This window comes from Cryptomeria japonica, chromosome 10 (assembly GCF_030272615.1).
Source record: "Cryptomeria japonica chromosome 10, Sugi_1.0, whole genome shotgun sequence".
Classification (NCBI taxonomy): Eukaryota; Viridiplantae; Streptophyta; class Pinopsida; order Cupressales; family Cupressaceae; genus Cryptomeria; species Cryptomeria japonica.
This window is the reverse complement of record NC_081414.1, coordinates 276,579,476-276,651,564: the sequence shown is the minus strand read 5'-3', so window position 1 is coordinate 276,651,564 and position 72,089 is coordinate 276,579,476. Positions and strand designations below refer to the sequence as shown.

At 33.2% G+C, this 72,089-nt stretch overlaps 2 protein-coding genes and 2 long non-coding RNA genes across 5 annotated transcripts; all 4 read left to right on the top strand.

The window, feature by feature from the left end:
* Positions 1–28,043: 28,043 nt before the first annotated feature.
* Positions 28,044–65,246, top strand: LOC131035496 (uncharacterized). 2 transcript variants are annotated; one of them, XR_009359214.1, is made up of 2 exons: positions 28,044–28,370; positions 64,954–65,246. It is a non-coding gene; the product is annotated as an uncharacterized LOC131035496 (long non-coding RNA). The 2 variants fall into 2 exon arrangements; XR_009103967.2 differs by lacking the exon at positions 28,044–28,370 and adding an exon at positions 64,615–64,832.
* On the top strand, positions 33,751–34,492 carry LOC131859530 (uncharacterized). The gene is made up of 2 exons (XM_059213410.1): positions 33,751–34,053; positions 34,177–34,492. The coding sequence occupies exons 1-2, from the start codon at positions 33,905–33,907 to the stop codon at positions 34,283–34,285; spliced, it is 258 nt and encodes an 85-aa protein (XP_059069393.1). The 5' UTR covers positions 33,751–33,904; the 3' UTR covers positions 34,286–34,492.
* On the top strand, positions 45,284–45,987 carry LOC131035495 (uncharacterized). The gene is made up of 2 exons (XR_009359215.1): positions 45,284–45,565; positions 45,672–45,987. It is a non-coding gene; the product is annotated as an uncharacterized LOC131035495 (long non-coding RNA).
* LOC131859531 (uncharacterized) lies at positions 52,677–53,685 on the top strand. Its single transcript, XM_059213411.1, has 2 exons — positions 52,677–52,965; positions 53,087–53,685. The coding sequence occupies exons 1-2, from the start codon at positions 52,829–52,831 to the stop codon at positions 53,193–53,195; spliced, it is 246 nt and encodes an 81-aa protein (XP_059069394.1). The 5' UTR covers positions 52,677–52,828; the 3' UTR covers positions 53,196–53,685.
* Positions 65,247–72,089: the final 6,843 nt, after the last annotated feature.

Here is a 72,089-nt window from a genome sequence, read left to right as displayed (position 1 = left end):
AACACCAATTCTTCCTACAAGAAAACACACTTCTCCAAGTTGACCTTCAACTGCTCCTCATGCAATCTTTTCAATACCAAATCCAAGTGCATCAGATGTTCATTTTTATCCTTACTGAAAATCAATATATCATCCAAGTATTCTACCACAAAATGATTGATAAAGGGCTTAAGAACCCCATTCATTAACCTCATAAATGTACTAGGGGCATTGGGAAGCCCAAACGACATTACCATCCATTCAAACAAGCCTTCATTGGTCTTAAATGTTGTCTTTCATTGGTCTCCATCTCTGATCCTAATTTGGTGATAACCACTTTTTAAGTCTATTTTGGAGTAGTACTTGGCCTCTCCTAGACAATCCATCAAATCCTCTATTCTCAACATTGGGAACCTATATCTTATTGTTATCTTGTTGATAGCCCTAGAGTCTGTACACAACTTCCATGTCCCTTCTTTCTTAGGAGCTAACACTGTCGGGACTGCACATGGGCTTATACTCTTTCTAATGAACCCTTTCTCAAGTAATTCTTGGATCTGTCTTGCAACTTCTGCATTTTGTTTAGGAGTCAGTTTATAGGCTGCCTTGTTAGGTAGGGTAGCACTTGGTATAAGGTCTATGCAATGATTGATTTCTCTCTGAGGAGGTAAGGTATCTGTGGTACTGTCTGCAACTATTCCCTTGTACTTATCTAGCAGATCTTGAACTTCTTTAGGACCTACTTTCCTTTCTGTCTCTTGGTTCTTAGGCTGCTTCTTAGGTTCATCCCTAGTCTTGACAACTATTACAAAGCAAGGAGTATCCTTCTCCTTCAAACCTTTCATGAACTCTTTCTCATCTACTAGCATGACACTATTCACAATGTGCTTATCCTTACTGTCATCCAGAAGAGGTGTCATAGTGAAGTTCACCCCATTCTTGGTGATGGTGTAAACATTCTTCCTTCCCTCATGTCTAGCATCTACATCACATTTCCAAGGCCTGCCTAGTAGCAAATGACAAATATCCATTTCTACTACATCACACAACACCTTATCTCTGTATTCACCTATTGAAAATTCTACCCAAACTTGCTCACTAATCAGGGCTTGTTGACCTTTGTTCAGCCAAGACACTTTATAAGGATGAGAATGCGGTATTCTTTGCAAGTTAAGTTTAGTAACCATTTCAACAAAAGCTATGTTATCTGTTGATCCAGAATCTGCAATGACCTTACAAACTTTACCTTGTACTTTGCAGGTGGTTCTTAAAAGAGACTTCCTCTGAGGTGGTTCTTTGACGGTTGGCACCTTCAAGAGGGTCATATTGATCATCAAGAGTTCTCCTTGCTCTAGATCTGCAAACTTTGAAGTTGATGTGTGGTAGGAGGTCGTGCTTTGACTATCTTCTTCTTGTATTAGATGTGTCCTCCTATCACCTCCTTGGCTACCATTGCTAAGTTTCTCAGGACATCTGAATGACTGATGCCCAAGTTGGTTGCATGAAAAACACCTACTGGTAAAGATACTAGGTCCTCTTCCACCGGATCTTCCTCTACTATTTCCCCTCCTTCCTCTAAAGCTACCTCTGTTCCCTGATTCTCCTCTTGTTCCTGATGGCTGGACTCTCCTTGGGGTTTAGGAGATGATCCTCTTCCATTGAATCTACCTTTACCTCTGAAACTTGTACCCTTTCCTCTGTTATTGTGTTCTCCTCTCGTTTTTGGCTTCTCCTCAATCCTAGGTGCCATCTGAAAACACTTGTGCACTGATTTCGGGTTAAACAAACTCAGTTCATCTTGAATACTAAACTTAAGACCATTCATGTACCTTGCTATATTTTGTGTTTCGCTCTCTGGCATCTTTGCTTTAAGGGTCATCCTGTAGAACTCCTCAGTGTAAGTACTGACATCCAAATCTCTTTGCCTTAGATTTTGTAATCTCTTGTATAAGATTATCTCATAGTCCTCAGGTACAAACTGCCTTTTGATCTCTATCTCCATCTTCTTCCATGAGATTATAGGTCTCTTTCCTTCTTCATCTCTTTCATTTTGTAGAAAGTTCCACCAACTAAGAGTTGGACCTTTCATTTTGGATTTAGCCACCTTCACCCTTTGGTTTTCAGGTACCTCTTCACATTCAAAATAATCGATCATTGCTTCTATCCAATCTATACACTCTTCTGGACTCATCTTTCCAGAGAATGTAGGTAGTTTTGCTCTATTGTCTCTTCTTCCTACCCTATTGAGAGCTTCAACAAATTGCCTTTGATCTATCGGCAACAATAGTCTCTCTTCTTCCTCTTCTCCTTCTCCATCTGATGCTAATGCAACTCCCTTGCCTACCTAGTCTTTCTTCAACCTTTCTATCTCTTCCTCCATCTTTTTATTCTTAGCCGCCTGCTCCCTCACTATCTTGGCTAACTCCATGTTTGTCATGGGTCTAGTGGGAATCTCCTCAGTATTCTCTATTGCATCTTCCATTGCTTTATTCTTGTCCAAGGCTCTTCTGAATCTCTGATACCACCTAATGTAGAGGTCGACAATAGTAGGGTGATAAACCCACCTACACACCTTTGCCTTGAGTCTTCCTCATGGTTATGTTTCACACCTCAACTATGAAATCAAGCTCTTACCACTAACCAGGGATGGCACAACACTTCTACCCACTTCCTAAGACCTATCAAGATCTTCCACAATACTATTTTGAAGCACAAGACAAATATTAGCTTTTGAGGACTAGACAAGCCTATCAGTATAGGTCTACCGACACTGGTTTCATAGGGTTACCGATGCAGGTTTTATGGGTTTATCGGCACAAGTCTACAGGTTAGTAGCCCTATTTCACTATCTTTTGGAACTTTTCTCTAGATAACACCAAACAATGCCTCAAACAATTTTAGCTTTTAGACACCCTTTTGGGATTACTATCAGATTCCAAAAGATTGGAATTCCACCCTATTCCTGCACTCTTCAACACCTACTTGGGTCATAGGCCTAATTGATTAGGTTAGGCCGATTTCACAAAGGGTATATGAGAATGGGATCACAAGAAGGCTCCAACTCTTCAGGAAGTTTCTTCTATGTTCAAATACTCCAATTCCATCAATTCAACTCATCATCTCATCATTGTTCATTGTATTCTCAATGAAACTCATCTAATCTAATCTAAACCCTCAACCGGTTTAGACTAGGGCTTGGTGGTAATGCACCAACCACTCCTCTGACTTCACCCCTCTGGAATCTCAAAATTCATGTCCCTAACTTGCATTCTACCCATGGCCATCGGATCCCAATGAGTAGATTGCAAGTTAGGGTCTTATTTGCATTGTAAACCCAGAAAAAGGAGAGTTTCAAACGTACAGAAGATAAACGCTTATAACTTCCACTAAACTTTACTTCAAGAGGTCAGACCAAATGCATTGGAAGAGTGTTTCAAGATTCTTTCTAACCAGATCAAAAATTCATTAGTAATTCTCACACTCTGTACGGATCGTACGATGAATATCACTGTATGGCGAAATCAAACTTTTTCTATTCACTTTCTCCACCAAACTTTACAAAACTTTTGACTCATATTGACTCTCTCCTTCCTACGGTTGTCCACACACATATAAGCCTTTTCCAACATCCATAACCAACTTTTGAATAGTTAGGACTGTTGGAGAAGTAGTTAACATCCTACCGACAACTTTGAAAAGTTGCTTGACAACAAATGCAACATTTTGCAATTTAGGACACCACCGGTTATTAACCACCTAGATCTTATGGAGATACATGCAAGGTCGTTATTTAGACTCCAAACACCTAAGACAACATCCTAGACATACTAACATTGACAATCCAAATTCCAAGCCTTCATGGCCTAATACCTCTAGGTTTATATGCTCACCTAAGAGATTATTGACCATACAAATAGGCATTCAATTACATCAAGGTTGATCATTGATCCAACCCATTATTACATCATAAATGAACTTGTAGAAACCACCATGTGCTTGAAAATAAATGTGTAATGGAATGTGCTCTGCACCACATTCCCCCAAGTATTTAATAGTTGATCTAGATCTTGCGTGTTTGGTTTTAAATTTGTTTAAGTAAATTAGAAAAGATTGCACATTTAACATCATCTTAATGAGCTACGAAATAGAAACAATATTGGTAAATATACTTTAAGTTAAAACATAATTTTGATTAGATGCCATATCAGTTCAATAATTTTGGAATAAACTTGACATCCCCAAATTAAGCTTGAACCTAAGATGACATCGTTTGGTAAAAAGGAGAGAAGACAAAGTGAATCAACCATTGAGCATGTACTTATTTTTAGGATAGAACCAAATAATGTGCTTAAAAGACCCACAACCCTTGACCTCTGAAGTTTTAAGTGGTCCTTGCAATTGAAGGCTAAATTAGGTGGAAAAAATGTCCATCAACCCTCTTGCTTCATCATAGCTATTATCATATTTGGATTTCTTGGTAATATCAAATGGGCTTTGCTTCTTTTTTTAAACAATCATGTAAATACTTTTGTTAGGTATAACATCCTGTAGTCACATAAATCTGTCCAGTTTAATTAAATGAATATTTGCTATTTATTTGATTAAAAATCCACTAGTCATCAGTTAATTAAATTAACATTTAATTAATTTATCTTCAAACATTCTCCTATTAATTAAATAAATTATTGAATTTATTTTAATTCATTCATTTAACCAGATTCACACTCAATTAAATGAATAAATTCTATTTATTCAATTTAATCCCCTTTCCTCTTTTAAATAAATTAAATAAAACATTTATTTAAATTATTAACCCCCCCCACTTGCATTTTCCTACAAATGCAAGTTGCAACCACAAATTGAAATAAATTAATTTTATTTTAATTAAAATCCTATTTTCCCTCACCCACCAAATCTACTTGCAATCCTAATCCCCTTCTAGATTCTTCTAAACCTTCCTAATTAGCCTAATCCATCCCCTAATTATTGTCACATTCCTAAGCAACTTGGAGTCAGTTCTCAAAGACTTAAAAGTCTTTGAAAAACATTTAATGCTTTGTGTGTTCAACAATTTAACCTCTAAAGTCTTCTAAACCACTTATGGCTCTTACGTGACCATTTATGGTTAACCCCCAACTCAACCCTCATGTGACTCATGTGTCTCCTCAAGCATTTATTGCTTTGACCATGGTTATCCCTTTTACCTTTGCACAAGAGTTTATCCATTGGATAAAAGCTTTATTCTTTGAATAAAGAATTTATTCACTCAACCCAACCTTGACCTTGACTCCCAAGTTAACCTTCAGGTCATGTCAAGCATTTAATGTTTCTTCCCTCTCCTCTCAACCCATCTCATATTGACACTTGTCATCCTGGGATTGGGTTGAAAGTCCTCACATGGATTGAATATCATTCAATCTTGACCCTTGTTGAGATTACTCAATCTCAACCATCCATTGCTCCATTTTTCCTATAAATAGAGCTCATTGCTTCATAATCCAGATCCTGAAAACTTGTATGCATTTAATCTATAGTGAATTTTAGAGAGAGCATTTAACATAAATCACATATATTGTCATTTTGGACTAAAATAAATCTTAGTTCATTTTATAATATATCTAATTAGTTTGTTTTACACTTGCATAACATAGTTAATCATCTACAATCTTGAACCTCCATAAGCATCCATAGTGCAAAAAGCTGCTGAGAGCTACACTAATTTGGAACTTGGAGAGGAGAGGAACAAAGGAGAAAGAGCTAAGAGCATGTTAAAAGGCATTTGGAGATGTCTTGTGGTATTTACTTCCATAGTTAAATCATTTATCATGTTTTTAGTGTCTCTTTTGATATGCCTGCTTAGATTAGTTTTTGGTTGATTAACACCAACAATTTCTTGTGTTTTTGTGTGTTATACGACCACAGGCTTTTGTCTAACCATTGTGTCCATTTTGCAAAGCATCATTTGGTGAACCTTTATATGCCACCTTTTCCACGAGGGTTTGAAACACCCAAGTTTGACAAGTATCGAGGAAAAGGAGATCCTCGTGATCATGTTAGAGAATTCCATTCAGCTTGTCTCGAAGTGGCTTACGAGGACACATACCTAATGCGACTTTTTCCCCAAAGCTTGGGAGGAACAACCACATCATGGTTTTCCCGATTACCAGGTGGCATTAGGACTTTCGAAGAGCTAGTCCAGAAGTTCCTGGCACATTACTCACACAACATTGAACGTGATATCACCATGGCTGATCTATGTAACACTAAACAAAAACCGGGTGAGCCATTTTCAGTCTTTCTGCAACGATGGCGTCAAATGTCTAGCAGACGTTCTCTTCAGTTACTTGAACAAGAACTAGTGGAAATTTTTATTTCCAACTTAAATGACGAAATGGAATTTCACCTAGACGTAAAAGACACAACCTCTTTCAATGACATAATCACCAAAGGCTTAAAATGTGAGTGGGCTCTCATAAAAAAAGGGCTTATCAAGATATACAATGAGCCAAAGGATGGCCCTCGCCCGTGCTTCAATAGTGACAAGCCTAACTTCTGGAACAAAAATAAGAATATCGTCAACGATGGGGTTGTGGATGCAAGAACTATCAAAAGTGCACAACCTGTGGTTCGATTTGCAAGACAGAATCCCCCACCTAAGAATAACACAGTTGCTCCTCCAAATCAAGGCCGTAACACATCTCAAGAGGAACCCAGACAACGTCAACAAAATTTTAAACCAAAACGAACATACCCTCCCTTAGGGGAACCCATCAAAACAGTGTTACGTTAGTTGGTTTCTCAAAATCTGGTGACCTTACCCAAAACATCAAATTATGAACCTCAAGTCAAACCTTCATGGTGGAGGGATACTGAGTATTGTGACTTCCATCAAGGGAAAGGACATAAGACAAGCAATTGTCACAGATTGAAAGATCTTATTCAGGATCTTATTGACCGAGGAGAAATTGAAATCGAAGGACATGACCCAAAGACAACAAACAATGATCATCTCATGTTTAAATATCCACTTCCATCACAAGATCAAAGGGGTCCTTCCACTTCAGGGAGAAACATAGATACAACCAATTATACGCAAGCCGTGTATGATTACACTGTGAATCACCTATATGACGCCAGTGAACAGATTGCAACTATTACCATCAAAAATCCCAGATCCACTTGCAATGTTGTTACACGTCGCAACAAGATAACCATACAAGCAGCTCCACAAGGCACCGCATCTATCCCAAAGCACTATAACCTTGTGGACCAATTAGACAAAATGCCTGCACTGATATCTATCTTAGAGCTATTGTGCCTATCTCCATCCCATAAAACAATCTTGGATCAAGCTCTCTAAGAGGCGTTAGTCCCTGCAAACCTAAATGCAGATCAGTTCCAAGCCATGGTTGGAAATCTAAGGTCATCACCTTGTCTCACTTTCTCTAAAAGTGACAACTTATCCTTCCAGCAACCTCATAATGCCTCACTCCACATTGAAGGGTTTATCAACCAACATAGGATCAAGCGAGTCTTGATCGATAATGGAGCAGGCCTGAATATCTGTACACTACAATTAGTCACAACTTTGGGATATGCAATTGAATCAGTGGATCCCCGCAAGAAGATCACAATCAAAGCCTATGATGATGCAGAGCGTTCATCCAAAGGAGCTGTGGTGCTACCAATCCGAGTGGGCCCTATGGTGAAACACATCATCTGTCAAGTCTTGGACCTTCCTCTGCCATATAGTTTATTGTTAGGAAGACCTTGGATACACGCCATGCAAGCCGTTCCATCCACCTACCATCAGTGTATCAAGTTCCCGCATAATGGTGTAGAAATTACAATCCTGGGCGATGCAAACCCCTTTGCATATTGTCATAATATAAGTCATCAACCAGAGATTACCGTTCCCAACAATAGAGAAGCCATCTCATCCACATCATACGCAATTACAGCCTCTCTTTCCAGTTCAAATACCACTATACCCAAGCAAGAGAAGCTCAAGATGAAAATAACAGAGGAAGGTCCTGGGGAATACAATCTCAGCCAACTCTTTTGTGTGGGACAAATGCCTACTTCTCCTAGGACACATGGCAAACCTCAACGGTTACTTCAAACAGCACTGGACAAACCAGCATGTACTTTGACACCATTCATCCTTAGAAAGAGTCAAGAAGAAGAGACCAGAGATAAGGACTTAGCAGAATGGATCTATAAAGATCCTATCACCGCAGAAATCCGACAAGCTAAGCTTCCCACAGATCAGTACGGTAAAAGCCTTCTCACTATGCAAAGAATGGGTTATGATGGTCAAAGTGCTTTGGGACCTTGCAAGCAAGGAAGACATGAACCACTACAACCAAAATTAAAGCCCAAGGATAATACAAGCTTAGGTTTTCAATAGGAGATCCTTCCTAAGCTCAGATTCAAAGGAAAACCCAGTCAACCTCTATATCAGCCTATTACAAAGAGGTCACCTTTGATTATAAAAGTAGCATCAAACACCATAGCAACTACCCCATTGAGGCTAAAAATCCTAGCAAAACCATCCACAACACCAACCATCCCACCAATCAAACCAACAACCCCATCAACAGTAGCAATAACATCAATAGCACCATTAGCAGCAGCAACTGTATCAACACCCACAACAATATCTACGACACCAGGAGTTCCAGTAGAATCAGCAGAGTCAACACTACCGATACTCTCCGTATCGGATTCGGTGATCCCCATAATCCTTCCTGTAGCACCGATTATTTCATCTACAAAGGTACATCAACCGATCACACCTGCAGTGTTTAACTCAAAGGATATCCCAGTATGGTACAGTAACCGGTTACTGGAAAGTGACTCTTAAACTGACTCACATGAGTGGGAATTTGATTCCATACAACTTAATACTTCAGATGAAGAAGACACATCACCACCTCCACCTCACAAAGACATTCCCTGTTTACGGAGAAGCACAGATAAAGACCTCTTGGGTTCCTGAGCTGGAAAAAAATTTCAGAGACCCTACGTCACATCCTATGCCTGATTCTGACAGAGAGAGTACCATCAATGACCTTCATCACAACATCTTAAACCTCACTAACACATCCAACAAACTTAACCTAATCGACGAAGTAATGCCCATTGTCCATCCTGAACTCATCGAATGGAAACAACCTAATCCCCCATGTCTTTAACTTTTCCAAAACGATGAGGCGATCATTGACTTTTTGGAACTACGAGATAACATACTAAGCGGGGATCACAAAGCTGGATTCACCATTGAACTTAATAGCGCAACATACTTTGGGGTGGATGCCAAACCTTTCAACTGCAAAAATATAACAATAAAACATGGATCTTCCAGTGAAAACCACACTGTGGCACTGTTTGATCCCACAAAAGTAAAAAGAAAGAACGTATCCAACGGTGAAAACCTCTCTGAGGTGCCTAAGGATGAAAGGTTTGACATCTCCCTTATAGTGTACAGTAGGAACAATCGACAATTCTTATTGAGGAAACAAAAGAATACAATGTGGGGACTCTTGAAACTCCTCACCACATACATCTGACATCTCTTTTAACTCCAGAAGAACAACCTAAGTTTGTCGAATTCTTCAAACAATGCCAGATCAACTTTGCATGGTCCTATGCAGACATGCCTGGGCTTGATCCTGATTTAGTCATGCATCATCTCGCCGTAGCGGAAGGAGCTAAGCCTGTCAAGAAGAAACTTCGCAAGATGCATCCCCAGATTGCAGTTCTAGTCAAAGCAGAACTTAAGAAACTCCTAGATGTTGGTTTTATTAGACCATTTGATTATGCAGATTGGATATCCAATATTGTGCCTGTCAGCAAACCAAATGGGGGCATCCGTATCTGTACAGACTTCAGAGATCTAAACAAAGCATGTCCTAAAGATGAATGCCCCGTACCAAACATCGACATAATAGTGGACCTAACAACAAGACATGCCATGCTTTCACTCATGCATGGCTTTTCAGGATACAATCAAATAAAGATCGCACCAAAGGATCAACATAAGACGACCTTCACATGTAGGAGCGACCTATCAAAGAGAAATGACCACCATTTTTCATGACATGATGCATAGCATAATGGAAGATTATGTTGATGACTTACTAGCAAAATCACTAACAAGAGAAGGTCATCTGGAAGTATTAGAGAAAATCTTTGACAGACTGGAACAATTTCATGTTCAACTAAACCCAAAGAAATGTGTCTTTGGAGTAACTTATGGGAAGCTTCTAGGATATATTGTCTCAAGTAAAGGTATTGAGGTTGATCCTGCAAAGGTCAAAGCAATCATGGGCATGCCACCTCCGAAGAACATTAGTCAGCTAAGGACATTACAAGGGCGGCTACAATCCATCCGAAGATTCATTGCACAACTGGCAGATAAGTATCACCCCTTTACACACCTGTTACACAAGAACATCTGCTTTCAATGGGATGCTAGATGTCAGCAAGCATTCTAGATGCTTAAAGACTATCTCATGAATACACCATTGTTGATCCCACCAGATCCAAGAAGACCTCTATTACTCTATATTTCAGCAACAAGTACGACATTGGGTGTACTACTGGCACATCATAACACAAAAGGGAAAGAGTGTGTTGTTTACTACATGTCTTGCACACTGGTTGGCTATGAAATCAATTACACACCTATTGAGCGAGCTTGCCTAGCAATAATCTTGGCAGCCACAAAACTGAGGCACTATCTGTTGACACATAAAGTACGGCTAATTGCAAAGATCGATCCACTCAAATACTTACTCAATAAAGCAGCATTGACAAGCCACTTGGCCAAATGGGTGATGATTCTAAGTGAATTTGACATCGAGTATGTGGATCGTAAAGCTATCAAAGGACAAGTCATTGCAGATCAGTTGGCCGATGCACCACTCATAGGCAATCATCCTCTCATTTCCAATTTTCCAGATGAAGAGATATTCATGATCACAGCAACACAACCATGGAAATTATACTTTGATGGTTCATACACTAGGCATGGCTTAGGGGCAGGCATTCTGTTTATCACACCTCAAGGTGATAGCATCCCGAAGTCTTACAGGCTCACATTTCCGTGTACAAACAACATAGCTGAATATGAGGCCTTGATCATAGGACTCAGGCTAGCCATACAATGGAAGTTACAAGAACTACAAGTATATGGCGACTACAAATGCAAGTTGCAACCACAAATTGAAATAAATTAATTTTATTTTAATTAAAATCCTATTTTCCCTCACCCACCAAACCCACTTGCAATCCTAATCCCCTTCTAGATTCTTCTAAACCCTTCCTAATTAGCCTAATCTATCCCCTAATTATTGTCACATTCCTAAGCAACTTGGAGTCAGTTCTCAAAGACTTCAAAGTCTTTGAAAAGCATTTAATGCTTTGTGTGTTCAACAATTTAACCTCTAAAGTCTTCTAAACCACTTATGGCTCTTACATGACCATTTATGGTTAACCCCTAACTCAATCCTCATGTGACTCATGTGTCTCCTCAAGCATTTATTGCTTTGACCATGGTTATTCCTTTTACCTTTGCACAAGAGTTTATCCATTGGATAAAAGCTTTATTCTTTGAATAAAGAATTTATTCACTCAACCCAACCTTGACCTTGACTCCCAAGTTAACCTTCAGGTCATGTCAAGCATTTAATGCTTCTTCCCTCTCCTCTCAACCCATCTCATATTGACACTTGTCATCCTGAGATTGGGTTGAAAGTCCTCACATGGATTGAATATCATTCAATCCTGACCCTTGTTGAGATTACTCAATCTCAACCATCCATTGCTCCATTTTTCCTATAAATAGAGCTCATTCCTTCATAATCCAGATCCTGAAAACTTGTATGCATTTAATCTATAGTGAATTTTAGAGAGAGCATTTAGCATAAATCACATATATTGTCATTTTGGACTAAAATAAATCTTAGTTCATTTTATAATATATCTAATTAGTTTGTTTTACACTTGCATAGCATAGTTAATCATCTACAATCTTGAACCTCCATAAGCATCCATAGTGCAAAAAGCTGCTGAGAGATACACTAATTTGGAACTTGGAGAGGAGAGGAACAAAGGAGAAAGAGCTAAGAGCATGTTAAAAGGCATTTGGAGATGTCTTGTGGTATCTACTTCCATAGTTAAATCATTTATCATGTTTTTAGTGTCTCTTTTGATATGCCTGCTTACATTAGTTTTTGGTTGATTAACACTAACAATTTCTTGTGTTTTTGTGTGTTATACGACTACAGGCTTTTGTCTAACCATTGTGTCCATTTTGCAGAGCATCACATCCTTTACTTAGGTTTTCTATATATGGTAGTTTGGCTCATTAGGAGCATCATTTTCTTAGATATTATTAATAGAAGACTTGTGTCGAAATATCAATACACAATCTAACACACATTTAATAAAAAATATGTAGCCCATGTGTGAAAGTCATGGTTAAAAGATCTAAAACAAAAAATAGAACACATAAGTTCTAAGAAATTGTCACATATAAAAAATTGAGAGACAAAATCTGCGAAAAAAGGTTTGATCTCAAAATTAGCATATTGTTTGATACTTGAAAAATTGTGATGCTTACATAGGAGCTAATGACAATCTTGAAATATATACAATCATGATAAATAACTTCTTTTTTTCAAAAAGAAAAGATACTTAACATGTAGTCCCTCTTTTGAAAGGAGTAGTGATATGCAAATGAGTGTATCACACAAAGTATGTCTATTAGGTGGACCTACTAACAAGGTACATGCTTTAAATTTTCAAATCTATGTGCTTTGAATTTTATAAGGATCTTTTCTCTTGCTACCAATATGAATCTTGTTTGACTTGTACTTTCCTTAGCTACATTCCAAAAACGTGTGATTTATCACATGGGATGCCAAAAGTTAGATTTTGCATGATGAATTGAAGGAAGAGATCTATGTGGCCCTATCTCAAGTATTTGTTAACAATGTTACTTTTTGTTTGATATGCCAATAGAATAAGTCTCTCTTTGGTTTTTCATTTGCTTCTCAAGCTTGTATGACAAGATGGATAAATTCCTTGCTTGAGATTTTCATGATGTCATATTGGTTCTTGTTAGAGTTGGTATAGAATACTCTATACCATGCAAGATTGGATGAAGATTATAGCCACCCAAGATCTAGGCACTTCATGAAAGCACAAGAGAGATAAGCAATGGAAAAATTATGCTATTCTATCAAGGATGCACATGATACAAGATAATAAAATGATATGTGTGTTATGTTACAAATGGGACCCCTTAGTTATATATGCTAAGGTATGATGGCACAAGATTATGACATGCATCTTAATATTATGACTTGAGACATATAGTGATGACTTATCATCCACTTAAAGTGTAAAAGTGATAACTATCCAATAAAAATAGAAAGTTTCAAATGTGTTCCCTAAGTAAGCTTAAGTAACATGTGTGATTAGAACCTAGGTGTTAAACTTTCTAGGTATAACACTAGGTACAATACCCCTTTCACAAAAACACCCCTCCCCCAACCTAGGGAGAATGTACACAAATGCAATTTATACAAGATGCTAATATGGATCTCAACTACTAGGCTACATTAGGTGCCCATGTATAAATGCAAGGCAATGCAATCTCACACAACTGGAAAAAAGCAGGAAACCCAACAAGACAAAACTCCTACCCAAAAGAGAGATGAAAATAAAATGTTCTCAATGAAATAGGAGAGGGACAAAACCCCACATGAGGAAAAAGTCCCCCCCATAAAAGAGTTAAAAGAGAGACAATATAGCCCCCCCTCAATGAAAAGTCTCTTGCAATGATGGTAGATGCTCAATAGTGAATGTTGAAGACAATCTAATGTTGTCAAACAACGTTCCCCCTTAGGAATCTAAATAAAACCAAGATGGTATGCAATATGTCTTCACATTCCTAAAAGGAAGATGAGAGAAGGATGAAATCTAATGTCTCTAATTATGCTCAAGTGTCTCCATATCGATGTCAAAAATTGTCATACCCCAATCAAGTGTCCTAGGCCACATTGTTGAAGATGACAATCCAAAATATGATATAAATTGATGTAGAAAATCATCCAAAGGCAAGGATACCCCTTTTGAAGACAAAGAGACCTCCAAATGTTGTTTATGAGTATCCACACTAATGCCAAACCACAAGGAATGATCATCCAGAGAATGAACAAGAGGGTTCGAGTGTTCCCTTGCACCAATTTAAGAAGGATAATCTCTATCAAAGAAAAGATGAATACAATTAATGGTGTCTCCCAAATATGAATTTTAAGATTCCACAAACAAATTGGAAATATTTGTCAAGTGAACATCCCATGAACCATCTTTGAAAGACAACGTGTGTCCTGTTGCACTAAATCACAAGGAGACAAAACTGTAGCACCACAAGTGTCTTTAGAAGCAACAACCAATGAAGGAGACGTAATATCAACAGATGTCTCTAGAAACTTAGAAGATGAAAGCACTCCAAGATTCAAATGACTATATTGAATCTCTTCAAATGGTTCCACATTAGATGCCATAGTATGTACAACAACCAAATCAACAATATGAACAAAATGTGAGAAGGTTTAGACTCGATATTAGTGATAAACCTTCCCAATTGCAGCAATATTTCTAGTATTCAAATCTTAAATGATGATAGAATCTAGTGTGAACCAAACATCATTTCTAGTCCCATCATGTGTGATCTGATAGATAGAAAGGATATTAGTAGACAATGAAAGAATACAAAAAACATCATTGAATGCTTCATCATCCATGTCAATAGATCCCTTCCCACAAACACACATGTATATGTGTTGTTTTCCACTAGGATGTGTGGTAATGAACAAAACTCAAATGAAGAGAACATACTATCTAATGAAGCCATATGATGTGAGGATCCTGAACTGAGTATCCACCTATCTAACTCAAAATTTGCAGCTGCAACAAGTACTTGCCCCTTGTGTTTCTCTAGCTTAGATGATGAAGAAGAATAAGAATAAGATGAACCCCCTAACATTGTTGAAGGTCCTTCTTAACAATATGCTTTAACTCGTCAATTTCTTTTAAATAACATTAGTGTTCATCATGCCCTAATTTATTGCAACATGCACATTTATGCTTTTCCAAGTCTTAGATGATTCCCCTTGAGAGGGAGAGGATTCAAATTCTTTGTTTATCATGTTCTTTTTCTTCTTAGTAGGATTCTCTATTTCTTTCTATACCTTTGGCTCACTTACCACCAATGCTTGGTATTTAGAAGACTTGATTAGACCCACGTGAATTAACTTTGCTTCCTCTTAGATGATAAGATTTGCAAAATCATCAAACTTAGGATCAACATATGACACTCCCATAGAAAGACAATGGGTATGAAAGCCAAAAACAAACACTAAATACTTAGGACCAAGCTTGGATAACACATTTAGACTCAATTGTAAATCCTCTTTTTCAATGTTGTTATCTTCTAGCTGTGTTCTTAGCTACTTGATTTTGGAGATGTAGTCTTGGATGTGGTCAAAACCTCTTGGATCAAGATTCATCAAATCATTATCAATTTGATATCCCCTAATCTTATCACCTTTATCATACTATTTTTCAAGAGTCCCCCATGATTCCTTAAGTGTTTTACATGATTCAATATGAAATTTCAAATCAAATGAGGCTCATGAACATATAAATGTAGGTGTCTTCTCTTTTTCACTCTCCCATCTTGTTAATGCATTAGGATCAATTGGTTGAGAAATTGTTTCCTTTATATGGCCAAGATAACCATTTCCCATGAGATAATTCCATATTGATCTTTCATGATGCATAATTATATCGATTTAGGAGTTTAATTTGTGATTTCCACATTGTTTGAACATAAAAACAATCAAAAGAATGCAATTAACTATTGCAAGATTACACCGCACCACCCACATTAGTCAATCAAGAATCCCCCCAACAAAATATGGTTTGACACTTTATGCTTAGTGTATTTATAGATAATAAATGCAAAAAATAAAAAAAATCTATACTTGATCTTGGTACATACAAATGCCAAAGTTAGCCTCAATCTCAAAGTATAGTTTTTACATAGAATGAGATCAATTTGATCACACCATTGCAAATTACAGGAGAAACAATGCACTTAAGAAAAATGTTACTGTATGAGACCAAATAGAGAACTGGAAGGTTCCAAAATTAGGATTACTCAATAACACCTGTGAGAATATATAGTTTCTGTAAAAACAAGGGTGCCTGCAAGAAGTTGAGTCCACTTTTTGGCCAAAAAGTGGAAGTGTTTTCCTTATTTTTTAGATTTCATCATGTTTGACCTAAACATGTGAAGCACTTAAAGAAGGAATCTTGGAAAAAGTAGCTAATAGAAAATGTAGTTCTCAAAGTCTACTTTCCAAATATGTAATTTATTTTAATACCCAGATCTTAAAAATTAAGTTTGAATAGGTATTTCTAAAACCTATAGTTTAAAAGTAACTTTTCAGGACCATACCATGTTCGTGTACGAAAAGCATAATTTGACCTAAATGAAAGTATTTTTCTAAATCCTTTTGGGAAAAGATCTGTAGCTCACTCAACTTTGATGAGGATATTTTTCTGTAATTTTTTTCTACATATTATGTTTTTTGTTAATTTTTTATTGGGCATAATCATTGTTTTGAAAAATCCTCGTGTACAACAAGCATAGTTTGACCTAAACTTAACATTTATTTTTATATTTGTTTTTAAATATATATAGAATTGTCTCTAGTTTGATGCCATATAATTTTTTTTTTCAAAAAAATTAAAGACAAAAAAGTTATTAAAAAACTAAAAAAGCCTGTTATTTCAAGTTTATGGACCTCTTTCATTAGAAATTATTTTAAAAATAAAAATATTGATCCATTTTTTAAAAAAATTACATATTTGGAATCTAGACAGTCTCTACTGTAATGGGTTTTCATTGTTTAAAAAAATTCTGAAAATTTGGTGTTTAGATATATTTTTGAAGTCATTATTTTGTATGAAGATTGATTTGGCCTTCAAGTTGCAGGTCAAACCAGGTCCAAGCCAAAGGGTCCGCACTCCAAGCCATTTCTCAAGCTAAAGGGTCGACACTCCAAGCCATTTCCCGAGCCAAAATATGAAGGAACAACCGGACCAAAATTCAAAATTTTTAGAAATAAGATCCCGTTTAGGATACAGGATCCCGTTTTGTTTTTTACAATAATTAAAAATAAAAAATTAAACGAGATCCCGTTTTAAAATAGAATGGGAACCCGTTTCTTTTTTTTTGTTATTGTTATTTTTTTCCTATCAGTAATTTCTTTCTCTCTCTATATCACTCTCTTTATCTCCCTCAAGCTCTAGACCTATCTCTCTCCATATTACTCTTCCTCTATCCCTCTCTACCTCTCTCTCCCAAACATCTAGATCTATCTCTCCAATTCTCTCTGACATCCTTAACTCTCTACTCTGTGTCTCCTCTCTCTTTCTATACACCTCCCCTCTCTCTCTCTCTCTCTCTCTCTCTCTCTCTCTCTCTCTCTCTCTACATACCTACTTAGTTATATGTTTAAATTTCTTTCTGATATGTTTTCAATGTTATGTATAAATGTTATACATGTTGTAGTCACATAAATTTGTCCTCTTAATTAAATGAATATTTAGTATTTATTTGATTATTTAACCATCAATCAATAATTAATTAAATTAATATTTAATTAATTCATCTTAACCCTCTTCTCCTATTAATTAAATAAATTATTCAATTTATTTGATTTAATTCACTTAACCAAATTCAAAACCATTAATTAAATAAATAAATCATATTTGTTTAATTAAATCTTCTCTCACATTTAAATAAATTAATCTTTATTTAAATCCCCCAAAATCCCATCTCTCACATTTAAATAAATTAACATTTATTTAAATCACCTTTATCCTCCACACAAATGCAAGTTGCACAACTATTTTAAATAAATAAATTATTTATTTAAAATCCTATTTATCCTCACCTACTTGAAACCTTTAATGATTTCCCTTAAAGTCTTCAAACTTAATGGCTTCCCTTAAAGTCTTCTTAAGACTTTAATGGTTTCCCTTAAAGTCTTCAAACTTAATGGCTTCCTTCTAGAGTCTTCTTAAGCCTTTAATGGTTTCCCTCAAAGTCTTCAAGCATTTAATGCTTTATCTTCCTTTTTCTCATTTAAATAAAATAATATTTATTTGAATATCTACCCAAATGCAAATTACACCATTTAATTGAAATGAATGATTTTATTTTAATTGAAAATCCCAAAATTCCTCCCACTTGCATTCTCCTACAAAATCCACTTGCATGCCTAAATCCCTTCTAGATTCTTCTAACTCCTTCTAATTAGCCTAATCCTATCCTAATCATTGTCACATTCCTAAATAAAGGGAATTCACTTCTCAAAAAGCCCTCAAAGTCTTCAATAACCATTAAAGGTTTTATGTCTTCAAATGGTTAACCTCTAAAGTCTTCCAAACCATTAAAGGCTCTTACATAACCATTTATGGTTAACTCACCTTTTACCTTTGGTTAGAGACTTTCCTCTAACTTAACCATCCTTTTGACTCATGGGTCTCTTCAAAGCATTTATTTCTTTGACTAAGGTAGCCATTTAACCCTTGCACATTCATTTATCCCTTGGATAAAAGGAATATCCATTAACCTAACCCTAACCCAACCCCCCAGGTTAGCCATCATGTCCCCTCAAGCATTTAACGATCCTTATCTCTCCTCTCAAGCCTCCTCATGGTGACACTTGTCAACATGGGATTGGGTTGAAAGTCTCACACGGATTGAATATCTTTCAAATCTAACCCTTGTTAAGATTGCTCAATCTTAACCCTTCATTTCCCCATTTCTTCTATAAATAGAACCCTTCTCCTCAAGCAAAGAAGGAAGCATTAGAGTATTGTTGTTATACTGGTATTAGCATAGAGCTTTTTCATAGCATCACTATCTACACTTGCATAGCATTTGTTTATCATATTCAACCATCTTGAATCTCCATATGACATCCATGGCTAGTGCTAAAAGCTGAGAGCTACACTCATGTGGAACTTGGAGAGGAGAGGAACAAGGGAGGAGAAACTGTGAGCATCTTGATTAGCATTTGGAGGAGCATAGTTTATCTATTCTATATTTGTATGCTTTCTATTTCATGCTTAATATCTCTCTTGATATGCCTATTTAGGATAATCTTTTGTTGCTGACACTAACGTTTGTTTCTTGTGCTCTTGTGTGTGTTGCCATCAAACAGATTTTCTAATCCTTTTTGCAGAGAATCACATGTATATTTAGATGTTAAAATGTTACCCTAGGACCCCTTAGTACATCCTAGTACCTCTTAAGACACCTACGACCCCTTAAGACTCTTAGGATCCTTTAGTATATCCTAGGAACTTTTAAGACATTATAAGACCCTTTAGTACATGCTAGGATATCTTTTGACCCCCTAAGACACCTAGGACCCCTTAGTACATCTTAGGATCTCTTAAGACATCATACGACCCCTTAGTACATCCTAGGAGCTATTACGACTCATGCAACCCCTTAGTACATCCTAGGATATCTATTGACCCCTTAGGACACCTAAAAGACCCCAAGTAGTACATCGTAAGACATCATACCACCCTTTAGGATATCTTAGTACATCTTAGGACCCCTTAAGACACCTAGGACCCCTTAATACATCCTAGGACCTATTAAGACAAATCATATGACCCCTTAGTACATCCTAGGCTCCTTAAGACATCTTATTACATAAGACGGGCCCTTAGTACATCTTGGTCACCTTAAGACATCCTAGTACATCTCTCTCTCTCTCTCTCTCTCTCTCTCTCTCTCTCTCTCTCTCTCTCTCTCTCTCTCTCTTATGGTGTGCTAAGGGGTCATATGGTGTTCTAACACATGTGTGGCCCCTTAGGAACCCATATGACCCTTAACTAAACCATATGACCCCTTAGGACACCATATGAACCCTTTTAACATCCTAGTACATGACATGACCCCTTAGGACAATATGATGTTCTAATGGGTCATAGGGTGTCCTAAGGGGTCATATGGTGTTCTAACACATTTCTCGCCCCTTAGGACCCCATATGACCCCTAACAACGCCATATAACCCCTAACGACACCATATAACCCCTTAGGACACCATATGACCCCTCAGGATACCATATGACCCCTTTTAACATCTTAGTACATGACATGACCCCTTAGTACAATATGATGGATCCTAATGTGTCATATGGTGTTCTAACACATGTGTGGCCCCTTAGGAGCCTATATGACCCCTAACGACACCATATGACCCCTTAGGACACCATATGACCCCTTAGAACACCATATGACCCCTTTAAACATCCTAGTAGATGACATGACCCCTTAGGACAATATGATGTTCTAATGGGTCATAGGGTGTCCTAAGGGGCATATGGTGTTCTAACACCATATGATGGATCCTAATGTGTCATATGGTGTTCTAACACATGTGTGGCCCCTTAGGAGCCTATATGACCCCTAACGACACCATATGACCCCTTAGGACACCATATGACCCCTTAGAACACCATATGACCCCTTTAAACATCCCAGTAGACGACATGACCCCTTAGGACAATATGATGTTCTAATGGGTCATAGGGTGTCCTAACGACACCATATGACCCCTTAGAACACCATATGACCCCTTTAAACATCCTAGTAGATGACATGACCCTTGAGGACACCATATGACCACTTAAGACTGTTGGCATGTTTGGCATATATGATGAAGATGAGATGATGGTGGATGATTGTACCAGGAGAGGAAGATGACATGATTAGTTATTTATATTGTCATTGATGTCAACCAGGTTCAACTGATGTTTAATGATGTTTACAGTTGGTTTTTGGTGATTGACTTGTTGGCTAAGTGATTTGGCTAAGTGATGGTGTCATAGGTTTCAAACACTTTGGTCTTCCATTTTAGAGCCTAAACCAACTCATTTTTCTTAATGCATCCTATATTAAGGTCTTCTCATTGTATCTTGCCTTATACATTGTGGTGATGATTTAACCCCTTTATCTGTTTTGTGGATATTTTGAAAGTCTTAGGCACCTTTTCTATTTTTTCCCTTGGGCCCAATTGACTCAAAATTTGATACATTTTTTCAAGCCTTTACATTTGTAGTTTTTTCTTGGGATATGATTCTTTTAGGTGGCCAACCTAAGATGCCTACGAGGTTTGCTAAAATTTGGCATTTTTGAAAAGTGAAAATTTTATTTAGCCCATGAAAACATATAAATACAACTTTTCTTTAAAATATTTCAATGCCCATTTCTCTTTCTATGCTAAAGTCATTATATGCTTTAACATTATGTAATAGATTTAAATGTAGACCAATAAAGTTGCTTTAGAGGTTTCCCAATAGTGAACACTTATTGAGCATTGTACCAATGCCCCTTAGTGTTGATATCATGGCTGGTCCCTACCATGTGGGTGAGCCTTGGCTTCTCAATGTGACTCTAGGCTCTGTAGTTGGCATGACAAGAGGATGTTCTTTTGGTTGGACCTTATAATTTCGCTTGTTCACACAACTCCTATTGATCCAAGAGTAGAAAAAGATAATGAGGACAACCAATATGAGCTAGAAGCTCATCCCCAATACCTAGGATCCTCCAGATGGTTGGAGCAAAATACTTGATAATGAAACTCTCCTCCTGCAAGTATAGCTCTTATAGCTTAACAATTTGTAGCCTTCATGTTTTCATTCCAACATAAAATCTTGGGGTCTGATTCCATTTTACATGTATTTTTTGTGATTTATGCATAATAATTTTTTATATTTTATAATTGAAGTGCATTGTTCATCATAAAAAAATTCATTATCCTTCTACTTTAAAAAGATGATTAGGATTATGGATAAAATATAAATCATTTTAAAATTTAATGTAAACTATAACTTACTAAATATGAAGAGTTTTTAAAATGCTTTGTTATTAATTTATTAAATATGTTCAGACCCTTAATACTCACAATCACATCAAAATAAGTGTGCATTGATTGTGTAGACACCCAAATCTATCCACTTAATTAAATGAATACTTAGTATTCATTTGATTATTTAGCCATCGTTCTACTATTGATTAAATTAATATTTAATTAATTCACCCTATCCCTCTTCTCCTATTAATTAAATCAATTATTCGTTTTATTTGATTTAAATCATTAAACCACGTTCTAACAATTAATTAAATAAATAAAGTATATTTGTTTAATTAACCCATCTCTCACATTTAAATAAATTAATATTTATTTAAATCCCTAAAATCCTATCTCTTACATTTAAATAAATAAATATTTATTTAAATTTATAAAATCCCTCACCCACTTGCACTTTCTAGAAAATGCAAGTTGCATACCAACCCTCCTTCTAATCATGTCTAAACCCCTATTATGAGCATAATAACCCTATGTGTTTGCACATTCCTAAACTAAGGGATTAGGGAAGGGTCACTTCTCAAAACATTTAAGGCTCTTACAAAGAATTAAAAGCCTTCTCCCTTCCACAAGCTAACCCACATGGGTCTTTGACCAACCTAATCCACCTTTAACCCTTGCACATTCCCCCAACTCTTGGTTAAAGACTTATCCCTTAACCTAACCATCCATGGTAACCCTCAAGTACCCTCAAGTCCCCTCAAGCCTTAAAGGCTTTGATCAATCTAACCCTTTAACCCTTGAACATTCCTTTACCCCTTGGATAAAATCTTTATCCATTAACCTAACCATACCTAACCAGTCATGGTAACCATCACGTCTCTTCAAGCATTTAATGCTTTGTCCCTCTCTTCTCAAGCCTTCCCTTGTTAACATTTGTCAACATGTGATTAGCTTGAAGGAGAGCACATGGATTGAGGATCATCACTTCCTCAGGCAATCCTATTTCTTACTCAATCAACTCAATCTCAACACTTCATTTTCCCATTTTCCCTATAAATAGGGCTCTTTCCTTCATTGTTGAAGGTCACACACACACATAAGAGTTATCCATGCATTATTATTTTGCTTAGATTTCAAATGATTTTTATGATGTTTTAGCTCTTCAACTAGTTGGAGTTGCTAGTTTACATTAACACTTCATTTGCATTCTCATCAACACTTGACATAATCAACCATCTTCCATCCTCCATTTGACATCCCTTTTTGTGTTAGTGCTCAACATAAGGGCATATTCCACATAGCAGCAGGATCTTGGAGAGGAGGAGGACAAGGAAGAGTCATGGCATAGGGAGCATCATGGGGAGTAATATTTATTTTGATTTATTTATTTCCTAACTAGCTTCTTGTGTAACTAATCTTCCTTGATAATGCTTCGATGGATTTGTCTTCATGTTTTGCTTATGGTTAAAAGCTCTTACTAACATGATTTCCTATTGGTTTATACTAACCTCCATTTTCATAGCGTTTCAGATTGTATTTTCTTGTTTTATATGACAATGGAGAATGTTTGTAATAGCTAGTGTTTTAATCTCTTTTCCTAGCTAACAATTACATATAGATATACAATTTCAATATTAATATTTGGCCACAATGCCTAGTTAAGCATGTACACAATACATTGAAATATTTAGAACAACTTTACTTGTTTGAGATTGCATAAATCAAATGTGATATGTATACAATATGGTGCTTGCAGAGAGATTGTGTGGTAAAACATGGCATCATCAACTTCAATTAGTGATTTTGTAAGACTGTGGGTTATCAAAGGTCAAGTCTTTTTTTTTAAATATTGAATAGATAAACCAAGTACTATCCACACAATTACTTCTATTAACAAATCTCCTAGTTTTACCTATGGGCTCATGTGATACTTGGCTTTTCAAGTAAGTAAACTCTACTTTAGAAAATAAAATTTTAATTATATCCTCTTTAAGAACACAAATGAAATATTAGGGCTTATAAGATAGTGGTGCCATTATAACTGCTTTGAGGATCTTATATGTAGTTTTAGCAAAATTTACCTCATATTTATATCTTGATACTAAAATTGAAATGATTAAGGATAGGGGTCCTCCTCAATCTATCTATCCCCCCCATATATAGAAAAAGGTTTATAGGGGGTGCCAACTGGAACAAACTATATATAGCCTAGCCTATATAGCCGCCCTCGACTATATATGGTTCAATCCAAATGCCCTATACCCAATTCTGGGTTGGGGACTAGAGTATTAGAAGGGTTGGGGTCTACACTTATAAGATTAAGAGTTATTCTTGTTAATCTTTTAGAATTGATTATGCTATAAAGAGCCTTTTAAATACACAAATCCTAACATTTTAACTATATCAAATTCAAGTTTAGGGAATTAATCTCTACAAACAATTTTAAGGTCTTTATGTTCTCTTTGATTAGAATAGTTCTCCATGGGAAAAAATAGGCCTCATAGCTCTGCAATTATACACAATGATTGTGGCAACCTATGACTATAATTTAGACTTGACAATTGGCATTTTTAGAAATGCTTTAGAAAACGAATGGTTGGGATCCTTTAACTAAGAAAGTCAAAAAAATTGGTTTGAATTTCTTTGAAAAAAACTTAAGAAAAATGAAAATAAGTTGGCTTTAGAAGCTCTAAAGATTCAAGGACCTTGGGCCCTCCAAAGAATACATTTGAGTCAATTTGGTAGATTTGAATGTATTTCCATTGATTTACTCTTCCAAACTCAGGGATGATTTTTAATTATTTAATATTATTTTTCTTTGGCTATTTTTAGTTTTTCTAGAATGCAATGAATGTTTTTATATATTAGCACATGACATCAAACCATACAAATATGTGTTGTGTAGTCTTGAGAAAGAATGTTGAAGGTGGTCAGTCAACCAATATTTTGAATTTTGAATTTGATTTAGGGTGGGTTAAATTCATGCTTTAAGGAGGACATTGTCACTACAAACTCAATCTTAGATCAAAAGACATATAAGATCACAACAAAATGTAACTATTTGGAAACCAATATATAGATAGGCATGGTAATTAGACAAGAAAGATGAATGAATAGAAACATACAAATAAAAATAAGATAAAACAATAAAACAAAAACATATATAAATAAAAACTAAACAAACAAACTCAACTTTGTATAAAGTTAAACCATTTATCATCATACCTATATCTATACACATTAAGGCATTTTATTAAAATACCACAAAATTTAAAATTGATAATGAACAATATAAAGTATACAATTATCGGGATAGAGAAAATGTATCAGATGCCACTTCTAAATGACTACTTGTTAACCTTTGTGTGCACAATGAGTCCTCTCACATTCATCATAACTACACATAAGTTGAAACAATGGCTTTGAGCTCTTCAATTGCATACAAAGAAACCAATTTTTTTAATTAAAATTTGACATATCATTTAAGAACTTATGATGTGCAAACTTAAGATGGACAACTAGCAAGCTCTCCCCTATATCTATACATATTAAGGCATTTCCTTAAAATACCACAAAACTAAATTTTATAATGAACAATATAAATCACATGGTTATCAAGATAATAGAGAACATGTATTGGAAATCACTTTGAAATGACCATTTTTTACCTTTGTGTACATAACAAGCCTCACATTTTTCATAGTTGAAACAATAGTTTTAAACTCTGAAATCACATACAAAGAAACAAAAAAATCACGAAAATTTGACGTACCATTTTAAAACTTATGATATGTGTATACACTAAAATTTGGTCTGGAGAATTAGTTAAATACAAGTTATTTAATTAATAAATTCTTAATTCTTCTACCTATAAAACAATTTATTTATATTGTTCACTTTTCTAAAATTTCTTCCTACCATTAATCATTTTCTTCATTTCTTAATTAAATGGACAAATTTAATTAATTTGCTCTATTTAATTATTCTCCTCATATAATTCAAATTGACTCACATGTTTTCCACTCATTTAATTTGAATTTTTAAATTCAAATTGTCGCATGATTCCTAATCTTAACCACCTTCTAACCTATCTCCAACTCAACCTCTAGTCTAACTATGGGTTGAACTAACCTCACCTCCTCTAACCAATTCTATCCTAACTTCCTATGGTATCTATCCTCTCATGAGGACACTTGGCTTTCTTGCCACATGTCCTCTTCCTCTATGCCACTTTCCCTCTTGTAGGACATGTGTGGCTTTCTTAGAGATTCCTCTATGCCACTTGTCCTCCCAAGGATGACAAGTGTCCTATCTTCTTGATTCTCCTCTAACTTCCTCATCTCCCACCATTCATCTCTCTAGATCAAATCCAGACTGTTGAATCCTGCAACACCATCCCACATCTTGGAACGGCTATAAAACATCACCAATTTGCATTCACAGTCTCTCTCCTGCATTTTAGCTTATACCATCTTGCATTCTTAATCTGAGATCTTGCATCCTTAGCATAATAATTTAGTATTTGCACATAGAGTAGTTTTGATCATACTATCATAGTAATCATCTAGATTCTAGAATCATGTAGCTACTCATTCTTCAAGTAGTCATCTTGTAAATCATGTAGTTGCTGAGAGCCGATTCATAGATCCACAAGGTCCTTGAAGATAGAGGACAATGGGACGACATCAAGGAGGAGTTTATTAATTTTGTTTATTATTTTCTTCCTTGATATAATTTTTCATTGAATGCATGTTTAGTCCTTTTAATTGATTGATTCACATATTTTTGCACACAATATGAAAACTTAAGATGAACTACCACTAGGGGAGAGGACCTAGTAGTTGAGCACCCTAACTTTGCGCTTCTCAAAATCCTACATGGAAATTTCAAATCACTCCCAATTTTTTACAACAAATTACTTGGCAAGTCCCTTGCTTATAATTAAGGTTTCAATGCCACATCCTCAAATATGATACCACATCAACATACTTTTTGCTAAGGTGTTCAAAATTGTAAGGAAGCAAAGGTGTGCGGAAACGCTTCCTACGCTAATCTTGAGAGGACGATTTTGCAAATGTCAACTTAACTATCACAGAGATCACAAGAAGCAAATAGAGTAGAAATGAAACAAGAAACGCATAACACAGCGATTATCGTGGGGAAAACCCATATAGGTGAAAAACCCCACACTCTAAAACCTGCATCGTATATTAACAAATCAACAAGAGATTACAATACACTCGCAATGCAAGTTCTTACAAGAGCATCACCTCAACTCAAGCTCAGAGAGACTTCACTAGCATCCTTCTAGCACCCAGCCTTGCAAATCAAACTCCATCATACAAACTCCTCTCCAAGCCCTCATTATATAAGAATTTTACAACCTAGAAACCATTTGTGGTTTTACAATACTAGGGGCAAAACCTCCATGACACGTGTTGCCCACCCTTGACATTTGTTTTTCCAAGCTAAGAAAACCAGGTTAAATATAGTTTACTCACGTCCAAACTCTTATCCCCTATTTTAGACCCTCATAACTAACATGAAATGTGTCATATTATCTCTAAAAATGGCCCTCCTATATTATACTATGGATAAGGCATCTTTTGACAACTCATATACCTTTTTCCAAGGCACCTACACATGGGAAACCTCCCAGCTACATTTGGAACAATTTACTAAATATTGCAAGGTTGAGACACATGTATCTCAACAAAAACAACCCATAAAAAAGGTGAGATCAATAGTCATCCATAAAGACCCCCATATTTGTGCAGCTGATATGGCATCACATAATTGGTTGCTTTTTACAACTAAAAGCACATTCAATTCAATTATGAGTTTTGAAGTCACAACTATTAGTGCAATGTTAAAAAAATTAGACATTAAATCAACAAATATGAATATTAAATCAACAACTACTGTCACAACAATTGAAACTCACTCAACTACTTCTCTATTGCTTAATGACACACCATTTTGGTATATAATGCTGGTGCTCATCACGTGTTGATATTCCATAAACACTCTCAACTCACTTTTGGACGGGACGCCACTGAGAAACCATGTTTTTCAGCAGTCCACAGCTCTGTTTTATAGTGGGCAAATGAAACCAGGGGAAGCAACGAAACTAGGGGTTTTTGGCTCTACCATTCTATTTCCTGCTTTAAATATCTCTCTTGATAGAGCATGAATGGAGTAAGTTTTTACCAGTTAATCGTCTGGATCGATTATTAGTTGAGTGAAAAGTAAGAAGAAATGGAGATGCCAGGTTCTATGAGGAAATGGGTATCTGAGAATAAGCTCACCTCAGTAGGGGCATTGTGGACTTCAAGTTTAGGGGCTTCTCTTGCTTATAACTTCTCAGAGCCCTCCATGAAAACCAGTCTCAAGCTTATACACGCTAGGTATGAATTTCTCCACATTTCCTCTTACAAATGTTGAATACTTGGTTTAAAATTTTCTATGATTTTGTATTAATTGGGGGATTTTGATGTATAATTACAGGATACACGCATAGGGTATTACTCTGGCAGCACTCTCTGCAGCTACTCTTCTTCATCTGTATGAACAGAATGCCCAGCAGAAGCTTAAGCAAAATCACAGCATTGCTTAGCCCCCACAAATCTCAAATTAAAATGATATTAATTCACTGTAGATCTGGTTCTGTTTGCTATGTACTCTAATGTTTCAGAGCTTTTTCATTTACTTCTTATGTAATCAAATCGAAAATGTAACAGAAATAAGATGTTGGAAGTATTTTAATGTAATTCGGCCGATTTCCGCAGTTATGTTGGAAGAAATATATCGCTTGCAATTAAATCCTAAGTTTAATTTTCTGGAGAGTTCTACAGCTCTGTTATTTGTTGTATAAAAATGTTAATAACCTTCATACTCATAGTCACATCAAAATAAGAGGGCATCTTCTGTTTTATTATTTATATGATTGTGGGCAATGTTAAAAAAAATAAAACTCTTTTCCTCTTTTATTTTTATTTTGATTTTGATGAATAAGTAATTATATATAAAAATAACATAACAAAAAATATATATATAAAATTAGTCTATATTATTTAAAAAATACGTGGTAAGTAAATTTTTTATATAAAGTATTATTTTAATCAGAAATATTAAGATATAGAATCTTTAACATTATATTTTAGTAAGATATTTTAGTATTTACAAGGTTCATGTTTGATATAAATAAGTCAAAGGCATAAGTTTCAAAAAAAAAAAAGTTACACCTATAATGATAACCAAAGCTCATAAAATGATGATTAGAACTTACAACAACTAAAACAAATTTTATGACCTAAACTCCTAAAAAACAATTATATATTAGCAATGGAGCCATAATACTCATAATTTAAACTTATAAAACATTGATAAGAATTTATTAAAATGCATGATAATTTACTACAAAAGAGTAGAACTAGGTGTGTCTAAAGATAAACAATTTTTGTTGTACTTTGAAAATTATAATATAAATTTAATAGCCTTCAAGCATAGTGACATACAAATCTTAGTCCATGATATCCATAATTCTAGTATAAAGAGATAATAATGAAAAAAACAATTTGGTCTAATGGATTCTCTCATCCAGGCTAATATGGGATAGAGACTTCCCCTTTAGCCATGAATACCCACTATTTGATATCTCCTCTCGATGAACCTGATGAACTCCCCGATCCATATTCGTTAGTGAAAGAGTTCGATCGCCCTTCCCTCCAATTATTGAAAGTGGAGACTCTCGTAGCAAGCTCCGGTCGGCTTCCAATAGAAGCCCATCACTACTATGGGATCGCGGGAAAAAGTTCCATAGTAGTGATGGAGGGGAGGAGTCAACCCGGGCAGAGACGTAGGGCCCCCAACTATATCCGGGACATAATCAACAGGATTTGCCTCTGCCTTAGATGCTGATATTGGTCCATCGACTGGATCTACAAGTGCTTATGTCTTTGCCTTCGTTACTTCTGCTGGTGGTGGATCTACTAGAAATGTCCCAAAAGTCGGAACATGCTACTCTGCTAAATATACTGAATCCACTAGATCAACTGCTTTAACAACATACACTTCAATAGCAGAATCCACCTATAAACTTATGCATAATCTACTGTTGCTTATGATGCGATAAATGTGGGTTGATTCGCTTAGCCCAGTCATTATAGTGCTATCGATCAGTAGGAAGAGGTTTGTTTCCTTTAGCCCATTGGTTTATTCAACCTGAGCCCGAACATGCTGTGCCCACGGAAAAGTGCCTATCATCAGTAACATCTAAGCATTTGAAACGTTTCCGAACCATCTATAGCCAAACCAATATATATATATTCTGCAGGCTCAGTGACGAAGCTACTACTAACACAAAACTCTAAAATAAGTTTACATTGTAACAAGAATCACAATCATTAGAGTTAAACAGTTTTTCAAACTTAAAAACATTTCAAAAATTGTTGTGATTGAACAAAGTAGATGGATTGTTTTTTGTACAAGACAAAATTAGAAACATCAATACTAATGAAAAATTTAAAATTTAAATTCTTTTTTTTCTTTTTTTCTTTTCTTCAACAAATAAATAAAACTCGCATCATATTTGTTGAATTTTTTTTCACAATAATTGACATTATTAATACTTAAATAAATACTAAAATCTCATATTAAAAACTAAATATACTCCGCACTATATATAATATATTAAATGTGTCCAATTAGATATGGGATGATGTGACTTACATAAAATACAAACACAAAGGCCAATGGATGAATAATAAAACCCACAATATTTTTTTCCAAAGACTACATAAGCATCTAGCATGGATTTTAGTGTGACATGAGGTGTAAATGCTAATAAATAAATTAGTATAAGTTAAAAGAACAAATTTAAGGTTACACCCAACATTATATTTTTACAAAATTAAAGGATTGTCCTCTAGAATAAATAGGCCTTTAGCATTAATGATAGTAAATAGAAAGTATATTATTATTTTTTAATTTATAGAATTGATTTATTTATCTTATATTTTTCACAAAATTATATAGAGTTAATTTAAGACAAACATCTTCATTATTAATATTAGTATGTAAATAAAAACTCATATATATATATATATATATATATATATATATATATATATATATATATATATATATATATATGTTTCATTTATGATAATAGATCTATAATGTTGATACAATATAGTTTTTTCAAAATTTAAAATCTTGTTAATATAAATAAATCTTGACAATTTATTCTACTTATAAATTGATTATAGAAGTCATGTTTTTTTTTTCTAAAATCGATGGATCTATCTAAAAGAAATAAGAGCATACACAACTTACTAGAAATATGATTCCCTACCAATAATAGCAAGTAGATTAATATAAAATAAGAAATCAAGCTTACAAAAATAGTTGGCAAAATAGCAGCCTCAAAATAAGATATCGAAATCAATAAAAGCATAACACAAGATTGATTTCTATCACATGTTATAGATATAATTGGGCCCTACCAAACATGTATGCAAGACACATAAATCCTTTGTCATAATACATAAAAAAATCAATGGTTATGAAATTGACAAATATTTATATAACTGCCTTGATAGTCATGTATGAAAAATGTGAAGCAATGATAATGTCACATTAAACATTTGACTTAATGCCTCAAAGAAATATCTATAATTACACATATGTAAAAAGAAGAACATTCACATACCTTTGTAGCTAGTGATTAAAGCGTGTCCTTTTGCATAGTGGGGTTTATAATTCATTAATATCATCAATGAAACCTCTTGAGTTAGTAAATCTCAATTTAACAATAATATATTACTAGTATATTTATATTAAAAAAATATATGTAAAATATGTCGAGAGATATCTTATAATAGAAGAGAATCATCTATCATTTGCATGTCAAATTGTTTCAAAAATAGATTTTTGTTTACGAACATTTTGATGTCTCTCGGCCTAATTACACACAATAGAACTATACAATAGAGATAATGATCAATTTTCTTCAATAATGTATTATGAGTAGGTTGGAATGTCTTATGCTCTAGTATATGGCAATGACCCCACTTTTTCTTTTGTGTAATTTATTGTATGAAAATAAAATGTTATTCTAATATTTTCTTCCAATTATTATCCTTCAGGTAATGTAGTTGAATTTAGTGATAAAAATATATTAGATGTAATTGATAAGATCTTTAAAAAAATCTAGAGACTATATTTATTTTAACTTTTTAGAATGTAATGAATGTCTTTATATATTAGAAAATGACATCAAAACATACAAATATGTGTCTTGTGTGGCCTTGAGAAAGAATGTTGTAGATGATCAGTCAACCAATATTTAATTTTTTTTATCAAAAGACATATAAGATCACAACAAAATTTGATTATTTGGAAATCAATATATAGATAGGCATGGTAATTAGACAAGAAAGATGAATGAATAGAAACCTGCAAATAAAAATACAATAAAACAAAAACATATACAAATAAAAACTAAACAAACAAACTCAACTTTGTATAAATTTATACCATTTATAATCATACCTATATCTATACATATTAAGACATTTTCTTAAAATACTACAAAGCTAAAATTGATAATGGACAATATAAAGCGTGTGGTTATCGGGACAATAAAGAACATTTATCAAATGCCACTTCTAAATGGCTACTTTTTGACCTTTGTGTGCATAATGAGTCCTCTCATGTTTGTCATAACTAAACATAAATTGAAACAATGACTTTGAGCTCTTAAATCGCATATAAAAAAACCAAAAAAAATTATTTAAATTTGACATACCATTTAAGATGGACAACTAACAACCCTTCCCCTATATCTATACATATTAAGATATTTCCTTAAAATACGACAAAACTAAAATTGATAATGAACATAAATCACATGGTTATTGGGATAATAAAAACATTTATAGACGTTGCTTCGAAATGACCTTTTTTTGACCTTTATGTGCATAAAGAGTCATACGTTTGTCAAAACTGTCTAAAAACTGAAACAATAGTTATAAGGAAATGACTATCCAGCCCCTAGGATGCACCAACGCATAAGTTATTCTTATACATTACATTTTATGCATTGGTGCATTCTAGGAGCTGGAAAGTCATTTCCTAGTTAGAAACTCTTAAATCATATAGGGAAGAGGGACCAATGGGTGATAGGGTCACTTTTAGACCAATAGTGGTGCCCTAAAAATGTCATGTCAATGCTTATCCCCAAAAAAGTAACTCTAAAATTTTATAAAAAAAAACAATGATGTGATGTCACATCACCGCACACGTAAACTTGACTTAGTGCACTTCTATGGGTCTTATGACAATTTGGGACCTTCACAAACATGCATGCTGATGTGGCATCATATTTGACCATGTGGACTTGAGAAGTAAGTAGTTGTGTAAAATTGAGAAAATTTTGAAATGTCCACATATGATTTTGAGAAATGTGAAGTTAGGGTGAGCATGTTTTGGCTACTCTCTCCTAAAAAGAAACAAAAAAAAAATCCTTGAAAATTGACATGTTTTAAAACTTATGTGGTGTATATATATATATATATATATATGCCACCAAAAAAATATTGATAATGAAAAAAAAACGGCAGGCCTTGCCTATAGCGGATTACTTAGTGGCACGCCATTTTGGTCTAGTGGTGGTGCTCATCACGTGTTGATGTTCCATAAACACCCTCAACTCAACTCACTTTTGTACGGGAAACCATCTCCTATTTCAACAATCCACAGCTCTGTTTTATAGTGGGCAAATGAAATCAGGGGAAGCAATGAAACCAGGGATTTTTGGCTCTACCATTCTATTTCCTGCTTTAAATATCTCTCTTCCCAGACCATGGACAGAGTAAGTTTTTCCGATTTAGTCTGGATCGATTATTTGTTGAGAGAACTGAAAAGTGAGTAAGAAGAGATGGAGATGGCAGGTTCCATGAGGAAATGGGTATCTGAGAATAAAATCACCTCAGTAGGGGCACTGTGGAGTTCAAGTTTAGGGGCTTCTCTTGCTTATAACTTCTCAAAACCCTCCATGAAAACCAGTCTCAAGCTTATACATGCCAGGTATGGATTTCTCCAGATTTACTGTTACAGATGTTGAACAGTTGGCTTAAAATTTTGTATTGAGTTAAATTATGTGATGATTGATTTGTTCAAGTATTGGGGGATTTTGATGTATAATTACAGGATACACGCACAGGGTATTACTCTGGCAGCACTCTCTGTAGCTGCTCTTCTTCATTTGTATGAACAGAATGCCCAGGAAAAGCTCAAGCAAAATCACGGCATTGCTTAGTCGCCACAAATCTCAAATGCATATGATATTAATTCACTGTAGATCTGGTTCTGTTTACCATGTACTCTAATGTTTCAGAGCTTTTTTGGTTACTTCTTATGTAATTAGATTCAAAATGTTACAGAAAAGAGATGTTGTAAGTAGTGTAATGTAATTCGACTGATTTCCGAAGTTATAAAGAAATATATCCCCTTCAGTTAAGTTTAATTCTATAAAGAAACATGTTAATTAACTTTAATACTCACAATCACATCAAAATAAGACTGCATCCATGCATTTTCTGCTTTATATGATTGTGGGCAATATTTGTTCATTTACAGATTCAAATTTCAAATGATATATCAGATTTTGACGATATTTTTTTTGTTATATCTGTATGCGATCTAACTGTTGTTTATAGCTATTGTTCTGGCTTCTTGGAGTAATGATGTACGTTGTGGGATCCATTATGCGGCAAGGGTCAAAAAGTGATCATTTCAAAGTGTCGTCCCATACCTATTTAAAGATGCCCCAATAATGGTGCACTTAAAATTTCAAAGTGTCACCCCATACCTTGGTAAAGATGCCCCAACAATCGTGCACTTAAAATTGGCAATACTTATACACAAATGCCCCAATGATCATGCGCTATGTGTACCAATAAAGGTGCACAAATGGGCCATTACAATCCAAAAATGCTAACTGTGAGAGGCAAAATGGGCAACTATTGGTACATGTGAAATTCATTAATGAACTTTTAGTTATCATTTTTTTGGTTTCTTTAAAGTTAGTAATTGGAAATTGGGTGAGCAATTAGTGAAGGTAATTGGAATATGGGTGTACTCTTCCAACACCTCCCACTCCCCCTCCCTTTTTTTGGTTAATTTTGATGGATAAGTAATTATATAAAATTAGTGTAGCAAAATGTATATATATAAATAATTTATATTAATTAAAAAAATAGGTGGTAGAGTAATTTTTTATATAAAGTATTAATTTAATCAGAAATATTAAGATATAGAATCTTTAATTTAGTAGGATATTTTAGCATCCACAAGGTTTATGTTAATATAGATAAGTTAGAGTCATACCTTCCAAAACAAATTGCACTCACAGAATGATGATTAAAACTTAATACAACTAAAACAAACATTACGACCTAAACTCCTAAAAACAACTATATACTAGCAATGGAACCATAATACTAATAATTTAAACTTATAAAACGATTGATAAGAATTTATAAAATGCATGATAAATTAGTACAAAAGAGTAGAACTTGATATGTCCAAAAATAAACAATTTTTGTTGTTTGTATGAACTTGGTAATGGTAGCTTAGAGTCTTCTTTGTTCTCTCCTTGACAATGTTTTGCCTATCAATCTTATGTAATTTTTTCTCTTTTCATTATTTCAATAAAAAATAAAATAATAATAATTTGTATTGTACTTTAAAATTATAATATAAATTTAATAACCTTCAACCATAGTGACATAAAGATCTTAGTCCACATACACAAGAAGATGGAAGTAAACAGAAAAAGTCTTCGTGATATCGATAGTTCTAGTACAAGAAGACTAATGAAAAAACAATATGGTCCAATGAATTCACTCATTACTGCTAACACACAAATCTCTCAAATAAATTTACATTGTGACAAGAACCACAATCATTACAATTAAATACTTATTCAAACTTTAAAAAAATTCAAAAATTGTTGTGATTGAACAAAGTAGATAGATTGTTTTTTGTACAAGACAAAATTAGAAACATCTACTACAAGAGATATTTGTTTAGTTTGCATCCTTCAAAGAGGGCAAGAAGTCTTTCTAAACAACAAGTGGGGTTGCAATTTTACTAAAGAATTGCCAAATAGAATATGGGTAGAAAATCATTGGGGTTTATGTCATTGCAAGGAATTGAAATTTTAATAATTAAATCTCAAAGTTGCTCTAGTTAGCTATTTAAATTATTATAAAGCAATAATATTTTATTGATAAATCACAAAGATCATTTTGTTAGGATAATATATGTTAGTAGTTTTCAGACTTGTGATCCCAATGAGAAAACGCTATTTTTTTTTAGCATATCTACCCACTCAAATATTTATAAAGAAGAATCACACGTTAGTGTTGCATGCTAATAGTCTTGGTAAGGGTAGTCAAAAAGTTGATATTACAAAATATTTTTTAAATCCTTACTTATATGCATGATAAATGATCAAATCTACTATTGTTTAACATGTACCCACCTAGGTCTTGTAGATCCTAAAGTGAGAGAGATATACCCATCTCTCATTTGTCGAACCATATTCTTATTGAGATCTTGAATACAAAAAAATGCAACTTCCTAAAGATGATTGATTGCAAGTTGGAGAATCAATATACCTATTTTGTACAATTTTAACATTTAACTCAAATATTACTAGAGGTTGTAGACCATCATTTTAACTTAGATATATCCTTATTCCTCTTTTATCTACCACTTTTTCCCTTAGGTCTACCCCATACATGAAGTGCATCCTTAGAACCCTGGCCATGGATTTTGACCTCATTTTCTCTCTAGAAAAAGTGGCAACAAGGAGATCCATTTTGGGATATAAAGTAGAACCACTCAATGCAATGATTAGATTATCATATGGTTTGGGGAAGAGGAAAAATGATAAGTACACTTATCCTCATCATCTAGCTTAATATCAATACTACTTAGCTAGTTGAAAATGAGATCAAAAGCGTATAAATGCTTAGCTATAGAGTCCCATTCATCTTTAGAGAGACAAAAAATAAATAAATAAAATTTACCAAATTATTTGTTTAACTTGAAGCTTTCTAATTGTTTTCCACATATTAAATGTAATATCCTCCACTAAGACATTTAAGAGAATAGATACCAAAAGACACAACTATATAATTCCTCATGTCCTTTTGTCCATCTTTATCCAATCTTCATTTGAGACATTGAGATCATATACTTTGATGTCACATCTTTCCGTTGATCTCTCTCCTTTAGAGATCCTTCATTTTTAGTTTGCATAGTTTACACTTGGAGTCATTTAAACTCTCAATCTCTAAGCATGATATATTTTTCATGGCTTCTCTAACCTCACTAAGATCTATGAAACCACTAAAATAATGCTTCCACTACAACCACAATAAACCCACAATATTGCAAGGAAGATGTCCCCTTTCAAATCAAGCCATAACTGTAATACCAAACATTGGAATACAAAGTAAATGATGCAATAAGAAACACAACAATATTCTTAATAATGTAGTGTTTTAAATATGACAAAGCATGTCATTAAGCCAATAAATTTTAAGAATGAAACAATGTATAAGCAAGTAAAAATCACTAAATTTCCCACAAAACACTGTATTTATGTGTAGAAATCCTTCTAGAAAAAATATTCACCACAAAGATACACGAGCTTGTATTAATCATCAAGCAAAGAGCTAAATTAATATGATCTACTTATTTCTTTATTTAAAAAGTAATCTCATAGCATAATTGTATCTAAAAAGATCATATAAATCAACTATCACATGCCAAATAAAGTAATCTCATAGCATAATTGTACCTAAAAAGATCATATAAATCAACTATCACATGCCTCCAATGTATAAGAGAACAAGAAACTAGAAACCATAAATGGTTTCACATAACTAAGACCAAAATTCTAAGGTATAGCAAAAACCCAATACCCTTATAATAATAGTCAAGCAACTAAAAAAGTAACTCCCCTAACACATCTTAGGATTATGTCTTATGTTTCATAAATCAAACTGATAAAGATCCCAAACCTAGATGTTCCATAAGGGCATTGATTTTCTTGTCATTGCACCAAATATGAAAGATCTTCTTACAGCTCTCAATTTTGACCATTTTTATGCAACTTTCCCATTTAGTTTATTCTTAAAGTATCCCTAAGTATAAATAAAAAATAAATAAAACCTCTTCCCTCACACGTCAATCCATCTTTGCACATTCCATGATATTTGGATACTAGTCATTACTTATCATCTACCTAATTAAATAAAATTTATAAATTGAATGGCTTATCTAATCCTACTGCTCGTGTCCTATTAGTTGTGTAGGTTCCACAAAAGTGGTGCAAATCTCTCAATCTTCCTCTCAATGTGTCTTCCTAGAGGATGGTGCTTTGGTAAGATTATCCTTCACCTATTGTACCAATTTATATGCAGTTTTATATTTTAGTTGATTGTTGAACTTTATTTCAATACTTCAAATATTTTTTGGGGGTAAGTTATGCATACCAGCTAACCCTCCTTTTATTGTAAATGTTCTAAATATACTTTATATGTTTAATGGTAGAGTCGTGTTGAAAAGCTCCAAAAATTTATCAATTAATAATAAAAAAAGGACATCACATTTTTTAAATAGAATAGTGAATAGGGAAATGGATAATCCCAAGGTTTAGTCTCTAGGATAATTCAATAGAATGCATACATTAACCTAGATCAAATTAAAATTAAAAGTTGGTGTAAAAAAGAATTAACATGTGTAAGAAGCAATAAATAGAAATAAATGAGGAGAATAAGATCACTTTGCTCCATGTTTGAAGAATGATTACAAATATGTTATGGAGTAGAAATATGAGTGTTTTGGGATTTTAAAATGCATATAATAGTTGTCAAGTGCACATATTTGAATTAGCATATTCATCTTTTCTTTACTTTGGGTCAACGACCAATATGGAATAGATTTGTGACCACAAGTTAGACTCATGGCATCAAACTTGGCCTTTGTACTTTGTCTCGTGTCATTTTTGCAATCTAATGAATAACTATATGATCTCTCTCTTTATAATTTATAGACTAACAATATTGATAAATGCATTTGCTAGATTGTGCAACCAAAATGGTGAAGACATTTTGCCTCAATGGACCCCTTGATAGCAAACAATATTAGAAAAATAATAGACAAGCCTTAGAATGCAAATTCATTACTTCTTTTTTAGTGTCAAATCCAAATGTGTTGTTATTGAATTACTCTTCTAGATTAAGAGATGATTCCTTGATTCTTTGACATTCTTTGACATTCTTTGGCCTCCTTGCTATCCTCTACAATTTTTATAATGAATGTAACAAATATCTTTATATCCTATCACATGACATCAAACCATACAAATGCGTTGGTTTGGCATTGGGTAAGAATGTTAAAAGAGGTCAATCAACAAAAAAATAATCAAATTTGATTTTGAGTTCATGCTTGCAAGGATGACCTTGCCACTACAAACCTAACTTGAGATCAAAAGACATACCAGATCAAAACAAACAGTGACTATTTTGGGAGTCAATATATAGAAAAGTATGATAATTAAACAAAAAAATAATGTGTAATGTTATATTCATTAAAATAAGATAAAACAATAAGTACAAAATACAAAATTGTCTACCCAACAACTAAAATATACCTTTAACCTTATTTATTAATTAATTAAAAATTAAAAGACAATATTATTCAAATTTTGAAATAAATGTGATTAAAGAGACATTCTGGTTATTAGGCCAAAGGCGTCTCCTTATATGAGATGGACAAGCTATTTTTTAAAATTTCAATGGTTCATAATTCACAAAAAGCAATGCAAGATGATTGAAAGCTTTTAGTGCGTTGATCTTTTATCCTCCTATGTTGTACCTACGCGCAAAGTGTGATTCTTTACCAAACACAAGTTCATTTATTTTGGAAGAACCAATTCTAATTCCATTGGGTTTTCTCACTGTCAATGGCATACATTTTACTCATACGGTGTCACTGTCGCATGGCATAAATTCAACTCATACGGTGACATAATAATTGCGCGTATATCATATGAGGGCTATGACTAATTAAACAGTGATACCTACATGTTTTTAGGAGCCATAGTTTATCTTACCACTCAAGAATCATTAATGTGCCTTTGCATTCTCTTCGTTCAATATAAAAGTTCTTGGTCGCCTAATTATATATTTAGAACTTTAATAATATTTTTTTTAAGATGTTAATTCTATTATTTTCCAATATATAATAAACTTCACCAAAGGTTGTTCAACACTTTAATTCTTATCGTCTGCAACCATTGAAGAAGATTGTTCAAATTGACTCACTTGAAGCAGATAGTTATGAAACACTACACACAACTACATAAAGAAAGTAAACTCAGAAAAAAAATGCTTATCCCTAATGTCTTTTTGCAAATTAGAAATAAAAAATCTTTGAACAACTTGATCAGGCATAGGATACGAAATTTGAGACTATAAATGCTTATATCTACCAATAAAATCAGTCACTTTTTCTTTAACACCTTTCTTACAATGAATCAAATCAGTCAAAGTAATTTTATGACCAATATTATTGTGAAATTTTTGAATGAGGGCATTAGCCAATTGTTGAAATGATGTAATTGAATAAGGAGGCAGAGAACGATACCATTGCAAATCTTTATCTCTAAATGTTCTAGTAAACAATTTGGCCAAAGGTCTTTAATCATGAGCAAAATCACTACACAAAGTTTGAAATGTTTTCACATGAGTCAAGGGATCACCTTTTCCATTATAAAGCTCCAATTGAGGGACGTCTACATGTTTAGGAGGGATAACACGAACAATGTCATTAGATAATGGGCTCGCTACATCAAATGTGGGCACATTTAAAATTGGATTGGTTCATGGAAGCTATTTGTTGTTGCAAGGATGACACAGTTTGAGCTAGGTTATTAATGGTTGCTTCGGTGGATGGGTTGAAATTAGACATGTTGGATTGGGATGGAGGAGTAACATTGTTGATTGAAGGTAGAGATTGAGAATAAGGAAATGGGACACTATGATAAGTAGGTATGGGAGATGATTGTGTTACAAATGGAAGACTCATGGAAGGAGGGATAAAAGAATTTTGATTAGCAATGTTGCCCCCTTGACTAACATGTCTAGGAATAACATTTTATGTGGAATTAGCCATGATGTTAGACGTGAAAGTAGGCACACTAGTCATAGAAGTAGTCATAGGAATAGAATGATTAATTTGACTAGGAGGTTGAGTGTAACCAAGGACTTCAGCACAACTTTTTAGAGGCATAATTTTAGTGTCAACAATATGAGCGGGCCACACAACAAATCAATGCCAACTTTGTCACTTTGAACCATTATTTTTAATCCTTCAATCAATGGGATAGCCTCACTTTCTAGATATTGTTGACTCATCCATTGTTGAATATTTTCAAATTCATCAAGTTAATCTTCCCCAATTGATCAACGAAAAACCCTAGTTAGTGATTCACCCTCATCATGAGAATTATGTAAAGATTGGGGATAAATAACATGAATTATTGGAATAGAAGAACCATCCAGATTCTCATGAAACAAGCTATCCAAATTAGGCTCCATATCCTTAGTAATTAAACCTTGAGAAGCCTTAATTCTACAACTTCTTCTCACGGGAATATTATAGGTAGGACTAATGGTAGTAAAACTCATGCATGAAGGAGGGAAATTTGAATTTGAATTTGAAAATTATGATTAAGCAATACAAAACTATGTGAAAAATGATTGATTAACCAATTACTTAAGCAATTTGATTTGTGATTTTGAAAGATAAATGTGTCTAGATCATAGAATAGCATTCATAAAGATCTGATTTGAAAATTAATTTGAAAAATTATGCAATCCACATGATAAATTTTAGAATTATAAACTAGGGCTTTTGTAAATTCAACCAATAAATTTATGTAATTCAATTTGAAAATGATATCTAGGAGGGAAAATTTGAATTTTAAATTAAATGAAAAATCTGATCTAAAATAATAAATAAAATTAGACAACCCACAAGCTCAATTTTAGAATTAAAAATTAGGGTTTTGTGAATTTAACCTCTAAATTTTTTAAATTCAATAAAAAATTAAACTTGCAAATGTAGATTTGAATTTGAAATTGCATAAACATTGATATATGAGAACATAAATCAGAATTATAGGTGTTAGGAGTCAAGTTCACTAAAATGTGTTGGTGAAAAATTACGGTTTCCCACACAAGAAGAATGAAAAATGTTAATGTTTACTTAGGGACCAATACATTAAAGAGGGAGGTAAATCCAATGTATCTAGCCACAAACTAGCAAGGATAAGGGTTGAGAATTATATTGGATTTACTAGATTTGATTGGACTACCCTCTTTTTAAGTTGAATTGTAAGAATACTTAAATTAGGGTAAATGTGTTGGAAATTGATGTAAAAAAGCATAAACCATGAGCTACAGTTGTCGAATTGAGCCACAACCTGGATTTGAGAAATGTAAATGTATTCGGATCTATTCCCAGGAGGAGCTCATGATTTGTCGGGATCGTAGTGACGATCACTCTAATCCTTTGCACTTTTTGCACTCCAATGGGGGAGTGATTCGATTCATTATAAATAAAGTCAATTTTGAAGATTTTAGCTTTGTACATGTTCCTACACACGGTAGAGAAGGGAATAGGTTGGGAATAGGGGTTTGCCTTAGGTCAAACCTCGGTTTTGGAATTAACCATGAATAGAAATGAAATATGATGAAATTGCAATAATGAAAATGTTCTCCTTTTGAGGGAGATGATGAATAATGATTGAAACACAAATGTTATACCTCCTTGTGAAGTTTTGTTTGTCTCCACATGGAATTAGGGTTTCATGAAGTCTTGAATAACATAGAAAATGAATGTCAACTCCAATGCTTGATTCTTGACCTTATCTCTGCTCTAATGCTTGAAAGAAGACTGATTGCTTGCTCACTTGAACTTGAATGCTTTATTGCTTGAATTGATTGATTAATATGATTGTTGGATTCAAATTGTATATCAAAATGAGAGGGGTGGACCTCCTTTTATACTTGTTCGTCAAAAAATAACTTAATTTTTCGACGTGAGCCAACACAAGGTCAGGATTCCCGCTCAAATCTTGTGACCGTTAAGGGGCCCAAAAATGGGTCCTAACTGGGAGGACCAAGATGCTAGTTGCTTTGGTCCCTAAGGACTAGGGCGCTAGCGCCGTGGTCCTAACCAATCAAGGACCAAGAAAAAAGGACAGGAAGATGCACATGCTAAAAATGATGAGAAATTTTCATGGTGTGAGCAAATCAGGGCTTCGATTAGGCCTCAGGACATGAATGCCAAGGTGAGGGCCCAAATGAGGACAAAATTGCAAGGGAGTACAATTTAGGACACTAGAAAACCATAAATGGTTTCCCATAAATTAGACCCAAAATTTGAAGCTATATAGCAAAAATTCAATGCCCTTTTAGTCATAGTTAAGCAACTAAGAATAGTAACTCCCTTTACACATCTTACAACCTATTACGTGTCATAGGTATCATAGTTTTTATCATAATGATCAAACTGGTAAAGATCCCAAACCTATCTGTTACATAAGGGCATTGATTGCCTTGTTATAACACCAAATATGGAAGATCTTTTTACAGCTCTCAATTTTGATCATTTCTATTTAGCATTCTCATTTAATGTCTTCTTACATTAAACAAAATCCATACACATAAGCACACATTAACTTAGACTAAATAAAAATTAAAAGTTGGAGTTAAAAAGAAAACATTGTAAGAAGCCATAAATAAAAATAAATGAGGAGAATAAGATCACTTGCTTCATGATTAAAGAATGATTGCAAATTTGTTATGAAGAAGGAATATGAGTATCTTTGAATTAAAAAAAGGCTATAATAGCTAAATGCACATAGTTGAATTAGAATAATCTTCTTTGCTTTACTTTGGGTCGATGTTGCCAATATGAAATAGATTCGTGACCACGAATCAGACTCCTAGCATCAAACTTGGCCTTCGATGTACTTTGGCTTTTGTCCTTTGTGAAATCTCATAGATAACTATCTAATCTCTCTCTCTTTATATTCTTTAATAAATTGATAAATACGTTTCATAGGTTGTGCAACCAAAATGGTGAAGGCACGTTGTCTCAATGAACCCCTTGATAGTAAACAAGATTAAAAACAATACACAATCCCTAGAATACAAATTAATTACTTTTTCTTAGTACCAATCCAAATGTGTTACTCTTCTAGATTGAGAGATGATTTCTTGATTCTTTAACATTTTTTCATTCCCCTTTTTATCCCCTACATTTTTTAGAGTGAATACATGACAAATATCTTTATACCCTAGCACATGACATCAAATCATACAAATGTGTTTGGTTGGCCTTGGGTAAGAAAGTTAAAAGAGGCCAATCAACCAAAAGTTGAATTATCGAATTTGATTTAAATTGAGTTGAGTTAATGCTTGCAAGGATGACCTTTCCACTACAAACTTGACAAGATCAAAAGACATATTGAATTCTAATAAATATTGACTATTTAAGAATCAATGTATAAATAAGTATGATAATTAAACAAAAAAACCAATGCATAAAGATATATTTATAAAAATAAGATAAAATAATAAATGTAAAACCATGTGTAAATAAAAGCTTAAAAAAAACTAGGAAAATATATCATTTATCATCATATAGGGGAAGCGTACTAGCAATCATTATAGCTAACTTCACAAACTCACAGGTTCTAAATGGTATATCAGATTTTGAGGATTTTTTTTTGTTGTTGTCTCTACATGCAACTTAACTGCTTATAGCTATGTGGGATCTATTATTCACACAAGGGTCAAAAGATACACATTTCAAAGTGTCACACGAAACCTGTTTAATGATGTCCCAATAACCTTGCACTTAAAATTGCCAGTACTTATGCACAAATGCCCTAATAATCATGTGTTATGATTACTAATAAAAATGCACTAATGGATCAATTATGATCCAGAAATGTCAAAAAATGAGCACCTATTGGGATGCTCGTCACATGTTGATATGACATAAAGTAGCTCAACTGATCATCGTGTACAGAATCCCCGAGCTTTCCGGAATGAATCTAAACCTTACATTACATAGCTTTATCATCCGAATAAAAAAACCATGTCGTACTTCAACGATCCACAGGTTCTGTTTTATAGTGGGCACAAGAAATCCGGGGAAGCCACGAAACCAGGGTTTTTTGGCTCTACCATTCTATTTCCTGCTTTAAATATCGGTCTTGGTAGAGCAGGAACAGAGTAAGTTTTTCCCAGTTAGTCTGAATCGATTAAGAGATTATCATTTGAGTGAAAAGTGAGTAAGAAGAGATGATGGAGATGAGGAAATGGGTATCTGAGAACAAACTCACCTCAGTAGGGGCACTGTGGAGTTCAACATTAGGGGTTTCCCTTGCTTATAACTTCTCAAAGCCCGCCATGAAAACCAGTCTCAAGCTTATACACGCCAGGTATGAATTACTCCAGATTTCCTCTTACAAATGTTGAATACTCAGTTTAAAATTTTGTATGATTTTGTATTAATGTGATGATGGCTATTTTGATGTATTATTGCAGGATACACGCACAGGGTATTACTCTGGCAGCACTCTCTGCAGCTGCTCTTCTTCATCTGCATGAACAGAATGCCCAGCAGAAGCTTAAGCAAAATCATGGCATTGCTTAGCCCCCACAAATCTCAAATTCATATGATATTAATTCATTGTAGATCTGGTTCTGTTTGCTATGTAGTCTAATGTTTCAGAGCTTTTTCATTTACTTCTTATGTAATCAGATTGAAAATGTTACAGAAATAAGATGTTGGAAGTACTGTAATGTAATTCGGCCGATTTCCTCTAAATTTAATTCTCTGGAGAGTTCTACTGCTCTGTTATTTGTTGTAAAAATATGTTAATTAACCTTAATGCTCACAATCACATCAAAATAAGAGTGCATCCAGGTTGCTTTTTCTGTTTTATATGAATGTGGGTAATGTTTGTGATATAATCTTAATTTTGTACATTCAGATATTCTAAATTGTATATCTGATTTCAATAATGAATGATTCATAAGGTACAACATTTGGATGGGTGATCTCCCGGGAAGGCCCAATGCTTCACCCCTATGAACATCACCTAGATGCAATGAGTGTTAAGTGGACCATTCATTCTCATGAGAGATGGGTTCCTGATTTCAATAATGAATGATTCATAAGGCACAACACTTGGATGGGTGACCTCCCGGGAAGGCCCAATGCTTCACCCCTATGAACATCACCTAGATACAATGAGTGTTAAGTGGACCATTCATTCTCATGAGAGATGGGTTCTTATGAACCACTCCTCATGAAACATAGGTCAATGAGTTTGACTCAAAAACTACACAGTTGAACATGATAGCAATATCACAGTTTGACTTACTATGGAAAATACCTCCTACTTATCAATTTCAACAATTATTTTTCGTTGTCTTCTTATGTGACTTAATTGTTTATAGCTATTATTCTGGCTACTCGGTAGTAACAACACACGTTATGAGATCCATTATGCATGCAAGGGTCAAAAGTGGTCATTTCATAGTGTTGCTCAATACCTACTTAAAGAAGCCCCACTAACTGTGCACTTAAAATTGCTAATACTTCTACACAAATGCCCTAGTCATGTGCTATGTGTACCAATAAAGATGCACAAATGGGTCGATTGCTGTCTAAAAATGTTAACTACTAGGGATGACGTGAGCCTATTGATATATTTGAAATTTATTAATGAACTTTTAGTTATCATTCTTTGGGTTTCTTTAAAGTTAGTATTGGGGGTTGGGTGAGCAACGTTGTTAATTTTGATGGATAAGTAATATAAGTAATATATATATATATATATATATATATATATATATATATATATATATATATATATATATATATATATATATATATATATATATATTAAAAAAATAGGTGGTAGAGTAAAATTTTATACAAAGTATTAATTTAATCAGAGATATTAAGATATAGAATCTTTAACACTATATTTTAGTAGGATATTTTAGCATCCATAAGGTTTATGTTTAATATAGATAAGTTCGAGATATACCTTCCAAAAAAAAATGCACCTCTAATGATAACCAGAGGTTACACAATGATGATTAAAACTTAAGTTAATACAACTAAAACAAACATTACGACCTAAACTCCTAAAAACAAACTATATACTAGCAATAAAACCATAATAGTAATAATTTAAACTTATAAAACGATTGATAAGAATTTGTTAAATGAATGATAATTTACTACAAAAGAGTAGAACTTGATATGTCCAAAAATAAACATTTTTTTTGTTGTTTGTATGAACTTGGTAATGGTAGCTTATAGTCTTATTTGTTCTTTTGACTATCAATCTTAAATAGTTTTTTCTCTTTGCATTATTTCAATAAAAAATAAAATAATAATAAATTTTTATTGTACTTTGAAATTTATAATATAAATTTACTAGCCTTCAAGCATGGTGACATAAAGATCTTAGTCCACATACACAAGAAGATGGAATTAAATAGAAGAAGTGCTCATGATATCGTTGGTTCTAATAGAAGAATACTAATGAAAAAAACAATATGGTTCAATGAATTCACTCATTACTACTAACACACAAAACTCTAAAATAAATGAACATTTTTACAAGAATCGCAATCATTACATTTAAATACTTGTGCAAACTTTTAAAAAATTCAAAAATTGTTGTGATTGAACAAAGTAGGTAGATTGATTTTTTGTACAAGACAAAATTAGAAACATCTACTACAAGATTTATTTATTTAGTTTGCATCCTTCAACGAGGGCAAGAAGTCTTTCTAAATAATAAGTGGGTTGCAATTTGACTAAAGAATTGCTCAATAGAATATGGGTAGAAAATCATTGGGGTTTATGTCATTGCAAGGAATTGAAATTTTAATAGTTAAATCTCAAAGTTGCTCTAGATAGGTATTTAAATAACTATAAAGTAATAATATTTTATTGATAAATCATAAAAGTCATTTTGTTAGGATAATATATGTGCAACAATATTTTATTGATAAATCACAAAGGTCTTTTTGTTAGGATAATATATGTTAATAGCTTTCAGAGTTGTGATCCCAAGGAGAAAACACTGATTTTTTTAGCATATCTACCCACTCAAATATTTATAAAGAAGAATCACACTTTAGTGTCGCATGCTAATAGTCTTGGTAAGGATAGTCAAAAAGTTGATATTACAAAATCATTTTTAAATCCTTACTTATATGCATGATAAATGACAAAATCCACTATTGTTTAACATGTACCCACCTGCACCAGAGGCAAGAGGAAGGAAAAGAAAATGAATAAGGATCTGGAAGAGCTGAAAGCTGTCGGGGCGACCTATGATGAGTTGGTGATAAAGGTAGAGGATCTGCTAAAGAAAATTGCTATGTAGTGTCTCCTCGGTTTCTTTGTTGTGTTTTGTTGTTTTGTTGTTCTTTTTGTTCGCTGGTCTTTTGGCCAGTTGCTATGTATGCGGACTTTAATTCCTTTTGCTGCTCTTTTTCTTTCTATGATGTAATGGTTTCGGGTCCTTAAAACCTGTTTTTTAATCAATCAGAACATGTACCCACCTAGGCCTTGTAGATCCTAAAGTGAAAGAGATATATATCCATCTCTCATTTGTCGAACCATATTCGTAGTGAGATCTTGAACACAAAAATTTGCAACTTCCTAAAGATGATTGATTGCAAGTTGGAAAATCAATAAACCTATTTTGTACAATTTTAACATTTATTGAAAAGATTGAAAAGATTGAAAAAACACTCTCGGATACAGTCACCAAAAGATTGAAAAGGAGATGCTGGATAGAAAAAGCCTTGCGAAAACTAGTGAAAAAACACTCTCGGATATAGTCACCAAAGTGGAAAAAATTGAGAAGTGCCTTAAGAATATTGTGGAGCAGAGCCTTAGTATTCTGAAAATCTCGGCCAATAATACTCATACCCTCATCAGTAAGCTTGATGACGACAAGGAAATCCAAGAAATTGATCTAGACGCTGAAGGAACAGGGGAAGCTCAAGGCCCCAGAACCCGCACCAGAGGTAAGAGGAAGGAAAATAAAATGAATAAGGATCTGGAAGAGCTGAAAGCTGTCGGGGCGACCTATGATGAGTTGGTGATAAAGGCAGAGGATCTGCTAAAGAAAATTGCTATGTAGTGTCTCCTCGGTTTCTTTGCTGTGTTTTGTTGTTTTGATGTTCTTTCTGTTCGCTGGTCTTTTGGCCAGTTGCTATGTATGCGGACTTTAATTCCTTTTGCTGCTCTTTTTCTTTCTATGATGTAATGGTTTCGGGGTCCTTAAAACCTGTTTTTTAATCAATCAAAACATTTAGCTCAAATATTACTAGAGGTTGTAGACCATCGTTTTAATTTAGATATATCTTTATTCCTCTTTTATCTACCACTTTTTTAATTAGGTCTACCCCATATATGAAGTGCATCCTTAGAAACCTTGACCATGTATTTTGACCTCATTTTCTCTCTAGAAAAAGTGGCAACAAGGGGATCCATTTTTCGATATACAGTAGAACCACTCAATGCAATGATAAGATTATCATATGGTTTGGGGAAGAGAAAAAATGACAAGTATGCTTATCCTCATCATCCAGCTTAATATCAATACTACTTAGCCAATTGAAAATGAGATCAAAAGCGTATAAATGCTTAGCTATAGAGTCCCATTCATCATTAAAGATACACTTTAAAAATTAAATTTTTATTTACCAAATTCTTTGTTTAACTTGAAGCTTTCTAATTATTTCCACATATTAAATGTAATATCCTCCACTAAGACATTGAAAAGAATAGATACCAGAAGACATAACTGTATGATTCCTTCATTTTTAGTTTTTATGGTTTACACTTGGAGTCGTTTAAATTCTCAATCTCTAAGCATGATATATTTTTCATGGCTTCTCTAACCTCGCTAAGTTTTATGAAACCACTAAAATAATGCTTCCACCACAACCACAATAAACCCGCAATATTGCAAGGAAGATGTCCCGTTCCAATTCAAGTCATGGCTCTAATACCAAACATTGAAATACAAAGTAAATGATGCAATAAGAAACACAATAATATTCTTAATAATGTAGTATTTTAAATATAGCAAAGCATGTCATTAAGCCAATAAATTTTAAGAATGAAACAATGTATAAGCAAGTAGAAATCACTATATTTCCCACATAACACTATATCTATGTATAGAAATCCTTCTAGAAAAAAATATCCATTACAAAAGATACACAAGCTTATATTAATCATCAAGCAAAGAGCTACATTAATATGATCTACTTATTCCTTTAGTTTAATAGTAACCTCCTAGCATAAATGTACCTAGAAAGATCGTATGAATCAACTATCACATGCCTCCAATATATAGTAGAATAAGAAACTAGAAACCATAAATGGTTTCACATAACTAAGATCAAAATTCTAAGGTATAACAAAAATCCAATGCCCTTATGGTAATAATGAAGCAACTAAAAAAGTAACTCCACTAACACATCTTACAACTATCTTATATTTCATAAATCAAATTGATAAGGATCCCAAACCTAGATGTTCCATAAGGACATTGATTTTCTTGTCATTACACCAAATATGAAAGATCTTCTTACAACTCTCAATTTTGACCATTTTTATGTAACCTTCCCATTTAGTATCCCTAAATACAAATAAAAAATAAATAAAACCTCTTTGCACATTCCATGACATTTGGAGACTAGTCATTACTTATCATCTACCTAATTAAAAAAAAAACTATAAATTGAATGGTATATCTAATCCTAATGCTCTTGTCGTATTAGTTGTGTAGGTTCCACAAAAGTGGTGGGAAGCTCTAAATCTTCCTCTCAACATTTCTTCGTAGAGGATGACGCTTTGGTAAGATGATCCTGCACCTATTGTACCAATTTATGTGCACTTTTATATTTTTGTTGATTGTTGAACTTTATTTCAGTACTTCAAATGTTTTTTGGGGGGGTAAGTTAGGGGGGGCAAAGTTATGCATACCAATTAACCCTCTTTTTATTGTAAATGTTCTAAGTATACTTTATATGTTGAATGGTAGAATCATGTTGAAAAGTTCTAAAAATTTATCAATTAATAATTAAAAAGGATATCACATTTTTTAAATAGAATATTTAATAAGGAAATGGATAATCTCAAGGTTTAGTCTCTAGGATAATTCAATGAAATGCATATACATAAGCATACATTAACCTAGACTAAATAAAAATTAAAAGTTAAGTAAAAAAGAATTAGCATGTGTAAGAAACTATAAATAGAAATAAATGAGGAGAATAAGATCATTTTGCTCCATGTTTGAAGCATGATTACAAATATGTTATGGAGTAGAAATATGAGTGTTTTGGGATTTTAAAATGGCTATAATAGTTGTCAAATGCACATATTTGAATTAGCATATTCATATTTTCTTTACTTTGGGTCAACGATCAATATGGAATACATTTGTGACCACAAATTAGACTAATGACATCAAACTTGGCCTATTTACTTTGGGTCATGTCATTTTTGCAATCTAATGAATAACTATATGATCTCTCTTTATAATTTATATACTAGCAATATTGATAAATACAGTTGCTAGATTGTGCAACCAAAATGGTGAAGACATTTTGCCTCAATGAACCCCTTGATATAAAACAATATTAGAAAAACAATAGACAAGCCCTAGAAATTGCAAATTCATTACTTCTTTTTTAGTGTCAAATCCAAACGTGTTGTTATTGAATTACTCTTTTAGATTAAGAGATGATTGCTTGATTCTTTGACATTCTTCGACCTCCTTGCTATCTCCTACAATTTTTAGAATGAATATAACAAATATCTTTATATCCTAGCACATGACATCAAATCATACAAATGTGTTGGGTTGGCCTTGGCTAAGAAAGTTAAAAGAGGCCAATCATCCAAAAATTGAATTACTGAATTTGATTTAGAGTGAGTTGAGTTTATGATTGCAAGATAGACCTAGGATCAAAAGGCATATCGAATCCAAACAAATAATGGCTATTTGAAAATTAAAATATAGATAAGTATGATAATTAAACAAAAAATAGCAATGTGTAAAGATATATTTATAAAAATAAGATAAAACAATAAGCACAAAAATACAAATGTATATCTAGCAACCAAAATGCACCTTTAACCTTATTTATTAATTAATTAAAAATAATAAAAATAATGTTGTTTTTGTTTTCAAATTAATTAATAAATGCAGTCAAATGCGAATGATGAATAAAGTAGCTCCAATGACTAAATGGCAAAAAAAACAGCGGTCATTTGGTAGGTATAGCGGATTAGGCACACCATATTGCTCTATACTGGGGGTGCTTGGCATGTGTTGATATCTAATAAAGTAGCTCCAATGACTATTGTACGGAACGGTGTACAGAAACTCCGACATTTCTGGAATGAATCTAAACCTTACATTGAACAGATTTATAATCCGGATAAAACCATCTCCTATTTCAACAATCCACAGCTTCTGCGCTGTTGTGGGCAGATGAAATCAGGGGAAGCCATGAAACTAGGGGTCATTTCCAGCTTTAAATATCTCTCTTTGTAGATGAGTGATAGAGTAAGTTTTTCCCAGTTAATCGTCTGGACCGATTAAGAGATTATCATTTGAGTGAAACGTGAGTAAGAAGAGATCATGGAGATGAGAAAATGGATATCTGAGAATAAACTCACCTCAGTAGGGGCATTGTGGACTTCAACAATAGGGGCTTCCCTTGCTTATAACTTCTCAAAGCCCTCCATGAAAACCAGTCTCAAGCTTATACACGCCAGGTATGAATTTCTCCACATTTCCTCTTACAAATGTTGAATACTTACTTTAAAATTTTGTATGATTTTGTATTAATGTGATGATGGCTTCTGAGTATTAGGTTATTTTGATGTATAATTACAGGATACACGCACAGGGTATTACTCTGGCAGCACTCTCTGCAGCTGCTCTTCTTCATCTGTATGAACAGAATGCCCAGCAGAAGCTCAAGCAAAACCAGGGCATTGCTTAGCCCCTGCATATCTCATCATCATATGGCATTAATTTACTGTAGATCCGGTTTGTTTGCCATGTACTCTGGTGTTTCAGACCTTTTTAACTTTATGAATGTCATTAGATTTTCATAATCCATTAGTCTATATAAATAATGCTTCTGGATTTGATTGTGTAGGAATTTTTGTATCAACGTTTTGGATCACACTCTGTGATCCATCATGAGAATGATAGTAGAGAGCATCAGGAGAAAAGAAAAGAAAATCTCATCTATGTTTCGAATTTTTTTCTCTTGGTGCTCTCTATTATCATCCTGATGATGGATCATAGAATGTGATCCGAAACGTTGATGCAAAAATTCCTACACAATCAATCCAGAGGCATTATTCATATAGATTCAAAATGGATTCACCAGTTATTGCCTGCAGATAAATCCTGTATTTAAATCTTTGGAGAGCTCTTATGCTATGTTATTAGTCCTATAAATATGTTAATAACTTTAATGCTCACACTCGCATCAAAATAAGTTTGCATCGATGCATTTTCCGTTTTATATGATTAGGGTGAGTAGGGGAGAAGGTCTTATAATGAGTTTCTCCCAAAATTTTATATGGATATTTCCAATCACTTTCAATTTTGTTCAACAATTTACTTTTTTTTTGTATTGATCAAGCTGAGTTAAAAAAAATTGATACAATAAAATAGAGAACCAAAAAGAGGACTGCAAATGAAAGAGAAAAACAATCCTAAATAGCTGAGACAATCAAGTGTTCAATTTATAAAATTTGGTTTGGTGTTCACATGCCTGCCTTTTTGTTGAGGTGTCCAAAATGATCCCAAAAAAAAGTAAGAATGATAGTTGTGCATTAAGTCATGTTTATTAGTAACATGAGATCACATAATTTGTGTACATTTAGTTTTTATGTTTAACATAGATAAAATACAGCCATAATTTCCAAAAAAGAATCCATTACTTATGATAACCAAACATCACACAATGACAATTAAAATTCTAAATGTAACTAAAATAACCACATCAAACTTTATTTTACATTGTAATAACCATACCAAATATATATATACAAAATCATCTAAAACATTGCAAGTTTATAGCTTTGACCGCAACATTATATACAAAACAAATTTTCTAGATCCATTCTATGAAAAATATATAAGAAAATATTTGCACACTAATAAATAATGTTTGGCTAAGATTGCTTCGATGGCCTTCCACCTACACAGATAAAACTTAAATTATTGATGCTTACTTACCATCACATAAAAACCTCATCTCAAAATGTTACCTCCAATGGTCAATCTACAGTGCAAGTGGAGAACATTCTTAAAAATTGCTCTTAGTATACTGTTCTTCCAAATAACATTACCATCTTAGATTATTATTAGTTCATGTCATATTTCATGCATTTATCTATCATTTGCATGTCAAATTGTTTTAAAAATGAATTTTTGTTTACGAACATTTTGATGTCATTGTAGATGCCTCTCCACATAATTAATATCTACTAATTAAAAAATTAAAAATCCCTACAATCACTCTTTATAATATTTGTATTGAAATGAATGATGTTGTCGGAAATATGTTAGATGGCACCTTTCAATCCCCAATACTTTTGGATTAACAAATGTACACCTCTACATTTTAGATAATAGACATGGTCTACTGTAGTGCTAGAGGGATTTAACTTTTGTTGAGGACTGCAAAAAGTGCTTGAAGAATACAATTAATCAACTGTCATCTGTGACCATATCCACTGATTTAGCAACCACCATTAATTCTAGAAATGCATCATGCCACCTCATAAAATCTAAAGATTGTTCAAATCATTTATTGGCACTGACCTCACCTAATAATAAATCATTTGTTTTTACAACTTTAGACCAAATCCCTACTTATAACAAAGGAATTTTTCAATTGGGTCTTATGGTGTCCCAGCAAAAGTTGACAAGGCTTCTATACTCCAATTCAATTTGGAATTTTCCATTTTCCCATCAAATTAAAAGCAATGACCTTGTCCAAGGTAGAGAAGGGTGCAGCGAAGAGAGGAGGAGAATACAATGAACCAATTCTTATTAAGAAGGTAGAGTAAATGATATTTATGTTCATACTTTACAAGCTGATTTTTACATTAGACTAAATGATATCAATGAATACTTTAAATCTCAAACCATACATTCTACTCTCACCTTGGTTGTGTCATCACAAATGGCCAAATAAGATGGCAAATAATCAGTTAAAACTGCAAGGATACATTTGTGATATGGCCAAACTCCAAAGTTAGTGCAACTTTTTATCTTAATTTTGATGAAGGAATACATAATGAGGATGTTTAAATTTTCAGTGCATGTTTTTAACCCTAGCCCTTCTAGTATGAATGTAGATTAACTGTTTCTTGCTTTTAAAGGAGAATTACTAAAAAAAAATTTGGTTGTCTATAAAATTTTAGAGTAAGCACCATATGAAAACCAAGATTCAATTCATCACTAATGTTTATATAATGTGACATTTAGCAGACAATTCACACCTCAAACATGCAAGCAAAGATCTATGTTACTCTCACCTTTTGTGTGTTCCAAGTAGAATGTACTCTTATGTTGTCCACAATGAAAGGACAAATTTTGTAGGTATTGACAAAATTGTTCTACAATCACTTGGCAAGAATTGTGTTGCAATGCAACTCTTGTTTTTATGGCCTATCATGTTACTAAGAAATAATTCAAACCACTAATTCCACCCAATATTGCATGCAATGTCAAAGGCTCCTAAATGGGAATGCCTATTAACATAAAGAGTCATCTCCTTCAATCTAGGAGATACATGTCATCCAAATAACAAAAAGGCTATACTAAGAAAAATAAGTAATAATATAAACTCTCAAAGATTATAGGTATATAATAGTATGAAGTTATGAAGATTTAAAGGTATATTCACTACATCTTTTATGAGTATTTTTATTTAAAAAAATATTGGATGATTATAGCAAAGAACAACAGAGCACTTACCAATTCACATGTGATGTTATCTCATGGTGTGAAAACCAAGGTGCTAAACTTCAGCTTACCAAAAATAACACAAAATAGGAACCATTTGTGTCCTTGTTTAGAAGGAGTTAAATACCTCAACTATTTTATAATGAAAAGATCACTTAATTCCATAATTTTATTCAAGTAATCTTATTATTAATCTCTATTGAAAGAACTACTGAAATGCATTCCGTATGAAAAATATTGAGGAAATTCATCTTAGATCTCACTTCTCATATTAAGGATGAAGTAGATAAGTTAAATCTTGAAAGAAGGGACTATGTCTTGAAAAATGTTTTAAAGTAGAAAAGATAACTTAAATTATTTTGGAAGAGTTCCAAAAGAGAAAAAAAAAACATAGCACTTTATAATAACATTTAGTGGTTTTGAACTAAATTTTGGGTAATCAAAAATAAAAAAGAGATTTATAATAAAAATAAAAACAACAATAATAAGGGTCAACATACAATAATTTATACATACAAAAATAAGATAGCAAGGGAAAATAGTGTAAGAAATATTAGTGGTAGTAAAATCCCACCTAGTCAAGGATACAATTGAATGTCCAATGCATTCTATCAAAGCAAAAATTTGTCTTTTGTTAATTTTTTTTAGTTTGGTAATGATCATCATGGAAGGAAATTTTCTTAAAGAAATAAAGGTTTGTGTGCAATTAGGTCTATTAATTAATTACCTTCACCACTATCACCTCAACCAAATTCACCAACAATAGTAAAACATATCATTCATGTTGTAGTACATATTAGGAAAGCTACACATTGTGTTACACCCATTGAACTTTTCAATATACTCTTTATCCATCTAGTTGTTATTTTAATGAAAACAAGGGTGAATAACTATAAATAATGTCAAGAATAACAACATTAATAAAACCTCATTTAAACTAGGATAAAATGGTTGTCCAATATACCTTAGGAAAGAAATTAGATAGTTGATCAATGAAGAAATGTGTCTTTGGCAAATTATCTTGAGTCTAGTGATGATCATCACGTTTGGAAATTCCCTCAAAGAAATAGAAATATAAATACAATTAGGCCTTTTCAATAATTACCTCCACCACTATCACCTCAACCATACCTAAAAACTATAATAGATCATATCATTCATATTGTAGTACATAACAAGAAAATTACACCTCTTGAATGTCTAGGTATACTCTTTAGCTAGTTGTTGTTTTAATCGACACATGGTTGACTAAATGTTTCATCTTGCTTATATTATCAAGCTACCTAAAGCCCTTAGGTCGTGGGAAACATGTGGATGGTCCACTACAATAAACAAGCCACAATGATATAGTGAACAAATGTCTTCTTGAACCTAATTTGGAGTTATCAACCTTTTCTTAGGTTCCTATAATGTAATTTTAGAAACAAAATGGTTTAAGTAAAGTTGTAGATTATTTTTGAAAACAAGTAGACTACTTAGATTAGCTATATCAACCAATTAGATTACAAGTTGTGTAGTACCCCTCCCTCGATCAGACTTTTTAGATACTTATTTTGACTTTGGTTGACTTTTTCAGTGGATATTAGTGGATACATTATATGGTGATGTTTTACTCAGATATTATGAGCTATATTGTTTTATGTTTTGATTTGAGATTAGGTGGATGTTGTTTATGCAGTATTTCCTTATTGATGGTTAGATGTTAATTTTATTGGATTACTGACCATGGACTAACATATTTCCTTAATGCGTGAGATGTGTTATGTATATGTTATCATGTATGTGTGTAATTGTATGGGGTGTCAGGAGATGATTTTCATTCACTCACTTCGGTGAGACAGGGAACATCACAATTCTCCTTCACCAGGTGTGTCTACCGTGTTTGAATATATATATATATATATATATATATATATATATATATATATCTGTGTGTGTGTGTGGTTTGGTGATGCAGGAATTGCAGGTAAAAGGTATTGATTTCAGCTGGTTTCACAGGTATGAGCGTACCTAAATAATCTGATGGAAGTGAAGGAGATAGTCTTAAGGCCCTAAGTTTCACCCTTAACCTTGCTCGTCACTAAGCAGTGTCAGTCGTCCGTCAACCTTCCCTTTGTTGGTATGCGGGTTGTGGTTCTGTTTTGCTTTATTGTTTGTGTGTTATGCATTTTTTAAAAATTAATTTAGAAATAAATGACTAAGTGAATTTTAATGTTTTAATTGATTAGTTAAAGTTGAATTGTTGGATTACTTAGGAAATTTTATATTATGTGTTTTCAATTGTTTAAAAAGAGGATAAAGTTATTTTACCTTTATATTCATTTAATGGCTAATTGATTTTCATTTTATTTTTTAAAGGGGATTTATTTCAATGAGAATATTTAATTAAAAAGGTATTGTTTTGTTTTGAAAACAGAAATGATTTCAAATTAGAAATTTAATGAAAAATGTATTATTTTGAAAAGAAATTTTATATTTGAATTTTCATTTTAAAAGTTTAAATGTGACCTAAAAGATATTTTGTGTGAGAAATGTTTTTATATAATGTGAAATATTTTTCCAAAATCATTGATTTTGCATTTGGGAAAAAATATTTTTTGGAAATTTTATGTGTGTGGTTTTGGGCTGGAGAATTTTGTGGTTGAAGATTTTGGTTTAAAGTTGGAGGTTTTCTCTTCTTCAAATTAATCTTCCTGGAAATCTCAACAGGTTGGTATTTTGAATCTTTTGTTTTTGTAAAATCCTGGTTTAAAATCAATTCCCTGTAACTTTGTGGGTGTGTTTGAATGAAATTTAAACTAGTGTTTTTAATTTCTCTGTTGATTGTTTAAGATCTAAATTCATCCATTGTTGATTAAATAGGGGGTTATGCTACCAAAATTTCTATTTTGGGCAAACCTGGGAAATGGGTTGAGTTTTGAAATTGTTGGACAAATAAAGAATTTGGAAAAGAAAAAAAAAATGGCTTACCCTGTTGTGTTTTCAAAACCCTGTTTTCAAAAAAAAAAAATTTGCTGACAAAGGGAAAACTGTTGTCTAAATGGTTGTTGGGTTTTCATTTTATGTTAACTGGCAAAGGAAAATATATTTCTGAGTTTATACTTTTAGCAGGGTTATTGGTTTGTTTGTTTTTTAAATTAAAAAAAATTATAAATTCTAACTCTAATGGCATAAAACAGAGGCTTAAAGATTCTAAATTATATATTCTCAATAAGTTCTTAGTTTGACACCATCCTCGAAAACGACACCAAAAATGTCGGTTCCTTATAATACCCTAGTAATAAAGACTCATTTCCTTGACCAAAGGGGTTCAATTCTCTGTTGTCATTGGATTACTAACTCATTAATAAGGAATTCATTCAATTGTCAACCCAAGAACGTATACTTGAAACAGGTCTGCACTATATGTGCACTAAGAGACTCACGAGGAATACTAACTCAAGCTTTAATCAACTAAATAAGAAATTAATGGAAAGCATTAGATTCTAACATTGGTTCTACTAACATCAATTTAACCTACTAACATCAATTTAACCTACTTAACATGAAGCTTGTAAATTTATGCAGGAAATAAACTAACCAGTTGGTAACTATATACTATGTTTTTCCTTTAGCTACAGGAACAATCACAGAATGAAGTTTATGTGGCTCCAGGATAGTCAACAAAAAGGATTCTAAACAGTAAACATAACCTCGATAGTAAACTTACTAAGTAAAACATGGAAGTGAATGAATGTGGATGCTCCCCAAGTGGGCCCCCTTGGTTGAGCCTCCAAAACTTTAACTAAATATAAAGATTATGTCAACATCACATACACATTGAAGTTTTGAACAACAAAGATGACAAAACTGAAATCTACTTGTTATTTCTAACTGTAAAACAAAGTACACTCGATGCTCAAGTAAAAATAAAATTGCATTACATACTCCATCCTTAACTGGTGGATTTATAGGAAATTTAACAACTAACTATCTCCACAGTCGATCCACTCCCAACAAACTAGGAGGACGACTTTTATTAGAAATAAAAGCATAGAATGGTGAATCATTCTAAGACTTAGTCTATTGTGCAAATATAGGCCATGTCATCCTCTAGATCTCCTCAACGGGCTGACACATGTTTTGAAACAGTAACTACATCAACCACAATTGAAAGCTCTGTTAGAATCATCAATTGTCGGCTTAACCGGTCCAGCAGTCATATTTGAGTAGGACTGTAACTCTCTGAAACAACAACCAATGTCTCTATGTTGAATTAGTCTTTGTCTTCTAGCTGCATACATGGAAGTTAATACGCACAACACATATTTGAACAACATTACTTCTAACCAACATTTTAATCAAGCATTTCCATATCATTAAAAGAGATTTATCATATCATTTATAAGGTTGTTTAATAGATGGCAAAGTTCATAGTTTTAAACACAAAAGGGCTTATATCCATCACAACCAGAATGTCTAAGCCACAAAATGACAAATCTAACATAACATAAATCCATATAAAACAACCAAAAAGGCTACTCATCAATTTGTAACAAGGGAATTTATTTTTGGGATATTTAGTACAACCACTCAATGTGATATTAGATTCTCTAATGATTTAGGTAGAGAGAAAAGTAACAATACACTTATCCTCTTTTTCTATCTAAACATTAATAATAATTTTCTAGCTTAAAATAAGATTAAATCATATAAATTCTTAGCTACAAAGTCCCCCTCATTTTTAAGGAATACAATTTTCTTTTTAGATAAATTTTATTTACAACTCTTCTTTTACAATCTTTCGAATTCTTTTTTACATGTACTAAATGTAGTATCCTCCACTAAGACATTCAAGAGAATAGAATCAACAAGGCATAGTTGTATGGATCCTCATGTGTTTTTATCCATATTTCTCCAATCTTCATTTGAATGAAGGCTTAAACTTTGAAGTCACAACTCTCCATTGATCTACTCCTTCAAGAAATCCTTTCATTTTAGTTTTCAAAGCTTGCACTTGGATCCAATTAGCTTCTCTATCTCTAATTTTGATGTACTTTTCATGGCTTCTTGAACCTCACTAAGGTCTACAAAACCACTAAAATAATTCTCCCATTACAACCAAAATAAACCCAAAATATTGCAAGAAACATGTTCCATTTTAAATCAAGCCAACTATTGAAATATATATAAATAATGACACAATAATAATGTTATTAATGTAGTGTTTTAATATGACAAAGAATGTCATTGATCTAATAAATTTTAATGATGAAACAATGGATAAGCAAGTAGAAATCACTAAACTCATACAATTATACATATAACACTAGATTTATGTGGAGAAATCCTTATAGAAAAATCACTACCACGAAAGATACCTAAGCTCTCATTAATCCTCAAAGAAGTAATTACATTAATATGATCTACGTATTCCTCTATTTTGATAGTGATCTACTAGTGCATAACTGTACCTGAAAAAACATATGAATTTACTATTGCATGCCTCTAATATATTTTAGAATAAGAAACTAGAAACTACAAAAGTTTCCTATAACTAAGACCCAAAACTATGAGCTAGAGCAAGAATTCAATGCCCTTTTAGTAGTATTCCAACAACCCAAAATAGTAACACATCTGACAACCTTCTTATGTATCATAAATGTCATAGATTCTATCATTATGATCTAAAGCAAGAATTCAATGCCCTTTTAGTAGTATTCCAACAACCCAAAATAGTAACTTTGTTTACACATCTAACAACCTTCTTATGTATCGTAAATGTCATAGATTCTATCATTATGATATAGAGCAAGAATTCAATGCCCTTTTAGTAGTATTCCAACAACCCAAAATAGTAACTTTGTTTACACATCTGACAACTTTCTTATGTATCGTAAATGTCATAGATTCTATCATTATGATCTAGAGCAAGAATTCAATGCCCTTTTAGTAGTATTCCAACAACCCAAAATAGTAACTTTGTTTACACATCTGACAACCTTCTTATGTATCGTAAATGTCATAAGATTCTATCATTATGATCAAATTGACCAAGATCTCAATCGTAGGAAGTCCATAAGGTCATTGATTATCTTAGTTGATTACATTTAGGACATTTGATAATGAGAGAAAACAGCTGGCATTACCTAGGTATAGGGGGGTTTTTGATGATGGATTTGTTCAAGTATTGGGGTGTTTTGATGTAATGTTGTAGGGTATTACTCTGGCAGCTGCTCTTCTTCATTTGTATGAACACAATGCCCTGCAGAAGCTCAAGCAAAATCATCGCATTGCTTAGTGCCATGAAATTAACTGTAGATCTGCTCTATTTGCCATGTACTCTGGGGTATAAGAGTTTTTCAACTTCTTGTGTAATCAGATTCAAAATGATTGCACTAATTATGAAAAAATATGTTTCCTGCAGTTATAGGAATATGGGCAATGTTTGTGATGGCTGGAGTTTCTGAAGCTCTTTTCCTATCTAACAAAGAAATAGAGATATGAAATTATTTTATTTCTTAATGAAAAGCATTAATTATATGTAAAATTAGTACAAATAAAATTAAAAAGGTGGTATTGTATCACAGTCTAAGAAGTTTATGTAAAGAGAATTTTTATACAAAAGATAAATTTAATATAGACAAGTTAGATTCATAATTTCTAAACAAAAAAATTGCAGCATATGATAACAAAAGATGACACATGATAACAATTAAAACTTAGGTTAACACAACTAAAATAGTGGCATCAAACTTTGTTCTATTTATTGTTTTCTTTCCATAGTCATAGCTCTGTCGTGGCATTCTAGCTTTGTGCCTATTCCAGGTAGGTAGAGCAAATATACTTATGTCTTTGTATGCTATTTTTTCCTTTTTCCATGAGTGCTACACCCGGGGAACCCCAAAAGGGAATGTGAATTAATGTTCACGCAGCTTGAACAGGATGGTTGGGCTCGCCTTTATATTTATCAGAATTTGGTATATACCAAATAGAAGTGTGAATTTTTTAAATAGAGTATTTATTTTTAGTTGTTAAGTTTTTAGGTTTTTATTGTTTTCTTTTCATAAATTAATGATTTTCAAAATATATTTAACCAGCATCTATTTAACAATAATTAAAAATTATTAATTCTATAACCATTTAAAGAAAACAAGATAATAATCCACCACCCCTCTCTCTCTCCTCTACCTTTCTCACTCTCCCTCTCTCCCTTTCTATCTATCTCTCTATCTTTCTCCCCATTCCTCTCTTTCTAGATCTCTGCATTTATCCCTCTCTCAATCCCTCTTGTCCCCTTATCTCTCTTTCGCTACCAATATCTCCCTTTATCTTTTTCTCTCCCTCTCTATCACCCCCTTCATATCTCTATGTCTACTCTCTATTTGTCTCTCTACTTATCCATTTATCTCCCTCTCCCTCTTCCTCCTCTCTATGTCTCCATCTATCTCTATCACAAGTATCTCACCATCTATATCTCTTTATATCTCTCCCTCTTCCTTTATATCTCTCTTTCTATCTCTCTCTCTCTCAAACTTCCTATCTGTCTCCATCTTTATCTCTCCCTTTGTGTCTCTATATCTGTTTATATATACATCTCTCTCTCTCTCTCTCTCTCTCTCTAGCCATCCATCTTTATCCCTCTCCCTCTTCCTAGACATCTATATCTATCTCTTCGCCTCTCCATCTTTATCTCTCCATATTTGTTTGTCCATATCTCCCTCTATTTCTACCTCATTGTTTATCCATCTCTTTTTACCCCTATATATCTCCCTACCAATCAACCTCAATACAAAACTTCTATGCAAAGTGCGATCACTAGTAGTAAATATAAGATAAAACAATAAACACAAAATCATGCATAAATAAAAGCTAAAAAGAAAATTAGAAAAATACATCATTTATCACCATATATACCTCCTAGTGGTAAAGAAGTTGTGCTTTTGAAAGAGAGATCACAAGTTCAAATCCCACAAATAAATAAGATATATGAAAGAATCCCATACTGCTCTAACCCATCTGTAGACCCTCTACTGTAAAAATCCCTTTCCTTTTTTTCCTTTTTTTTAACCACAAATGAATTACAACAGTTGAAAATGGCAAAAACGAAAAAAAACAAAAACAAAAAAAACACCAGCGGGCATTACCTTGGTATAGCGGATTAGGCACACCAGATTGCTCTGTAGCCTGTACTTGGGATGCTCGTCACGTGTTGATATCAAATAAAGTAGCTCAAGTGACTATTGTGTACAGAATCCCCGAGCTTTCCGGAATGAATCTAAACCTTACATTACATAGCTTTATGATCCGAATAAAAAAACCATGTCGTACTTCAACGATCCACAGTTTCTGTTTTATAGTGGGCACATGAAATCCGGGGAAGCCACGAAACCAGGGGTTTGTGGCGCTGCCATTCTATTTCATGCTTTAAATATCGGTCTTGGTAGAGTAGGAACAGAGTAAGTTTTTCCCAGTTAGTCTGAATCGATTAAGAGATTATCATTTGAGTGAAAAGTGAGTAAGAAGAGATGATGGAGATGAGGAAATGGGTATCTGAGAACAAGCTCACCTCAGTAGGGGCACTGTGGAGTTCAACATTAGGGGCTTCCCTTGCTTATAACTTCTCAAAGCCCTCCATGAAAACCAGTCTCAAGCTTATACACTCTAGGTATGAATTTCTCCAGATTTCCTCTTACAAATGTTGAATACTTACTTTAAAATTTTGTATGATTTTGTATTGATGTGATGATGACTTCTAAGTATTAGATTATTTTGATGTATAATTACAGGATACACGCACAGGGTATCACTCTGGCAGCACTCTCTGCAGCTGCTCTTCTTCATCTGTATGAACAGAATACCCAACAGAAGCTTAAGCAAAATCACGGCATTGCTTAGCCCCCACAAATCTCAAATTCATATGACACTAGTTTACTGTAGATCTGCTCTATTTGCCAAGTACTCTTATGTTTAATAAGAGCTTTTGTATTTGCTATGTAATCAGACACAAAATAAATGCAGCAGTTATGTAAAAATATCAACTATTTTATAATGAAAAGTTCATTAAGTTCCTTGGTTTTAATCAATTAACCTTCCTGTTAATCAGTAGCAGGAGACATTTATCATACTGGAATGCATACCTCATCAAGGATAAAATCAAATGACCAATACATTTTATCAAAGCCGAAAAATTCTCGTTGCCTCTTAAGCGAATCTTTTTTCCAGTGTATTAGTGATCATTATGGAAGGGAATTCTTAGAGAAATAGAGGTATATATATGTAATTAGACACCTAAAATTGTCTTATTTAATTAAATAAATATTTTACTTATTTAATTATTTTATCTTAAGTTTTCTATTGATTAAATAAATTTTTATTTATTTAATTAAATAAATATTTTACTTATTTAATTATTTTATCTTAAGTTTTTTATTGATTAAATAAATTCTTATTTATTTAATTAATTCATTAATCCTCTTCTAGCCTTTTTTTTATTTAAATTATCTTTTTCTTAAATTAAATATCTATTTTATTTATTTAATTAATTCATTAATCTTCTTCTAGCCTTTCCTTATTTAAATAAATATTTTTATTTATTTAAATTATCTTTTTTCTAAATTAAATAAATATTTTATTTATTTAATTGATCCCACTTCCTTTATTAATTAAATGAATCTTTATTTATTTAATTAATTTATTAGTGTTTTCTCTTCAAGACACATGTCATTTATCTCTCAATTTTCCTCTACCTAGCCCTTTCATATTTTATTATTTCTTTTACCTATCCTTTAATCCTAGCCGACCATTTAACTCTTCAACTATTAATTTTATCCCTCCATTTTCTAGAGTGTCTTCTATATAATAGGATACTCTCATTTTTTCACAACCCTAACTAATGCGTCTATCAAGCCTTCTTGCGATCAAGCGACTTCACAACCACAATCTTCCCAAAAATAGGAGCTCAAAGTCTTTGATTTCCTTATACAAACATGGTGGATCCAAATGGTCCTTAAAAGACCCCATTTTCTAATGATTAGCCTTTAGAGTATATGGGTAGGAAAAGTAGTTACTTTCCCACAATAATCTAACTATTTGTATGATAATTTTATAAAACTTTCAACATAATATTAGAAACTCTATAGTGAGTGCATATTCAACTTACTAAAATAAATATATGCTTTTAACATTATTCAAACTAAATTTATAATACAATATTACTTGTTCACTAAAAACTGACAAGTGTGAAGTTGTCATAGCACTTGGTCCAACATTTGTATGTGTTGTTGCAAACTTGTGGTTGAGACGAGAGTTGTTGCAAGTTTTATAGCTTATTTCCAAGAAAGATTTATTTTCAATGAATTTAAGGGAAAATTCAAATACTTTTAGTATTTCCCCAACTTCACAATCTCAAAATCAAAGTGTTTGCTTGGTGAACCTAAATTCACTTGAAAGTGGTGGTTACAAAATTATGAATTTCTTTTCCATTCATCAATAAAAAAAATATGTGGTTTATTTCCACCCTTCATAATCAATTTATTCATTATATCTTCACACTCCTTATGTTGAGCGTTACCTTCTAATAGTTTTGCATTGGCTCTAAGTTTGATCCTACATTTACACAAGAGAGAATTTTGAATAATACTTTTCACTTTAATAAAAATCATGTTCTATACAATCTTCAAGAGCTAAGATAATTTTGTATTTTATTTCATCAACCATATTTAAATTATTGTACATAATTGAAATAAATTATCTTTCTCAAAATTTAAGGTTGGGAAGAAGGATCCTTATCATCTAAGGTTTCATCTTTGTGTAATGTTATATTAGGAGATAGGTCATGAATAAAATGCATAATATCATATTGCCTATAAATATGTTGATGACCAAGATAACTTCCAGGACAATAAGGGGGATCTAGAGAGATTGATGTCACGACATGTTTACTTTGTCCCCCTTGCACTAAAGTATCTTGCAAAGAGGATGGTTCAATGTTGATCTTCAATGTTGCCTCTCCATTAGAGAGATCATTGATAGGAGTATTGATTCTTTCCTCACTAACAAAAGATACCTTGGAAGAGGTACAAGATTTCATCAAAGCTTCATCTCTAGAGGGAAGGTCACTAAAATGGAAGTTAGGTATGGTATCACTACGAAAATTAGCTACAATATCATCTTCTTGCACCAAATGATCTTTATGGGTGGGACCAATCGTGGGAGAAGGTAAATCATGGTTATGGATGAAAGAGAAACATGAGCTATCATCATATGCACAAAAAAGAACATCATGGAGATCTTGAATTAAATTTGAAATTGAATTAGTAAAGAAAGATAACAACTCCATTTATCAAATCTACTTATGATATGCAGTAACCAAAGCAATGTTCACTCAATGTATGTAATAAAATTATGAACAATCAGATCTAAAAACACCAAATCAAAAATATGCAAAATGTAAGTAGCGTCAAGTTCGCCAAGATGTAATGGATAGAAAATTAAGGTTTCACAAGTTAAGCCTTGTAAACTAGGAAATGACCTAACTTTCCAAACAAAACACTAAAGGAAGGGAGAACTCAAGTGATCCAGTGCAAGAGGATTGAATGCATATCAAGTTATTCTTCCTTTGTCTAATTGAAATTGATTTGAATGTATTTGAATGTTAGATCTAGGGTAAATAATGAAGAATTGACACGAAATAACAAAAATAACAAGCTATAGATGAGATACAGAGGCATAAAGCAAAGACTAAATAGTAAAATTAGAGAAGCGCCTGTGATAGCAAGTTTGACTTAGAAATGCAGGACCGTGTGGCAATTTGCATCTCAGTCCTTGATGTTGGATGCAGACAGACTGGAAATATTTTGGAATCAATATGCCACATAGAACCTGTTCCTAGAATCTCATAAAAAAAATTCTCGAGACTATGACGGTTTTCTGTCTTGGTCCTCTGATTTTTGCCTTTGCAAAAGTTAGATTTGAATGTTGTCATCTTCTCTATCAGAATATTTGTCTGTGGCTCTTGCATCTATCGCCTACACACAAAAATAAAAGAAATAATATTGTTGATAGGGGTTTGCCTTAGGTCAAAGCTTGGGTTTGGAATTAATCCCAATTGAATTAAATTTGTAAATGGAAATTTTGAAGTAAATGTTGAATGATATACCTCAAATCTGTTGCAATTAATAATGGATGATGATGCAATATTTTTTAGATGTGATCTCAAGTGTTAATGCAATAACATGACTTGACATAACATGAACATGAATGATCTAATCAAACACACATGCTTGCATGAATATTGATGTAGATTTGCTACTCGATGATGCTTGAAGGATATGGTGGGATGAAATGCTACCTTGAATGCTTGATGACCGATTGTGCTAGGAATGCTTAGAGCCTTAGAGCATTAGATGAACATGAATAGGAATAATATTCTTATATAGGGTTTCCATGGTAACTTACCGATTAGGCCAACCTCCAATGGTCAAATTGTGACACTGAGAACCAAAACCACTGGGGAGGGGAAGTGCACCAACCCATTTAAATTGTGTCATGTTTAAGGAGGACCAGTATGCCCCAAGCACCATGGTATTGGGGTCAAGATGTCTTGGGCACCATGGTCCACCAAAAACAAGGCAAACTAATGGGAGGTCAGGGTGCACAACCCAAGGCACAGGTCTAGTTATTCGTGCAGACATATGACATCAAATTCAACGTGAAAAGGCCAAAAATGGACCTCGAATAGAGCTAATATAGAGCACACTAAAGTAGGAGCACAAAAGGTGGTGGAAATTGTGTAGGGTTACAATTTACAACACTACAAATATAAGCACATTTAACTATACTTGATTAGATTTATTAATTAATTTAAAAATTAGAATAACATTTTTAATTTTTTTTAATTAATTAATAAATAGGGTCAAGGTGCACTCTGGTTGGTGAGTAAAAAACAAGTTCCCACAAAGGTAAAAAATAATTTTTATACACATGGTGGTAGGCTCATGCTCACCATATGCAAGGGGATAGTGTTTGTCTATTTACAAAGGGATTATTTAATTTAAAATGGGATGGTGAGTAGAATGGAGGCTATTGAAATTCCTTTCTTCCCCATCTATATTTAACTTTATATAAAATATTTTTTGGATCACAATATAATTAAAAAACATTTATTTATTGTTCGTTTAATAAGTGTTCAGCTCATAATTTATTTTGAGAATATTTTTTTATATGATAGTAGTGTAAGTGTGGAATATGCATAGCATGTGTAAGGTGTATCTTTAAAGTTGAGAATGCATCTATAGTGTCGTAAATTGTATCCCTTTGCAATTTCACACACACTTTGGGCTCGCTTTGGTGGTTGTCCCCTCATGGCCATGACTCATGATTGATTGTGCTCAATCCATGGCCAATTATGGAATCCCAACACAGTTCTATGCTCATTGACCTTTACCCTAACTCAAATAGCCAGGACTATGGTGCCTAGTGTCATAGACCTCCTATACTATGGTGCCTAGCACCATGGTCCAATCAATTTGGGCCCAAATTTGAATATTTAAGAATCATAAAAAATGTGTAGTGGGAAACTGCTCCCCAATGTTGTCTTTCTTTAAAATTTCACCTCGAAAAGGTGTAAGTTGTGTATGAACACAATTCCCTCCCTCATTGAATTCTCATTTTATCGTCATCATTCCTCTCAAGTCTAATTGAGCATTTAATCAGAAATCTACAAGGCAAATGAGGAGTAATCTGAAGTCAAGCATCATAAAATTCAAGTTCAACAATCATGTTCAAGTTATTATTTCTCCATAAGTGAAGGCATGCATTAACACCTATGAAGCAGCATAAATCTTTGTGTGAGGCTTCAAGTCAAGGGGTTTCACATCAAGGTATCATTTGTCAATTAAATCATCTCCTTAAAGATATGGGTAAGCTCTCTTCTATTCATCATTTTTATGATGGAGGTTAATTCCTACTTGGGGTTTGACTTAGGAAAACTCCTATACAACACAATATTTTCCCTCTTTTATGCGTGCATGTTGCAAATCCGACAATCAAATTTTGCAAAATTGTGCAAAGTAGACTAAGACATGCATTTTCAGATTTTGAATAGGTGAAACTTTGTTGTCTACGTTGATTTGTACATGGGACCGACACTTTTTGGCCAAATGTCAGGGAGAGTGATCTACAAAGCATCCCAATCTGGAATCTAAAGTTTCAATTGGCGAAAATACCTCCATGTCTAGGGAACCTAGCACACTTGACCAACATTTTTAGGTTCAAATTTTAGTGATAGGTTCCTTTATGTATCTCAAATTCAAATTTGTACTTCTGTGATAGCTTTTTGTTCTATTTCTATCTATTTATGCTAAATATTGTCAATTTCCTAACATTATATCTAGTTCTTGCATCTTCCATTCAATCACATCTAATCATATCCACTCATAACTATTGGTTGAAAATTTTGTTAACTCAAGAAGAGTTTAAAAATTTGTAGTTTCAACCATAGCAACACGAGATTAAATCTCTCCTAATTTTTAAGGGAAGCCCCCCCTATGATTCACTACTCTATTCTAGCAAAATAAGATACAAATTTCTAACTCCTATTCTAACATGGGCGGTACATCGTCCTATCCTCTTTTTTCAACATGTATGCTATTATTTTCCTCTCTTTTCAAGAAATAATTCTTACAATTTCTTTGTTACAAAGTAACTTGGAGAGCAACAACAATTATTATAGATAAGAAAAGAAGCAAAGTGTCCATAAAGGCGCAAAGTCCTTCATTGCTTCTTCAGGGCTACAAAGAGTGCTTAAGCTCAAAGTCTTAAATTCATTGTTGTCCTATCAACCTTTTTAAAAATTCTTCTGTAACCCAAAGAGTTAACCAAGAAAATAAAAACAAAGAGTTAACCAAGAAAATCAAAATAAAGTTCAAAGTCTTTAAAATTATTCTTAGCTTCACCTTTGATAATACTTTTGTGAAATAATAATATGAAGCTCAAAGTCTTCAAGTTTATCGTTTCCTTTTCCAAGATGATATAATCAAGCACAATTCTAACATGGGAGGTACATCATCCTATCCTCTTTTTTCAAGATAGATGCTATTCTTTTCTTCTCTTTTCAGGAAATAATTCTTATAATTTCGTTGTTACAAATTAACTTGGAAAGCAAGAACAATTATTATAGATAAGAAAAGAAGCAAAGTGTCCATAAAAGCGTAAATTCCTCGATTGCTTCTTAGGACATATATATATTTGTAGTCTTTTCTTCTACTTTTGAGCATTCTCCATTATATATATATATATATATATATATATATATATATATATATATATATATATATATATATATATATATATATATATATATATATATATATATATATATATATATATATATATATATATATATATATATATATATATATATATATCAGCTATCTTTAACTTGAAAATACCAAAATGAAGCACAAAGTCTTCAAAATGATAATAAGATCACCAACTCCTAATTCTAACAACAATAGTCAAGATATGACACAAAGTTCACAAGTTAACAATTGCCTCTACACTTTAATCATCTATTCTATCAACACGTCTTTACTTGAGAAATAAGAACTTATAATGAAAATGATATAAGAACACTCTCACCATAAACACAAATAAATCCAACCCAAAGTTTGGATGCCAAAGCTTTCTTCTCGTTTCATCAAATTTGCAAAATCACAAGAGGAACACAAAGTTTCACTTTTTCTCTTCACTTCGATAGAGTTTTAGCATATAGATTAAAGATAATAGATGCAAATTACAATGAGCAACCTCATATATATAGTAGAGAGGTGCAACATAAAACTAGGAAAACTATAACTAATTTGTGACCAATTCAAAGGTACAGTTTGATTCGTCTTAGGACATGTGCATTGCCTAAGTGAAA

Coding starts and splice junctions, on each gene's coding strand:
- LOC131859530 (XM_059213410.1), top strand. CDS start 33,905: ATGGAGATGGCAGGTTCCATGAGGAAATGGGTATCTGAGAATAAAATC. Junction 34,054..34,176: donor CTCAAGCTTATACATGCCAG/GTATGGATTTCT, acceptor GTATAATTACAG/GATACACGCACAGGGTATTA.
- LOC131859531 (XM_059213411.1), top strand. CDS start 52,829: ATGGAGATGAGAAAATGGATATCTGAGAATAAACTCACCTCAGTAGGG. Junction 52,966..53,086: donor CTCAAGCTTATACACGCCAG/GTATGAATTTCT, acceptor GTATAATTACAG/GATACACGCACAGGGTATTA.